At 44.1% G+C, this 72089-nt stretch overlaps 2 protein-coding genes and 1 pseudogene across 2 annotated transcripts; 2 read left to right on the forward strand and 1 right to left on the reverse strand.

The window, feature by feature from the left end:
- The first annotated feature begins 4631 nt into the window (after positions 1-4631).
- LOC139833742 (uncharacterized) lies at positions 4632-14849 on the forward strand (annotated as a pseudogene).
- A 10342-nt stretch (positions 14850-25191) lies between these two features.
- On the forward strand, positions 25192-35384 carry LOC127300951 (glutamyl-tRNA reductase-binding protein, chloroplastic). The gene is made up of 5 exons (XM_051331152.2): positions 25192-25632; positions 26526-26606; positions 26988-27092; positions 29887-30036; positions 34906-35384. Exons 1-5 carry the CDS (start codon positions 25255-25257, stop codon positions 35128-35130), a joined length of 939 nt encoding a protein of 312 aa, XP_051187112.1. The 5' UTR covers positions 25192-25254; the 3' UTR covers positions 35131-35384.
- Positions 35385-52372: 16988 nt separating this feature from the next.
- Positions 52373-53626, reverse strand: LOC127300952 (uncharacterized). The gene has a single exon (XM_051331153.2). It carries the CDS (start codon positions 53526-53528, stop codon positions 52566-52568), a length of 963 nt encoding a protein of 320 aa, XP_051187113.1. The 5' UTR covers positions 53529-53626; the 3' UTR covers positions 52373-52565.
- Positions 53627-72089: the final 18463 nt, after the last annotated feature.

The following is a 72089-nucleotide window of genomic DNA, read 5'->3' on the forward strand; positions in this document are numbered from 1 at the left end:
AAAGCATATGTGTTATGTAAATTATATCTTACAAGTTGCAAGCCTCATGCATAGTATACTAATAGTGCCCGCACCTTGTCCTAATTAGCTTGGATTACCGGGATTATCGCAATGCACATGTTTTAACCAAGTGTCACAAAGGGGTACCTCTATGCCGCCTGTACAAAGGTCTAAGGAGAAAGCTCGCATTGGATTTCTCGCTATTGATTATTCTCAACTTAGACATCCATACCGGGACAACATAGACAACAGATAGTGGACTCCTCTTTTATGCATAAGCATGTAGCAACAATTAATTTTCTCATATGAGATTGAGGATATTGTCCAAAACTGAAACTTCCACCATGGATCATGGCTTTAGTTAGCGGCCCAATGTTCTTCTCTAACAATATGCACGCTCTAACCATAAAGGTGGTAAATCTCCCTTACTTCAGACAAGACGAACATGCATAGCAACTCACATGATATTCAACAAAGAGTAGTTGATGGCGTCCCCAGGAACATGGTTATCGCACAACAAGCAACTTAATAAGAGATAAAGTGCATAAGTACATATTCAATACCACAATAGTTTTTAGGCTATTTGTCCCATGAGCTATATATTGGAAATGTAGAGGAATAGAAATTTAAAGGTAGCACTCAAGCAATTTACTTTGGAATGGCGGAGAAATACCATGTAGTAGGTAGGTATGGTGGACACAAATGGCATAGTGGTTGGCTCAAGTATTTTGGATGCATGAGAAGTATTCCCTCTCGATACAAGGTTTAGGCTAGCAAGGCTATTTGAAACAAACACAAGGATGAAGCGGTGCAGCAAAACTCACATAAAAGACATATTGTAAACATTATAAGACTCTACACCGTCTTCCTTGTTGTTCAAACTCAATACTAGAAATTATCTAGACCTTAGAGAGACCAAATATGCAAACCAAATCTTAGCATGCTCTATGTATTTCTTCATTAGTGGGTGCAAAGTATATGATGCAAGAGCTTAAACATGAGCACAACAATTGCCAAGTATCACATTATCCAAGACATTTTAGCAATTACTACATGTATCATTTTCCAATTCCAACCATATAACAATTTAACGAAGAAGAAACTTTGCCATGAATATTATGAGTAGAGCCTAAGGACATACTTGTCCATATGCTACAGCGGAGCGTGTCTCTCTCCCACACAAAGAATGCTAGGATCCATTTTATTCAAACAAAACAAAAACAAAAACAACCGACGCTCCAAGCAAAGCACATAAGATGTGACGGAATAAAAATATAGTTTCAGGGGAGGAACCTGATAATGTTGTCGATGAAGAAGGGGATGCCTTGGGCATCCGCAAGCTTAGACACTTGAGTCTTCTTGATATATGCAGGGGTGAACCACCGGGGCATCCCCAAGCTTAGAGCTTTCACTCTCCTTGATCATGTCGTACCATCTCCCTCTCTTGATCCTTGAAAACTTCCTCCACACCAAACTCAAAACAACTCATTAGAGGGTTAGTGCACAATCAAAATATACATGTTCAGAGGTGACATAATAATTCTTAACACTTCTGGACATTGCAAAAAGCTACTAAAAGTCAATGGAATCGAAATATCCATCGAACATATCAAAACAGGCAATGCGAAATAAAAGGCAGAATCTGTCAAAACAGAACAGTTCGTATTGACGAATTTTATTGAGGCACCAGACTTGCTCAAATGAAAATGCTCAAATTGAATGAAAGTTGCGTACATATCTGTGGATCACTCACGTAAATTGGCATAATTTTCTGAGTTACCTACAGAGAATTTTGCCCAGATTTGTGATAGTAAAGAAATCTGTTTCTGTGCAGTAATCCAAATCTAGTATGAACCTTGCTATCAACGACTTTACTTGGCACAATAAAACACTAAACTAAGATAAGGAGAGGTTGCTACAGTAGTAAACAACTTCCAAGATACAAAATAAAAACAAAGTACTGTAGTAAAAACATGGGTTGTCTCCCATAAGCGCTTTTCTTTAACGCCTTTCAGCTAGGCGCAGAAAGTGTGTATCAAGTATTATCGAGAGATGGTGCATCGTTATCATAAGCTCCTCCATCTGTAGTGGTACTAAGGGCTTTGTCAATTTTAGGCCTATAATAATATTTCTTTGGTTTGGGCACTTTAGAGACATACATAAACTTTTGCTCCTTACCCACATAAGCTTTCTCCTTATATTTAAGAGAAGAAAATGTTGAACCCAAGGTTCCCATAGCTTTTTCAAGTTCGCCAATCCTATTGGTTTGATCATCATGGACAACACAAGTTCCTAGGACACTAATTCTTTCATCAATTCCTCCTAAGGATTTATCAAGTTCATCAGTTTTATCAAGTAACATTTCCAATTTAGTTTCAATACTTGGAAAATTTTTCTCTAAGGTTTCCAATTTTTTCATAACATCTTCAAGAGAGATTTCAATTTTAACTTCATCAACAGGGGGTATTCCAAATAGACTCTCAATAATGCAGCTAGCTTCTAATGCAGGAGTACTTAGGAAGTTACCTCCTGCGAGACAATCAAGAACATACCTATTCCAGCTAGAGATACCAACATAAAAATTCCTGAGTAAAATAGTGGTGGAGTGTTTCTTAGTGCACCTATTATGGGCGTTACTAATTCTATACCAAGCATCTCTTAAGCATTCTCCCCCTTGTTGCTTAAACGAACGAACTTCAACTTCAGGATTACTCATTTTAACAGTAGTAAATAAAGCAAACTAGATAAAGTAAATGCAAGTAACTAATTTTTTTGTGTTTTTGATATAGCAGCAAACAAAGTAGTAAATAAACTAAGCAAGACAAAAACAAAGTAAAAGATATTGGGATGTGGAGACTCCCCTTGCAGTGTGTCTTGATCTCCCCGGCAATGGCGCCAGAAAAAGAGCTTGATACGCGTACAGCACGCGTCCGTTGGGAACCCCAAGAGGAAGGTGTGATGCGTACAGCGGCAAGTTTTCCCTCAGTATGAAACCAAGGTTTATCGAACCAGTAGGAGCCAAGAAGCACGTTGAAGGTTGATGGCGGCAAGATGTAGTGCGGCGCAACACCAGGGATTCCGGCGCCACTGTGGAACCTGCACAACGCAAACCAAGTACTTTGCCCCAACGAAACAGCGAGGTTGTCAATCTCACCGGCTTGCTGTAACAAAGGATTAGATGTATAGTGTGGATGATGATTGTTTGCAGAAAACAGTAGAACAAGTATTGCGATGATTGTATTTCAGTATAGAGAATTGGACCGGGGTCCACAGTTCACTAGAGGTGTCTCTCCCATAAGATAAACAGCATGTTGGGTGAACAAATTACAGTTGGGCAATTGACAAATAAAGAGGGCATGACCATGCACATACATATTATGATGAGTATAGTGAGATTTAATTGGGCATTACGACAAAGTACATAGACCGCTATCCAGCATGCATCTATGCCTAAAAAGTCCACCTTCAGGTTATCATCCGAACCCCTTCCAGTATTAAGTTGCTAACAACAGCCAATTGCATTAAGTATTGTGCGTAATGTAATCAGTAACTACATCCTCGAACATAGCACCAATGTTTTATCCCTAGTGGCAACAGCACATCCATAATCTTAGAGATTTCTGTCACTTCCCCAGATTCACGGAGACATGAACCCACTATCGAGCATAAATACTCCCTCTTGGAGTTAATAGCAAAAACTTGGCCAGAGCCTCTACTAATAACGGAGAGCATGCAAGATCATAAACAACACATAGATATAAATTGATAATCAACATAACATGGTATTCTCTATTGATCGGATCCCAACAAACACAACATATAGAATTGCAGATAGATGATCTTGATCATGTTCGGCAGCTCACAAGACCCGACAATTAAGCACAATGGGGAGAAGACAACCATCTAGCTACTGCTATGGACCCATAGTCCAAGGGTAGACTACTCACACATCACTCCGGAGGCGACCATGGTGGCGTAGAGTCCTCCGGGAGATGATTCCCCTCTCCGGCAGGGTGCCGGAGGCGATCTCCTGAATCCCCCGAGATGGGATTGGCGGCGGCGGCGTCTCTGGAAGGTTTTCCGTATCGTGGCTCTCGGTGCATCGGGGGTTTTGCGACGAAGGCTTTAAGTAGGCGGAAGGGTAGGTCGGGGGCGACGCGAGGGCCCAGAGACAGGCGGCGCGGCCAAGGGTGGGGCCGCGCCGCCTGCCCTCCTGGCCACCTCGTGGCCCCACTTCGTTGACTCTTCGGTCTTCTGGAAGCTTCGTGGCAAAATAGGACCCTGGGCGTTGATTTCGTCCAATTCCGAGAATATTTCCTTACTAGGATTTCTGAAACCAAAAACAGCAGAAAACAGCAACTGGCACTTTGGCATCTTGTTAATAGGTTAGTTCCAGAAAATGCACGAATATGACATAAAGTGTGCATAAAACATGTAGATATCATCAATAATGTGGCATGGAACATAAGAAATTATCGATACGTCGGAGACGTATCACTCGGTCGGCCGAAACCCTAGCCTGAGCACTGACCTCGCTGACGAAGCTAGCTCTCGCAGGCATGGTCATTCTTTGACATTCTCTAAATACTATTTGTGTTTATGCTTAGGTGGTTAAACTTTCAAGTGTATACATGCACACATGTTCCAATGGGAACACGGCACGAGAAGCTAGCATAGGTTGGCAATCTCAGCGAGTGAAAGATATTGTGAAGGAGGACCCCGCACTTGGTGCAAAGAAGTTGCAAAAACGATTGGAGAAACAATATACCATCGAATTGACCTATTGGAAAGTGTGGACGGGTAAGAAGACAACAATGAATGCTCTTCATGGTACTTGGGAGGAGAGTTTCACAACACTATGGAGATTCAAAGCTGCCCTAGAAGAATCTTGCCCAGGAAGTATTGTGGAGATCGATTGCAAGAAGATCAACGGAAAAATGCACTTTTCAAGGATGTTTGTGTGTATCTGATACGTCTCAAACGTATCTATAATTTCTTATGTTCCATGCTAATTAATGATGATACTCACATGTTTTATACACACTTTATGTCATTATTATGCATTTTTCGTCACTAACCTATTGACAAGATGCCGAAGAGCCAGTTGTTGTTTTCTGCTGTTTTTGGTTTCAGAAATCCTACAAAGGAAATATTCTCGGAATTGGACGAAATCAACGCCCAAGGTCTTATTTTTCCACAAAGCTTCCAGAAGACCGAGGGGGATACGAAGTGGGGCGACGAGGCGCCGCCACACTAGGGCCGCGTGGCCTAGGGGGGCCGCGCCGCCCTAGCGTGAGGGGCCCCCGTCAGCCCCCCGACTCTGCCCTTCCGCCTACTTAAAGCCTTCGTCGAGAAAACCCTAGGACCGAGAGCCACGGCACGGAAAACCTTCCGGAGACGCCGCCGCCGCCAATCCCATCTCGGGGGATTCAGGAGATCGCCTCCGGCACCCTGCCGGAGAGGGGAATCATCTCCCGGAGGACTCTTCATCGCCATGATCGCCTCCGGAGTGATGTGTGAGTAGTTCACCCCTGGACTATGGGTCCATAGCAGTAGCTAGATGGTTGTCTTCTCCTCGTGTGCTATCATTGTTAGATCTTGTGAGCTGCCTATCATGATCAAGATCATCTATTTGTAATGCTACATGTTGCGTTTGTTGGGATCCGATGAATATGGAATACTATGTTATGTTGATTATCAATCTATCATCTATGTGTTTTTTATGATCTTGCATGCTCTCCGTTGCTAGTAGAGGCTCTGGCCAAGTTGATACTTGTAACTCCAAGAGGGAGTATTTATGCTCGATAGTGGGTTCATGCCTCCATTTAATCTGGGACAGTGATAGAAAGTTCTAAGGTTGTGGATGTGCTGTTGCCACTAGGGATAAAACATCAATGCTATTTCTAAGGATATTTGTGTTGATTACATTACGCACCATACTTAATGCAATTGTCTGTTGTTTGCAACTTAATACTGGAAGGGGTGCGGATGCTAACCCGAAGGTGGACTTTTTAGGCATAGTTGCATGCTGGATAGCGGTCTATGTACTTTGTCGTAATGCCCAATTGAATTTCACACTACTCATCATAATATGTATGTGCATTGTCATGCCATCTTTATTTGTCAATTGCCCAACTGTAATTTGTTCACCCAACATGCTATTTCTTATCGGAGAGACACCACTAGTGAACTGTGGACCCCGGTCCATTCTTTTACATCGAATACAATCTACTGCAATACTTGTTCTTACTGTTCTTCGCAAACATCATCTTCCACACTATACATCTAATCCTTTGTTTACAGCAAGCCGGTGAGATTGACAACCTCACTGTTACGTGGGGCAAAGTATCTTGATTGTGTTGTGCAGGTTCCACGTTGGCGCCGGAATCCCTGGTGTTGCGCCGCACTACACTCCGTCACCAACAACCTTCACAGGCTTCCTTGACTCCTACTGGTTCGATAAACCTTGATTTCTTACTGAGGGAAACTTGCTGTTGTACGCATCACACCTTCCACTTGGGGTTCCCAACGGGCGTGTGCTTTACGCGTCATCAAGCTAAATTTCTGGCGCCGTTGCCGGGGAGATCAAGACACGCTGCAAGGGGAGTCTTCCACTTCCAATCTCTTTACTTTGTTTTTGTCTTGCTTTACTTTATTTTATTTACTGTCTTGTTTGCGTTCTCAATATTAAAAACACAAAAAAAATAGTTACTTGCATTTACTTTATCTAGTTTGCTTTATTTACTATTGCTAAAATGGGTACTCCTGAAAATACTAAGTTGTGTGACTTCACAAGCACAAATAATAATGATTTCTTATGCACACCTATTGCTCCACCAGCTACTACAGCAGAATTCTTTGAAATTAAACCTGCTTTACTAAATCTTGTTATGAGAGAGCAATTTTCTGGTGTTAGTTCTGATGATGCTGCTGCCCATCTTAATAATTTTGTTGAACTATGTGAAATGCAAAAGTATAAGGATGTAGATGGTGACATTATAAAATTAAAATTGTTTCCTTTCTCAATAAGAGGGAGAGCTAAAGATTGGTTGCTATCTTTGCCTAAGAATAGTATTGATTCATGGACTAAATGTAAGGATGCTTTCATTGTTAGATATTATCCTCCTGCTAAAATTATATCTTTGAGAAGTAGCATAATGAATTTTAAGCAATTGGATAATGAGCATGTTGCTCAAGCATGGGAAAGAATGAAATCTTTGGTCAAAAATTGCCCTACCCATGGACTGACTACTTGGATGATCATCCAAACCTTTTATGCAGGATTGAATTTTTCTTCGCGGAACCTATTGGATTCAGCTGCTGGAGGTACTTTTATGTCCATCACTCTAGGCGCCGCAACAAAGCTTCTTGATAATATGATGATTAATTACTCTGAATGGCACACGGAAAGAGCTCCGCAAGGTAAGAAGGTAAATTCTGTTGAAGAAACCTCCTCCTTGAGTGATAAGATTGATGCTATTATGTCTATGCTTGTGAATGGTAGATCTAATGTTGATCCTAATAATGTTCCTTTAGCTTCATTGGTTGCTCAAGAAGAGCATGTTGATGTGAACTTCATTAAAAATAATAATTTCAACAACAATGCTTATAGGAATAATTCTAGTAACAACTATAGGCCATATCCTTCTAATAATGGTAATGGTTATGGTAATTCTTATGGGAATTCTTACAACAATAATAGGAATGTACCCTCTGGTATTGAAGCCATGCTTAAAGAATTTATTAGTACACAAACTGCTTTTAACAAATCTGTTGAAGAAAAGCTTGGTAAAATTGATATTCTTGCTTCTAAGGTTGATAGTCTTGCTGCTAATGTTGATCTTTGAAAATTGAAAGTTATGCCTAATGAAACTAAAGATATTAAGTCATTTGCTACAGCAAACTCCATCCAAGTAAGAATTAATGAGAATATTAGATTGATGGCCGAATTGCGTGCTAGGTGGGAAAAAGAAGAAATGCTAAAGAGAATAATATAGCTAAAGTTTGGACTATTACCACCACTAGTAACGATAATGCTTCACATGTTGCTACACCTCCTACTATCAATGGTAAAATAATTGGTGTTGGCAATGTTTCTACTCCTAATGCAAAGTGTGCAAAACTGCCTGGAACTGCTAAAACTGCTGGAACTGCCTGTGATAAAACTGCTGAAATTTTTCAAAATATTGGGGACAATGATCCCATTGCTTTAGATCATAATGGTTTAGATTTTGATGATTGCCACATCTCTGAAGTTATAAAGTTCTTACAAAAACTTGCTAGAAGTCCCAATGCTAGTGCTATAAATTTGGCCTTTACAAAACATATTACAAATGCTCTCATAAAAGCTAGAGAAGATAAATTAAAACTTGAAACTTCTATTCCTAGGAAGTTGGAAGATGGTTGGGAGCCCATCATTAAGATGAAGGTCAATGATTTTGATTGTAATGCTTTATGTTATCTTGGTGCAAGTATTTCCGTTATGCCTAGGAAAATCTATAATATGCTTCATTTGCCAGCATTGAAAAATTGTTATTTGGATGTTAATCTTGCTGATAATTCTACAAAGAAACCTTTGGGGAGGATTGATAATGTTCGCATTATGGTTAACAATAACCTTGTCCCCGTTGATTTTGTTGTCTTGGATATTGAATGCAATGCATCTTGTCCCATTATTTTGGGAAGACCTTTTCTTCGAACTGTTGGTGCTATCATTGATATGAAGGAAGGTAATATTAAATATCAATTTCCTCTCAAGAAAGGTATGGAACACTTCCCTAGAAAGAGAATGAAGTTACCTTTTGATTCTATCATTATAACAAATTATGATGTTGATGCTTCATCTCTTGATAATACTTGATTCACACTTTCTGCGCCTAGCTGAAAGGCGTTAAAGAAAAGCGCTTATGGGAGACAACCCATTATTTTACTTCTGCACTTTTGTTTTATATTTGAGTCTTGGAAGTTGTTACTACTGTAGCAACCTCTCCTTATCTTTATTTTATTACATTGTTGTGCCAAGTAAGGTCTTTGATAGTAAAGATAATACTAGATTTGGATTACTGCGCAGAAACAGATTTCTTGCTGTCACGAATTTGAGTAGTATTCTCTGTAGGTAACTCAGAAAAATCTTCCAATTTACGTGAGTAATCCTCATATATGTACGCAACTTTCATTCAATTTGAGCATTTTCATCTGAGCAAGTTTAGTGCCCCAGAAAAATTCGTCTTTACGTATTGTTCTGTTTTGACAGATTCTGCCTTTTATTTCGCATTGCCTGTTTTGCTATGTTTGATGGATTTCTTTGTTCCATTAACTTTCAGTAGTTTTGTGCAATGTCCAGAAGTGTTAAGAATGATTATGTCACCTCTGAACATGTGAATTTTTGATTATGCACTAACCCTCTAATGAGTTTGTTTTGAGTTTGGTGTGGAGGAAGTTTTCAAGGATCAAGAGAGGAGGATGATACAATATGATCAAGGAGAGTGAAAACTATAAGCTTGAGGATGCCCCCGTGGTTCATCCCTGTATATTTCAAGAAGACTCAAGCATCTAAGCTTGGGGATGCCCAAGGCATGCCCTTCTTCATCGACAAATTATCAGGTCACCTCTAGTGAAACTATATTTTTATTCCGTCACATCTTTTGTGCTTTACTTGGAGCGTCTTTATGTTCTTGTTTTTATTTTGTTTGAATAAAATTGGATCATAGCATTCATTGTGTGGGAGAGAGACACGCTCCGCTGTTGCATATGAACACATGTGTTCTTAGCTTTATTCTTAATGTTCATGGCGAAGGTTGAAACTGCTTCATTAATTGTTATATGGTTGGAAACAGAAAATGCTACATGTGGTAATTGGTATAATGTCTTGAATAATTTGATACTTGGCAATTTTTGTGCTCATGTTTAAGCTCTCGCATCATGTACTTTGCACCCATTAGTGAAGAAATATCGTAGAGCTTGTTGACATTTGGTTTGCATGATTGGTCTCTCTAAAGTCTAGATATTTTCTGGTGAGGGTTTGAACAACAAGGAAGACAGTGTAGAGTCTTATAATACTTGCAATATGTTCTTATGTAAGTTTTGTTGTACCGGTTCATACTTGTGTTTGCTTCAAACAACCTTGCTAGCCTAAGCCTTGTATTGAGAGGGAATACTTCTCGTGCATCCAAATCCTTGAGCCAAAAACTATGCCATTTGTGTCCACCATACCTACCTACTACATGGTATTTTCTGCCATTCCAAGTAAATACTTCGTGTGCTACCTTTAAACAATTCAAAAGTTATTACCACTTATTTGTGTCAATGTTTTATAGCTCGCAAGGAAGTATGTGGTGTTTATCTTTCAATCTTGTTGGGCAACTTTCACCAATGGACTAGTGGCTTCATCCGCTTATCCAATAATTTTGCAAAAAGAGCTGGCGCGGGGTTCCCAGCCCCCAATTAATTAACTTTAATAATTTTACAAATAGACACTCCTCCATGGTATGTGATTGTTGGATGGCACCCGAGGATTCGGTTAGCCATGGCTTGAGAAAGCAAAGGTGGGGAGGAGTGTCATCTAAATAAAACTAAAATAAAAGACACTCCTTCATGGTATGAGATTGTTGGAAGGCACCCGAGGATTCGGTTAGCCATGGTTTGTGAAAGCAAAGGTTGGAAGGAGTGTCACCCAAAAATATTTTTTTTTCATGGGAGCCGCTCTTTGAAAGTCTGTCTGGCAAGGGGGTTAGAGTGCCCACTACCATTCGTTGACAACAACAAACACCTCTCAAAACTTTACTTTTATGCTCTCTATATGATTTCAAAACTTGAAAAGCTCTAGCACATGATTTTATCCCTGCTTCCCTCTGCGAAGGGCCATTCTTTTACTTTTATGTTGAGTCAGTTTACCTACTTCTTTCTATCTTAGAAGCAAACACTCGTGTTAACTGTGCATTGATTCTTACATATTTGCTTATTTGCATTCATCATATTACTTTGTGTTGACAATTATCCATGAGATATACATGTTGAAGTTGAAAGCAACCGCTGAAACTTATATCTTCCTTTGTGTTGCTTCAAAACTTTCTACTAAGAATCTATTGTTGGACGGCACCCGAGGATTCGGTTAGCCATGGCTTGAGAAAGCAAAGGTGGGGAGGAGTGTCATCTAAATAAAACTAAATTAAAAGAAACTCCTTCATGGTATGAGATTGTTGGAAGGCACCCGAGGATTCGTTTAGCCATGGTTTGTGAAAGCAAAGGTTGGAAGGAGTGTCACCCAAAAATATTTTTTTTTTCATGGGAGCCGCTCTTTGAAAGTCTGTCTGGCAAGGGGGTTAGAGTGCCCACTACCATTCGTTGACAACAACAAGCACCTCTCAAAACTTTACTTTTATGCTCTCTATATGATTTCAAAACTTGAAAAGCTCTAGCACATGATTTTATCCCTGCTTCCCTCTGCGAAGGGCCATTCTTTTACTTTTATGTTGAGTCAATTTACCCGCTTCTTTATATCTTAGAAGCAAACACTCGTGTTAACTGTGCATTGATTCTTACATACTTGCATATTTGCATTCATCATATTACTTTATGTTGACAATTATCCATGAGATATACATGTTACAAGTTGAAAGCAACCGCTGAAACTTAATCTTCCTTTGTGTTGCTTCAATGCCTTTACTTTGAATTTATTGCTTTATGAGTTAACTCTTATGCAAGACTTATTGATGCCTGTCTTGAAAGTACTATTCATGAAAAGTCTTTGCTATATGATTCAGTTGTTTAATCATTGTCTTTACCATTGCTTCGAATCACTTCATTCATTACATATGCTTACAATAGTATTGATCAAGATTATGATAGCATGTCACTTCAGAAATTATCTTTGTTATCGTTTACCTACTCGAGGACGAGTAGGAACTAAGCTTGGGGATGCTTGATACGTCTCAAACGTATCTATAATTTCTTATGTTCCATGCTACTTTATTGATGATACTCACATGTTTTATACACACTTTATGTCATTATTATGCATTTTCCGGCACTAACCTATTAACGAGATGCTGAAGCACCAGTTCATGTTTTCTGCTGTTTTTGGTTTCAGAAATCCTACAAAGGAAATATTCTCGGAATTGGACGAAATCAACGCCCAGGGTCTTATTTTTCCACGAAGCTTCCAGAAGACCGAGGGGGATACGAAGTGGGGCGACGAGGCGCCGCCACACTAGGGCCGCGCGGACTAGGGGGGCCCGCGCCGCCCTAGCGTGTGGGGCCCCCGTCAGCCCCCCGACTCTGCCCTTCCGCCTACTTAAAGCCTTCGTCGAGAAAACCCCAGGACCGAGAGCCACGATACGGAAAACCTTCCAGAGCCGCCGCCGCCAATCCCATCTCGGGGGATTGAGGAGATCGCCTCCGGCACCCTGCCGGAGAGGGGAATCATCTCCCGGAGGACTCTTCATCGCCATGATCGCCTCCGGAGTGATGTGTGAGTAGTTCACCCCTGGACTATGGGTCCATAGCAGTAGCTAGATGGTTGTCTTCTCCTCATGTGCTATCATTATTAGATCTTGTGAGCTGCCCTATCATGATCAAGATCATCTATTTGTAATGCTACATGTTGCATTTGTTGGGATAATATGAATATGGAATACTATGTTATGTTGATTATCAATCTATCATCTATGTGTTGTTTATGATCTTGCATGCTCTCCGTTGCTAGTAGAGGCTCTGGCCAAGTTGATACTTGTAACTCCAAGAGGGAGTATTTATGCTCGATAGTGGGTTCATGCCTCCATTTAATCTGGGACAGTGACAGAAAATTCTAAGGTTGTGGATGTGCTATTGCCACTAGGGATAAAACATCAATGCTATGTCTAAGGATATTTGTGTTGATTACATTACACACCATACTTAATGCAATTGTCTTATGTTTGCAACTTAATACTGGAAGGGGTGCGGATGCTAACCCGAAGGTGGACTTTTTAGGCATAGATGCATGCTGGATAGCGGTCTATGTACTTTGCCGTAATGCCCAATTGAATTTCACACTACTCATCATAATATGTATGTGCATTGTCATGCCATCTTTATTTGTCAATTGCCCAACTGTAATTTGTTCACCCAACATGCTATTTCTTATCGGAGAGACACCACTAGTGAACTGTGGACCCCGGTCCATTCTTTTACATCGAATACAATCTACTGCAATACTTGTTCTTACTGTTCTTCGCAAACATCATCTTCCACACTATACATCTAATCCTTTGTTTACAGCAAGCCGGTGAGATTGACAACCTCACTGTTACGTTGGGGCAAAGTATCTTGATTGTGTTATGCAGGTTCCACGTTGGCGCCGGAATCCCTGGTGTTGCGCCGCACTACACTCCGTCACCAACAACCTTCACATGCTTCCTTGACTCCTACTGGTTTGATAAACCTTGGTTTCTTACTGAGGGAAACTTGCTGCTGTACGCATCACACCTTCCACTTGGGGTTCCCAACGGGCGTGTGCTTTACGCGTCATCAGTATCCGAGCTTGTATTGATGGGTTTCTATCTGGGTGTAGATCATATCTTGGTGTTGATTTCACTCACCTCACAGGAAAATATAAAGGACAATTGGTTGCAGCAACTACCATTGACGGACACAACTGGATGTATCCAGTTGCGTATGGTATTTTTTAAGGAAACAAATGCGAATTGGGCCCGGTTCATGGCCAACTTGAAAAGAGCAGTTGGAACTCCTCCCCTGGGTTGACAATCCATACAGATGCTTGCAAAGGATTAGGATATGTTGTCAAGAAAGTTTTTGAAGGTGAAGCAGAGCACCGAGAGTGCTTTAGACATCTCATGGCTAATTTCAGGAAGAAGTTCAAAGGTGATGTGCAGAAATACATGTGGCCTTGCGCTTGGGCATGTACAACTCGTAGGCATGATACATTGATGGCCAAAATTGCTGAAACTTGTCCCAAAGCAATCCCCTGGTTAAATAAGTATCACAACCTGATATGGAGCAGATCAAAGTTCTCAAAAGATTACAAGGTTGATTATGTTAACAACAACATTTCAGAGTGCTTCAACAATTGGATCAAAGATTACAAAGACCTTCCGGTTGATCACCTTATGGATACGATAAGACAAAAAATCAGTGAGAAGATAGCCACTAGGCAAGCTATAGCCGAGAGACTTGAAGGGCATATCCTACCAAGTGTCTTACATGAGTTGAACATGAAGAGAAGAGGGTTGCATTATGATTTAAACAAAAGTGGAGCATTGTCAGGTGAAGTTTCAGGAACAACAAATGAAGGGAAGACTTGGAGGTACGTGTAGACCGAGAATGTATCCTATGCACCCATCCATTTGGTGAAACCTATGCACCCAACGTATAAATTACATGAAAAAAGTTGTAGAAAAAATCTGAGAATAATTTAGCACGTAGATACGACATATCTGCAATGCTACGAAAGAAAACTTCATCGAAACTTAGACAGATCTTGAAAAATAAAAATAACAAATTTAGCTCCTGTGATATTAATGGGCTGAATTCACAGCCCAGCTAGAAATAAGTACTATTTAAACATGATTTATTTTTTTAGTTCGTGATATGTACCTGGATCTTGAAATCGAAATTTAGATCTATGATGTATCTACATTCATAAACATATTTTTTACAGTATATTTGCATGTATTTTGTAGGTTGGTGCACAGGTTTCACCAAATGGATGGGTGCATAGGATACGTCTTCGGTGTAGACCTTGTGAAACGGGAATGTGGCAGTGGGATGTGTCTGGAAAACCATGCACTCATGTTATATTTTTAATTGGGAAAGTTAGACAAATAAAAATGGAGGACTTTGTGGATGACTGATGTCTACGCCCCCTCCTTTTCCTGTAGACAGTGTTGGGCCTCCAAGAGCAGAGGTTTGTAGAACAGCAGCAAGTTTCCCTTAAGTGAATCACCCAAGGTTTATCGAACTCAGGGAGGAAGAGGTCAAAGATATCCCTCTCAAGCAACCCTGCAACCACAAAGCAAAAGTCTCTTGTGTCCCCAACACACCTAATAGGTGCACTAGTTCGACGAAGAGATAGTGAAATACAGGTGGTATAAATAAGTAGTAGCAACGGCACCAGAAAAGTACTTTGCCCAGGACAGTAAACAAGCAGTAGTAACGCAGCAGTAGTAACGCAGTAAAACAGTAAACAAGCAGCGATAGCAGTATTTAGGAACAAGGCCTAGGGATCATACTTTCACTAGTGGACACTCTCAACTTTGATCACATAACAGAATAGATAAATGCATACTCTACACTCTTTTGTTGGATGATGAACACCATTGCGTAGGATTACACGAACCCTCAATGCCGGAGTTAACAAGCTCCACAATTCAATGTTCATATTTAAATAACCTTAGAGTGCATGAAAGATCAACACGACTAAACCAAGTACTAACATAGCATGCACACCGTAACCTTCACACTATGAAAGGAGGAATAGATCACATCAATACCATCATAGCAATAGTTAACTTCACAATCTACAAGAGATCACAATCATAGCATAAACCAAGTACTTCATGATGCACACACTGTCAACATTACATCATGGAGGAGGAATAGACTACTTTAATAACATCACTAGAGTAGCACATAGATGAATTGTGATACAAAACTCATATGAATCTCAATCATGTAAGGCAGCTCATGAGATCATTGTATTGAAGTACATAGGAGAGAGATTAACCACATAGCTACCGGTACAGCCCCGAGCCTCGATGGAGAACTACTCCCTCCTCATGGGAGACAGCAGCGTTGATGGAGATGGCGGTGGTGTCGATGGAGGAGCCTTCCGGGGGCACTTCCCCGTCCCGGCGGCGTGCCGGAACAGAGACTCCTGTCCCCCAGATCTTGGCTTCGCGATGGCGGCGGCTCTGGATGGTTTCTCGTACCGTGGCTTTTTCGTATCGAGGTTTTAGGTCCAGGGGCTTTATATAGGCGAAGAGGCGGCGTCAGGAGGTCGAAGGGGCGACCACACTATAGGGGGGCGCAGGCCCCCCCTTGGCCGCGCCGGCCTAGGGTATGGTGGGCCTGTGCCCCCTCTCTGGTGGCTCTCGTGTGTTCTGGATGCTTCCGGGTAAAATAGGAACCTGGGCGTTGATTTCGTCCGATTCCGAGAATATTTCTTTACTAGGATTTCTGAAACCAAAAACAGCAGAAAACAGCAACTGGCCCTTCGGCATCTCGTCAATAGGTTAGTTCCAGAAAACGCATAAATATGACATAAAATGTGCATATAACATGTAGATATCATCAATAATGTGGCATGGAACATAAGAAATTATCGATATGTCAGAGACGTATCAGCATCCCCAAGCTTAGTTTCTGCTCGTCCCGAGCAGGTAAACGATAAACAAAGATAATTTCTGGAGTGACATGCCATCATAACCTTGATCATACTATTGTAAAGCATATGTAGTGAATGCAGCGATCAAAACAATGTAAATGACATGAGTAAACAAATGAATCATATAGCAAAGACTTTTCATGAATAGTACTTCAAGACAAGCATCAATAAGTCTTGCATAAGAGTTAACTCATAAAGCAATAATTCAAAGTAGAGGCATTGAAGCAACACATAGGAAGATTAAGTTTCAGCGGTTGCTTTCAACTTGTAACATGCATATCTCATAGATAGTTGTCAATGCAAAGTAATATAATAAGTGCAATATGCAAGTATGTAGGAATCAATGCACAGTTAACACAAGTGTTTGCTTCTAAGATAGAGAGAAATGGGTAAACTGACTCAACATAAAAGTAAAAGAAAAGGCCCTTCGCAGAGGGAAGCATTGATTGCTATATTTGTGCTAGAGCTTTGATTTGGAAAACAAGAAACAATTTTGTCAACGGTAGTAGTAAAGCATATGCATCATGTAAATTATATCCTACAAGTTGCAAGTCTCATGCATAGTATACTAATAGTGCCCGCACCTTGTCCTAATTAGCTTGGATTACCGGGATTATCGCAATGCACATGTTTTAACCAAGTGTCACAAAGGGGTACCTCTATGCCGCCTGTACAAAGGTCTAAGGAGAAAGCTCGCATTGGATTTCTCGCTATTGATTATTCTCAACTTAGACATCCATACCGGGACAACATAGACAACAGATAATGGACTCCTCTTTTATGCATAAGCATGTAACAACAATTAATTTTCTCATTTGAGATTGAGGATATTGTCCAAAACTGAAACTTCCACCATGGATCATGGCTTTAGTTAGCGGCCCAATGTTCTTCTCTAACAATATGCACGCTCTAACCATAAGGTGGTAGATCGCCCTTACTTCAGACAAGACGAACATGCATAGCAACTCACATGATATTCAACAAAGAGTAGTTGATGGCGTCCCCAGGAACATGGTTATCGCACAACAAGCAACTTAATAAGAGATAAAGTGCATAAGTACATATTCAATACCATAATAGTTTTTAGGCTATTTGTCCCATGAGCTATATATTGCAAAGGTGAAGAATAGAAATTTAAAGGTAGCACTCAAGCAATTTACTTTGGAATGGCGGAGAAATACCATGTAGTAGGTATATATGGTGGACACAAATGGCATAGTGGTTGGCTCAAGTATTTTGGATGCATGAGAAGTATTCCCTCTCGATACAAGGTTTAGGCTAGCAAGGTTTATTTGAAACAAACACGAGGATGAACCGGTGCAGCAAAACTCACATAAAAGACATATTGTAAACATTATAAGACTCTACACCGTCTTCCTTGTTGTTCAAATTCAATACTAGAAATTATCTAGACCTTAGAGAGACCAATTATGCAAACCAAATTTTAGCAAGCTCTATGTATTTCTTCATTAATAGGTGCAAAGTATATGATGCAAGAGCTTAAACATGAGCACAACAATTGCCAAGTATCACATTATCCAAGACATTTTAGCAATTACTACATGTAGCATTTTCCAATTCCAACCATATAACAATTTAACGAAGAAGAAACTTCGCCATGAATACTATGAGTAGAGCCTAAGGACATACTTGTCCATATGCTACAGCGGAGCGTGTCTCTCTCCCACACAATGAATGCTAGGATCCATTTTATTCAAACAAAACAAAAAAAAACAAACCGACGCTCCAAGTAAAGCACATAAGATGTGACCGAATAAAAATATAGTTTCAAGAGAAGGAACCTGATAATTTGTTGATGAAGAAGGGGATGCCTTGGGCATCCCCAAGCTTAGATGCTCGAGTCTTCTTGAAATATGAAGGGATGAACCACCGGGGCATCCCCAAGCTTAGAGCTTTCACTCTCCTTGATCATAGTATATCATCCTCCTCTCTTGACCCTTGAAAACTTCCTTCACACCAAACTCGAAACAAACTCATTAGAGGGTTAGTGCATAATCAAAAACTCACATGTTCAGAGGAGACACAATCATTCTTAACACTTCTGGACATTGCCCAAAGCTACTGGAAGTCAATGGAACAAAGAAATCCATCCCACATAGCAAAAGAAACAATGCGAAATAAAAGGCAGAATCTGTCAAAACAGAACAGTCCGTAAAGACGAATTTTATTGAGGCACCAGACTTGCTCAGATAAAAATTCTCAAATTGAATGAAAGTTGCGTACATATCTGAGGATCACTCACATAAATTGGCATAATTTTCTGAGTTACCTACAGAGAATTTTGCCCAGATTCGTGACAGCAAAGAAATCTGTTTCTGCGCAGTAATCCAAATCTAGTATCAACCTTGCTATCAACGACTTTACTTGGCACAACAAAACACAAAACTAAGATAAGGAGAGGTTGCTACAGTAGTAAACAACTTCCAAGACACAAATATAAAACAAAGTACTGTAGCAAAATAACACAGGGGTTATCTCCCAAGAAGTTCTTTCTTTATAGCGATTAAGATGGGCTCAGCAGTTTTGATGATGCACTCGCAAGAAATGGTATTTGAAGCAAAAGAGAGCTTCAAGAGGCAAATGCAAAACACATTTAAGCCTAACATGCTTCCTATACAGAGGAATCTTGTACACAAATGAATTCATGAAGAACAAAGTGACAAGCATAAGAGGATAAAACACGAGTAACTTCAAGATTCTCAACATAAAGAGGGGAAACTTAATATTATTGAAATGCGTATAACCATATTTCCCTCTCTCATAATAACTTTCAGTAGCATCATTGATGAAATCCACAATATACCCATCACTTAAAACATTCTTATCATGAGTCTCATGCATAAAATTATTACTCTCCACATAAGCATAATCAATTTTATTAGTTGTAGTGGGAGCAAATTCAACAAAGTAGCTATCATCAAATATAGGAGGCATATTGTAATCATAATCAAATTTATCCTCCATAACAGGTGGCAACAAAAGGCTACTATCATTATAATCATCATAAATAGGAGGCAAAGTATCATCAAAGTAAATTTCCTCCTCATTGCCCGGGGGACTAAAAAGATCATGGTCATCAAAGCCAGCTTCCCCAAGCTTAGAATTTTCCATATCATTAGCAACAATGGTATTCAATGTGTTCATGCTAATATGTTCCATGGGTTTTTTAATTTTCGGATCAAACCATCCATGTCTTAAATCAGGAAATAGAATAAGAAGCTCATTGTTGTCCATTATGCCTTACTAGTGTAAACAAGAAACAAAAAGATGCAATTGCAGGATCTAAAGGAAATAGCTTCGAGCACAAACACAATGGCGCTAGAAAAGTACTGTTACCTGGAACCGGAGTATGAGTGCCTTTTACCTTTCCTCCCCGGCAACGGCGCCAGAAAATAGCTTGACTGCCTACAACTGGCGCGTGGTTGACGAGGGAGGAAATCCCTGTATTGTAGCTTTTTGTTCCCCGGCAACGGCGCCAGAAAATAGCTTGATGTCTACGCCCCCTCCTTTTCCTGTAGACAGTGTTGGGCCTCCAAGAGCAGAGGTTTGTAGAACAGCAGCAAGTTTCCCTTAAGTGAATCACCCAAGGTTTATCGAACTCAGGGAGGAAGAGGTCAAAGATATCCCTCTCAAGCAACCCTGCAACCACAAAGCAAGAAGTCTCTTGTGTCCCCAACACACCTAATAGGTGCACTAGTTCGGCGAAGAGATAGTGAAATACAGGTGGTATAAATAAGTAGTAGCAACGGCACCGTAAAAGTGCTTTGCCCGGAGACAAGTAAACAAGCAGTAGTAACGCAGCAGTAGTAACGTAGTAAAACAGTAAACAAGCGGCGATAGCAGTATTTAGGAACAAGGCCTAGGGATCATACTTTCACTAGTGGACACTCTCAACTTTGATCACATAACAGAATAGATAAATGCATACTCTACACTCTTTTGTTGGATGATGAACACCATTGCGTAGGATTACACGAACCCTCAATGCCGGAGTTAACAAGCTCCACAATTCAATGTTCATATTTAAATAACCTTAGAGTGCATGAAAGATCAACACGACTAAACCAAGTACTAATATAGCATGCACACCGTAACCTTCACACTATGAAAGGAGGAATAGATCACATCAATACCATCATAGCAATAGTTAACTTCACAATCTACAAGAGATCACAACCATAGCATAAACCAAGTACTTCATGATGCACACACTGTCAACATTACATCATGGAGGAGGAATAGACTACTTTAATAACATCACTAGAGTAGCACATAGATGAATTGTGATACAAAACTCATATGAATCTCAATCATGTAAGGCAGCTCATGAGATCATTGTATTGAAGTACATAGGAGAGAGATTAACCACATAGCTACGGCATGACCCGAGCCTCGATGGAGAACTACTCCCTCCTCATGGGAGACAGCAGCGTTGATGGAGATGGCGGTGGTGTCGATGGAGGAGCCTTCCGGGGGCACTTCCCCGTCCCGGCGGCGTGCCGGAACAGAGACTCCTGTCCCCCAGATCTTGGCTTCGCGATGGCGGCGGCTCTGGATGGTTTCTCGTACCGTGGCTTTTTCGTATCGAGGTTTTAGGTCCAGGGGCTTTATATAGGCGAAGAGGCGGCGTCAGGAGGTCGAAGGGGCGACCACACTATAGGGGGGCGCGGGCCCCCCCTTGGCCGCGCCGGCCTAGGGTTTGGTGGGCCTGTGCCCCCTCTCTAGCGGCTCTCGTGTGTTCTGGATGCTTCCGGGCAAAATAGGAACCTGGGCGTTAATTTCGTCCGATTCCGAGAATATTTCTTTACTAGGATTTCTGAAACCAAAAACAGCGACGACAAGCGGCCCTTCGGCATCTCGTCAATAGGTTAGTTCCAGAAAACACATAAATATGACATAAAATGTGCATATAACATGTAGATATCATCAATAATGTGGCATGGAACATAAGAAATTATCGATACGTCAGAGACGTATCAATGACTACTATTCGAGGTTCAAGCTTGCTTATCTGTTTGAGGTCACTCCAATGGGTGACAACTCCGAGTGGCCAAAGAATGACCCACCTTTTGAAGTGGTTCCTCCACCATTGGAAAGGCTTGTTGGTAGACCAAGAAAGAAAAGAATCAAGGCTAGAGGAGAGCCATGAAAAAGAGGTCCGTATCAATGCAAAAGGTGCTTCCAGTTTGGACATATTGAGAAGGGTTGTTACGCAACTCAAGCTGAACTAGAACAAGAACTTCCACCACCTCGTCGAAGAAACCGAAACAACAGAGGTATTGTAAGATCTAAGGAAATGTCTTGTACGTGAAACAATATGTTTCTTCATTAATTCTACTTGTTTTGCAGGAAACCCAAAACTGAATCCGGTGAGCCATCAAACTTTGTTGGTGATCCAAAGGGAATGTCTAGCCCATTTGTGACCACAAGGAGGATGGCATCGCTTTCTCCAGCAAGCCCGAGTGTGACCACTAGGAGGATGGCATCGCTTTCTCCGGTAAGCCCATGTGTTATAACAAGGCGGATGTCATCAATCTCACCTGGAGTAATTAATAGGAGGCTTATCATAGAGTAGTTGTCTTAGTTCTAATTGGGTATGTACTGAAAATCTGTTCTGTACTGTCCGTTTCGCAAAAAAAAATCTGTACTGTCCTGTGAACTGTGGTCTGGGTCTTTTGCCAACTTGCTAGGTTGCTGTGAGTACTATTACAACCAAAAGTTGGGTAGTATCTATCTGGGATGCTATATCATGTCTAAGTGTTGATGAAACGTTTCATTTTGCCGAATGCACTTGTTTCTATCACTCCATGTCCTGTTAGATGTATCTTGTCCAATGTGTTCATGAATGGGTACCATAGTCATCTCTAACGGAGACTTAACAAAAGTGTTATGAATCAAAGATGCAGCAACCTTTCGGTGGTAAAATCCTAGAGAGATCTTTTGATGGTATAAACCTAAAGTTGGCATCTTTTAATGGCACAGACCCAATTTTCCCATTTACTATTAGGGCACATGGTTTCGATTACAATGGTGTAGATTGTGTGCCATAAAGAATGTTCCTAGATTGTCTTATAAAGGCATCGGTCCTAGGTTTATATGGAAAGTCCTAACCAACTAGATCTTGGAGTCTCGAGTCGGCCCATCATTCAAATCCATGCTCTTCAAGTCTTCCGACTCTAGACTCTATCCATATCCATCTTGGGCCGGCCCTAGTCGGATGGGCATTCTGCCTTGCAGGACCAACACCGATCTTTATAACGGGATTTCATCTACATGGTTTGTTTTGGTATGCCTTTAGTTGTCCATTTATGTACATAACTATAAAGTATGTCCACATGACCCACTCCACCCCTTCCCTCGAGGGTACTCATTCCTGCCCATGAGAACGCTCGGTTGCAGCCCACGACCGCTCGTTTTCCTGCCGAAGTCGTGGGCTATAAGAAGCACGACACCACCGAGTGGATGGCCACACCCGTCGATGTTACTGAGCCATTGACTAACCATGAGCAGGCGACTCTCTTTGCATCCTTTGAAACAGCCTGCCAGGAGATGGCACATGTTGCCAACCTCGAGTACGTGAACGCTGCCATAGAGGGCCATGTCATGGACCTCTCCTGCAAGCCATGGCGAAGGACGACGATGCCACAGTGGAGAGGCGTCCCATGGCAAAGGAGAAGAACAGCGAGGCCGGTCCCTTCAGCGACGACGAGGTGGACCACGAGGAGTCGAAAAATATCATGTTATTTTTAGGTTAAACGTTTTTTTAGTATTCCTTGTATGCAACAATGAAAAACTATCATGCTTTGTGTCACTTACTTATGGGCCAAGGGAGGACAAAGATAGGCAGCCGGGCTATCCCTGGTGCATCCGCGCGGTCGCATTTCCAACCTAAATTTGGGCTAGAAAATGGTGCCTCGCACACGCGTCCGCAACACTCGTTCCATTTAGGGTGTGCCGTTGGGCCTTTCCCCTGTTAAGGATGGCAATGGGCAGGGTATGGGCAGGGTAGACCAATACCATACCCATACCCGTATAGTCAATGGGTATAAACTTCTACCCATACACGTACCCATGGGTATAAAATATTACCCATACCCGTACCCGGCGGGTACCCGTACCCATTGGGTACCCAGTGAGTAGGTTAAGTTGTACAAAAGTCAATCACAATTTTACATTTATCGATAACATTTTCGATTGAAAAAATTAATTATCTCAACTAAATAACAAGTAGTTGAGTACATAACAATTAACATAATTAAAAAATCACATTCTCATATTCTAACTCATAAGTCAACAGAAGTAGACGTGTCACGTAAGAATTTTACAATAAACGGGCAGGGTATGGGTGTACCCGCGGGTACGAGGCTATACCCGTGCCCTGCTCATGACTTAACGGGCAGGGTATGGGTACTACCCATGGGCATAAAAGTGTACCCATACCCTGCCCATGCGGGCACGATACCCGCGGGTACCCGTACCCGTGGGTAAAATTGACATCCTTATCCCCTGTTCGCGCGGACATGAACAAACAACCTCGGTCTATTTGGATACCCTGGTGGAGCTTCGCTATGAGAAGGCATGCAAGTATGGCTTGATAGATGTGGGTGAATACATAGGGAGTGACCCGATCTCACGGATCGACGGTGCGAGGGCAACAAACACAAAGAACAATGGGGGGGGGGGGGATTTGGATACAAACGCGCGCGCACACACACAAACTAGTTATCCTCAGTGGCCCAATTGATCAACTCAATAGCAAGGAAGAGATCCACATGATAAAGTTCCAAGCAAAGAGATTCCCAGCCAAAGGTAGAATTCCCAAATAGTAAGGAGATCAAAAAAAAAAGTAGAGTCTCGTAAAGTGACCAAATTGGTAGAGTTGCAAAGCAAGAGAGTAGTATTGCAATAGATTTTAGTAATGGAAAATACCCAAAGCAAAGAGAAGTCTTGATACAAGTCACTAGATTTGTGGTCTAAGGAGAGGAATAATCCCACTCGTGGGAGGAGGCACATGCATATTTCTGATCTCAATCTTATTTCAAGGGTTCCAAATGGAGGTGGGGCATATATAGCCAGTCATAAGCTAAGGGTACTTTAGGCATAAATAATTAGCATTAAAGGAGAGACATGGGATGAGGCCCAACTCATGTTTGAGTTCCAGTAGAGGTTAAGCGCTAGTACTGCTCGTTCGGGCGGTAGTACCAGCTAAGCCTCGCATATCCTTATAGGCGGTAGTTTCGATGCAGTGTCGGTCCAGTTTCAGGGCAACTTCTAGGAGCATGAATGTTTTAAGCGATAAGAGAGCAATAGTGGCAGTGGTAGTACCGCTCCTAGAGCTGGGTGGAGGTAGGCCGGTAGTGTCTGCTGGAGGTGCACGGAGCGGTAGTACCACTTGGTAAACAGTAGTACCATTTGGATGAGGTTTAGATTCTTCTCTTCGGTGCTTGCTCGACGTCTTAGGTCTGGTGGATGGAGCTTGAGTTATTGTCCATTAGAAGGACTTGGAGATCTTGAGGTGGTGGTGTCCGAAGGGTCACCTGTATCACCTTACAAACTATATTTGATCTTGCTGATTTTATTGTAATTTTTCTCCGGTTCATATTACATGTCGATGATATGGATGTATCAAAAATTAAAATGTATTCACATATATTCATATTAGAGACGAATAATATGGGAAGGAAGTAAAAAAATAAAATAACACAGTAGGAATTCCCCACTGTTTTGTGGCAAAAGAAAATAAGCTCAATATTTTATAAAATTAACACATTTGACATTGGACGAGACCTATCCTCTAGTCTCTCTCACCCCCTCGAAAGAAATCTCAACCTCCAAAGTATTCCAATTCCGCCATGTCGTTGACATCTCCTTCCATCCTCTCTTCCCCGCTCCCCTCCGGCGGCGCCATCTTCTCCAAGAAGCCGTCCCAACGGTCTTCCTCGCTCGTCGTCTCGGCAGCGAGGCGGGGAGTCCGGTTGGTGGCAGCGGCCGCGGCGGCATCGGCCTCCGCACCGTCGGTATCAGCGCAGCGGACTCAGCCGTCGGCGGCTGAGGTGGCGCGGACGGTGGCAGAGCTAGCGCCTTCCGGCACGCTGTCTGTCGTGGGCCCGGACGGCTGGCCGCTCGGCGTCGGCGCTCGTTTTGTTGCGGACGCCGCCGGCGCGCCCGCGCTCTGCCTAGCCGCGGCGGGGGTGACCGTGCTTGATGCGCGGTCCAGCTTTCACGTTGAGGTGAGGGAATGCGATAGTTTTCTTGGAGGCTCTGAGTGTCTTTGGATCGCGCCGATGAATATCGAGTTAGTTCGGATATGCAGTTGGGTGCTCTTAATCGAAATTACTGAACTGGATTTAAAAAATGACCCTTCAACGGAAGACTAAGTTTTTGTTGCTTTAGAATTTCCGTGAGAACGATTCAACTTTTTTAGTTAGATTTGATGATACGAGTAGCATTGATTTCCCTCAATGTTTAATTGCATTGTGACTCTGTAAGTGAAAAAAACGGAAACTAATATCCGTTCGGAGGTATGTCGTGATGTTTTGCACTTGAAGTTTTGACCTTATGCAATGGCCGTGTCAATTTGTACATTAATTTGTTAGATTGGTGCGCCGTTTTGAGAATATTCACATTTTCGGGTGTCAAGTGCTCTTTGGTTGACTTTACATTTCACTTTTTGGTTTTGTTGCATGTTTAGAGCACTTGGATTTTCATATTTCAGCTTTGAATTATTGACTGCGGCAGAACATTGGTCCTATTGGTAGCAGTGCAGTTTTGGTGAATTGGTTTCTCTTATCTCACTCTTTTGAAATTTGAAGTGAGCTATTTCACTTTAAGCCTTTTGTGTTTTTGTTCATTGTGGTTTGTAGTTCTTCGGGACTACCACCTTTGATTGGGTATTTTGCACTGCAGACATGGGTCAAATGCATTTTAGTCTTTAGAATTCGATGGAAAAGTAGTTTCAGTTACAAGGGTGATTAGCTTCACCACAGAATTGATGTACCAAAACAGTATTTTTACTAAATCATATATGGTCCATAGTCTAATGTGACATCTTATCTTTCTGTCATTGTACATATCATTTTCGTATTATACTCACCATTTTTTCTTCTACTTTTGGTGGCTGCAGTTTCGGCAAAGTGGAGCCAGGACACCTCAATGTACTTTTCTTGGTGCTTTGACTAAACCTAGTCATGAATATGATTTGAAGGTAAAAAATTATGATGTTGCATTTTGCTAAGCATATGCTCCCAATACAGTTTGGACTATCAGATCAGATGATTGTGTAGAAATTGTCTACTCAAGTATGAGCTTAGATACTATCTTGGGCACAATATTGTTATGGAGTATTGGAATTAGCAAATCAAACTACATGCTTGGCTGCGATCCCTATCTCTCCCCTGAAATAAGTTAACATCAACTCATCAAGTTTGTTTCCCCGCAAAAAAAATCATCAAGTTTGTTTGGAATGTTTCTGTTTGTTTTACTCTCTCAAAACTTAATTCATTTTGATCAACAGATCGTTCAGTTCTTGAGTAGTTTGAGTGTAGTTGGACTGATGATTTATAATGTGCTGAATTGAATTATGCAGAAGCTTTCTACAAGGTGGGAAAGGAAATTTGGGGAGGAGATAGATGAGGATAGTATGTATTTAATGTCCGTAGAGCGGATATTGCACATGGAAGATTTCACCGAGGTAGAACACATTATTTTCTTCTAGTACCTTTGTTTCTGCATGTTCTGATATCAGTAAAGTGAGGGTCTCTTAGTTTAGTACTAGTAGCTTGTTTGTTGTAACAGCACGGTTTCCAAACTTGCTTACACCTTACCCTATCCATGTTAACCCCCATGATCTGTTGGGAATTACTATCATTTGATGCCTGAGCTTATATGTTAGTACGAATTTTCTCCCTAGGCAAGGTGGGACTAATCCCTATTTGTTCGCACATATATTGTGGCCACACACAGGCACCACATTGTCATCCATCGCTTCCTACTTAGTCATTGGACTATGATGAATTTACATGCTTGTGAGTTTTGATTTTCAAAATGCAGTTCAATGCTGGTATGTTGCTACAGATTTTAGAAATCGCATGATGTAATCAGCGCCTGATGAGAGAGAGAGAGAGAGAGAGAGAGAGAGAGAGAGAGAGAGAGAGAGAGAGTAGAAATAACTCAACCAGCCTAAGTAGGCCACAACGAAGGGGTCCTAGCAAACCTAGTCACAGTGCATAGGAAGATAAAGAGTACAGCTTAGAACACATGAAATACAGCCATCGACCATGTGTGCTTGCTGCGACATCCAAAGCACAACTCACCCGACCACGAAGACTTGCAAGAGAACCAAAGGGACAACAGCCACCATCATGATAATCCCCAAGCGAGGACTCGCCATGGGAGCAAAAGGACGAGGCAAGGATACGCCACTTCTACCCCGATGGCAACAGAGGCTGCAAACCACCATCACAGATTGCCTGTCAGAGCGCAACCTAGCTGTGTCTTGCAGCAACTTCAACGTACCACGACTATACTCAGCAGCAGAACACAGCTAAGACTTGGGGAAATTCCAGAGTACTCTGATCAAGAATGCTGGTCACCTCACGAGGGCAACACACCAAACATCCCCAGAGCCATGCACTGCAACATGGGGAGGTAGCCACCTGCATGGTGCCACCTCCCATGCCGTAAGATCTGTCACCAGAGGCCAAGGAGATGGCGAATCAGGCCTGATCTGGAGATGGAAGGGAACAAACAAGCAATGATCACCCATCACAGCACGGGTCCACACGCCCAACACCATATGGGGGAGGAAATCACCAGCAGCCACGCACCCATTGCCACAACCCCACAGCCGAGCATGGTTGGCCATAGCCGAGCTCCTCTTCAACTCCTTCACGGCTCTCAAGAACAGGTTTAGTTTTTCTAGGAATAAAAATTGTGTCAGACAACACTAACCTAAGGCTGACATATTAGCATCATTTATTTCCTCACACAGAAATAGACTTGAAGATGTGATCACCCAGAATAGCCAAAGGTCAGGCTTTCCTCTGAACTGTGAATGTTGATACCGTGACCCACTAAAGTGGTCAGGCTTCATTATGCCAGCACCAGTAACAACCATTTTATCCTTGGTACTGTTATTTGAATTGTCACAAAAAGAGGCAGAATAGTTAGGCCACCAAAAATCTGACAAATTGCAGTCACTTGGTAAATGTACTGAGGCATTAATCTCATCAGTTCCATTCCTTCCGATGTTCGCTTTACTAGCCAACCTTTTAGAATCAGCAATATATTTCTCATCTAATAATGCAATCACCGAACCCCTGATTTAATCGTTAAATTGCATGCCTCAATACTTAAATTCATATAACTTGCACAAGGCATAAGGATCAGGTTCTGCCATCCTTCTTACTTGACATTATAAGACCACATCATTTACAGTACGAGTTCATTTCACACCAACCTTAGTAACCGGCAAAATAAACATGATATATTTACAGCAAGAGACCACCTGGAGTGGATAATTTGGACTGACGTGGTGGTAATTGGCAGAACCATGACTTGTTGCTGTGTCGTAGAGATTATGACCCGTTTATCTGTCGTAGAGAAGTTCCCATGCCACTCGTCACCAGAAAACTTCTTAAGTTCCTTGCTAGAGTGCTGTGCACATCTTCATTGTACTAAAGATGTAAACAGATACATGGTATGGCTTGATCACTGGGTTGGTGCATAATAACACATGGACACATGATTGCATTGCAAATTATGGAAATTTTGCAACTCATGTGTATTTGGATAGTGCAATATGCAATTTTAACTGTTGTTGGTATTTGTTCTCTTGTTCCAACTAGTGCAACTTATCAATTCTCTCCAGAATCTAATTGATATTTGTTGCTAATCGAACATCATACACTTACTGAGATGGGTTTATCAACTACCTCCATTTCAAAATATAAGGTGTATAAGTTTAGTCAAAAGTCAAACCCTACTAAGTTTGACCAAATATTCACGGAAAAATATCAACATCTATAATATTTAAGACATATTGAGGAAATATACTTTATGGCCAATCTATTGATATTGATTGAGTATTCTAGATGTTCATATTTTTCTTTTTGTATAAACTTGGTCAAACAAATAAGATGCTGACTTTTGACTAAACTTATATGCCTTATATTTTGGGACAGATGGAGTACCTTATATTTTGGGACAGATGGAGTACCTTATATTTTGCGACTTGCTATAGTTATCATATATTTGAGATCCATCTTTAGCATGTCTGAATCTACTTATGTTACTCTATTTTTTATGCTGATAGATACATGTTGAAGAGCCTACAGTACTTTAGGAGTTAGGAAATTGTGAATTTCATTTTGCATCAACAGTTAATGCTGAGTTTTTCTGTACTGAGATTCTGTCGGCGTAATTCGGCACGAAGAGTATGCTAATTAATGAGATATTTATGTTTACTGCATACCTTTTCTATCCAGGATCGCGTGTGGGTAGCCCCATTGGAATACAGTGACGCAGAACCAGATCCCCTTCGAAACTTTGCTGAAAGCATTGTTGAGGAAATGAACAGCAAACATGCTGAAGATGTTCGTAGGATATACAGCATTTACGCTGAATCAGATTTTCAGGTAGTACTGAACTTATTCTCTTACAATTCTCAACTTTGTTTTCGAGCTAATGGAAGCACATATTTTGTTTACTTGGAAATTATTATTGATATGGCTGTAGAGTTACCTAATCTGCTGCTTACACCTCAAAGAAAAAAAAGGCACAACTGACTTGTAAATCACACATTCGAGTTAAGAAATTAAAGAGGGTTCCTCGTGGCCAACACCTAGGGGTGGGCATATTAACCGATGACCAAACTACCGTACCAAAATAACCGGTACCGAAGCCGAACAGACCGAAACCGAAAAACTGATACAAAATTCAGTCAACCGAATTAAATTCGGGAAGATCGGTCTTGAGCATCGGTTCGGTTGCCCGAATGGACCGAATCAACTGAGTTATTTGTACCTGCCCCAAATTCTGTGTAATACCCCAGCTCATATGCATACGTTCTGGAATACAGAAGCCAAGTTTCATAAATTTTAAAGGCCCACACGCTGCTATCTTTCTCGACTTCTCTAGAGCCCCCACGCGAGAGATGCGAGAAGCAGCAATGTGCTCGCTCCAGGCCTCCCGCATCTGAGCCGCCTCTGTAATCTCCAACTCGCACCTCTATATTCCAGTCCGGCGGCCAGCGCGCGGCTGTGGTCTGGCGGCCAGCGCACGGCTGTGGTCTGGCGGCCAGCGCACGGCTGTGGTCCGGCTGCCAGCGCCAGGCGACATCTCGTCCCTCTCCAGTCAGGTGGCAGTGTCCGGCAACCCTCACCTGGGCAGTGGTGTTCCGGCTGCCCGTGCCCGGCGGCATCTCCTCTCTGTCCCACTTTTCCAACTTTATTTTGCTCGTCGCCTTGCGATTGATGCTAGTCTGTGAGGTGACCACGTAAAAATCAAGAGCGGACTCTGACTGCTTCCAATTTCCTGAAGACTTGTAGCGATTGGTATTTGTAAACTCCTGTAATCGCTGGTATATTTTCTGTTCGGTCAAACCGAGCACCGAACCGAATCTAGGATGTAACCGAATGCTCGGTTAGCTATTTTCAACACAATCGATCGGTCAGCTATTTCTCAAAACGGAAATTCAAAATAATCTGAAATACTGAACCGAACGGTTCGGGGGAACCTAATGCCCAGCCCTACCAACACCATCCTCGTGCACGACAACGGAGCCGGGGAAGGGAAGCTCGCACTGGAGCAGATGATAGGAGTCCATAGCCGGTGTCGGTGGTGGCGGTTGGTTTGGGGCCTTGTGCTCTGGGACCTTGTGGAGCTGCTTGCAGTTCACGGCTTTCTCCCTTCTTTGGCCATGTGTAAGGGCTGCACACTAACTTCACGAAGTGCTCAGTGTCCCCTATTGGGTGCTCGTAGGGTGATCCTCTTGAGGCTGCTGTGGTTATGGGGTGCCAACTGGCTCCTTCCCGATCTCGTACCTTGAATGGCCCTCCAATTCTTGGCCGATCGGATAGCGACGGGTGGCTTTGCCTAATGGCCAAGGTCAGTTGGCTGACGCCCTTACCCTGGTTAAGGCGGTCTTGGCCACCATCCACCTCCACTAGCTGATGGTCCTGGCCCTCTGCAAGAAGGTCTAGAAGCAGGTGGATACGTTCCTTCAGGGTTACCTTTAGACAGGTAGAGAGTCCACTCAAGGTGGCCACTGTCATGTCAATTGGGGTAGGGTGTGTCGTTCAATGAGGCTCGACGGCTTAGGTGTCGCCGACCACTTGAAGGCATTGTAGCCTCAGAGTTCGATAGATCTGGAGGATGATCCGATGCAGTGCACGGCGGCGTTGGTGAAGTGGATCTGGTGCTGCGGACGAGGGAGTCGGTGAACTCAGGTAGACTGGTGGATGAGAAGTATATGATATGGAGGTGAGGCGGTAGGCCAGCTAAGTACATCTGGGATATTCCAGTGCGGTGGTCCGGCAGGTGAGAGATGGGCCTGGAGTATTGCGAGAGTTTTTTGGGGGAAATGGGGAAGACGAAAGGAAGGCGGTAGACTATATCAGAGAAGATCTGTAAATTACGAATGAGACCCCAACATGCCGGCTTCACTTGTGTGCCATTGGGTCATTGGTAATAGGGGTCGAATGGGAATTCAAAGAGTTGACATTTCGGATGCGAAATACTGTATGGAGGCGGGAGTTTTGGCGCTCAACTCGTATTTTGAATCTCCCTGTTGTATACTAGGGATTGAATCATAGACCAGGCAAGACCTAGTACAAAAAATACTGTAATGTCTACAATGCATTATGCTCATTTACCACGCGTTAATGTTTGTAGTGGTAGCTAAGTGGTGCAACCCTCTGTGCCCTTGGCTCTGTCTCGTCATGCTGTTCTCCAGAAACGGGCATAGTGTGTTCAGCGCATCCACAAGATGGTGGTAGGCGATGGAACCTTTGCTCTCTTCTGTGAGGATCGATGGCTCCAGGGAAAAGCTATAGTGGAGTTAGCCTTGGACTTCCTCCTGCTTGTCTTGGGACGAACTCATGAGAGCGTCACCGTCAGGGAAGCTGTAGAGGACAGACGCTGAATCACAGACATCAGGGGCGCTCTCAGCCCCCTAGCACTGTGTCAATACTCAATACATCCAGGTTTGTTGGCTGTCTGGGATGTTCAGCTCTCCGCTTCCCTAGGTGCCTTGGTATGGCGATGGACGGCTGGCAGCCAGCTGCCAGTACACCTCTAAGACCTGCTATGATACCCTCTTCCGGGGGTGCGATTGTCTTGAGGTCATGAAAGCTCAACTGGAAGTCATGGGCCAGCCCCACCTAAGGTCAATTTTTTCATCTGTTGGCTTGCCAAGATCAGTGCTGTATGATCAAACTTCTCATGATGCGTGGTCTGCCCCCCTCCCCGGTCTTGCCAGTGACCAGTTGGAGGAGACCATTGTTCTGTCATGTATAATTGGATTGTACTAGCCCTTTCCATCAGTTCAGACCTTTGGTTGCGTTGGCTGGTGCATGAAGCTTGACAACCATGACCCACCTCCTCACTACTTGTTCGTTCTCGCACACCATGTGGCACGAGGTCCTCCTGGATCCGATTGTGCACCCGGCTGCCTGCTATTGGAGAAGACTTCGTTGATGAGTGGTTGCAGTTTCCCATCCACTATCCTACTACTGCGTGGAAGGGGACCTCTTCTGTCATCATTCTTACTTTGTGGTGGATCAGAAAGGAGCATAATGTGACCGTCTTCACGAGGATTTAAACGTCGCCAACCTGCTTGGTACAATCAAAGCAGAGGCACATCTTTGGGCAGAGGCGGGTATGATTGGGCTTGTGGCCCTCCTCCCGTTGGTGCCTGTTTCCTAGCGTGTAGTGTTGTACCTGTGGTGTGGCTTATTCTTTATTCCTTGGCTTGTACATATAACTCTATTTTCTATCAATGCATCATCAAAGCTTTTGCGTTTCCTCGAAAAAAAAAATTTGTGTGGCACCCAGGGGTCTCTTATTCTTTATTCTTTGGCTTGTACATATAACTCTATTTTCTATCAGCATCGTCAAAGCTTTTGTGTTTTTTTGGAAAAAATAATTAAAGGGGGTGGAAATAGAGCGTTTTTCTTCATTTTTAGAAGGCATAAATTTATATGCCCGTGTAGGAAACTTCTGATTTCATTTTTTTAGAATACCTCTTTCTCTTTTAGATGTCCAAGATAAGAGCATCTCCAACAGAGGCTGTAAACTAGCGCTGCGCTAAAAAAACCGTCAAGCGCTGTGCGCGTTTTTCGCCCTCCAGCAGACGCTGTAAAGTAGCCCGCGCTGTAAATAATTTAGTGCGCGCGGCAGTTTGCGCTATCCAAAGCGCTATATTTGATGCGCCGGCTACCGCGCGCTGTAATCTTTCAGCGCGATTCTTCCCCCGCGCGAAGAACCGCGCGAAGAAAAACGACTCTGAAACGTCTCTCCCCTTCCTCTGCTCCACCCTCGACCCGATCTGCGCTCGCGGCCTCCGGCGGGAAGAAGCAGCTGAAATTGAGGAGAGGGACGGCCGCGCCAGGCGGCGGGGAATGGACGGCCACGGGCCCAGACCCGGCGCCGGCAAGCTGATGCACACACCGTCCTCGCTCCTCCGCTCCCCGACCGTATCCAACTGCTCCTTCCAGGCCGTCTTGCTCGAGGACCCGGAGCCCGACCACAAGAAGGCGCAGGTCATCGCAGCGCAGCAGGCCAAGGACCTCCACCACCCGCACGGCCTCCGCCCCGCCGCGACCCACCCGGCCCTTGTCCTGCTCGCCCTCCCGCTCGCGCTACTGATCCTGCTCCTCGTCCTCGTCCTCCGCGACCACCGGCGCCGGCGTCTACAACTTCTTCTGCAAGGGGAAATATGAGGGCGAGTGCTACGCGGTGGAGTGGTCGGGCGGGCAGAGCCACAGCGTCGGGGCCAGACGTGCTCCGACAGTCCGACGGGAGCTCCTACGTCGGGGAGTTCAAGTGCGGAGTCAAGCACGGACTCGTCAGCTACTACAGCACCGACATTTTCTGCACTGATTCATCGCACTGCTCACTGTTCCATTCCAATGTTCATAATAGACTACTCCGATCTGAAATCTGTTTTAGGAATGTACTAGTTCCGAAATTTAGTTGATTTTTTCAGATTTATTTGTGGTATGTTTGATCTTGTTTGTTGTATGTACACTGGAAAAACTTGTTTGTGGAGCTCTATTTTACAGCCTCTGGCGAAGGGTTGTTTTTGGCTTCTTAGTTGCGCTGTAAAATAGAGCCTCTGCTGAAGCTCGCGCCAACGCCGCGCGCTATATCCGGATCGAGCGCGCTGCAAACGACTTTTACTGCGCCAAATTTTAGAGCCTCTGTTGGAGATGCTCTAACATATGCAACTAGTAGAAAGCTTTTTTTCTGCACAAGAATTAACAATGTCCCATGTATGGTAACAGGCGAGGGATGTGAAGATGATTTGGGTAGACAAGCTGGGTTTTGACTTGCACGTTCGTTCGGAGGAAGGCATCTTCGCTGTTCGGATACCTTTCTCAAGGCAGGTCTCTGACGAGAAGGCAGTGAAATCTTCATTCAACATGATGTCTCATCATGCATGGGAGGTGGAGAAGAGTTATGTGGCCCCAGAGTTTGAGAAAGTACAGCTACTGAAGAAGGTCAGATAGATTATCTCCGTTGCCGTATCATACCTCCATGGTTGATTTTTTGTCACTGATATTCTCTGCCTCTTAACATGTACGGTGTATCTTGTGTGTATTTTCATTCATCTTTTTTTTCATATGTATCATAGATTAGCGTCATTATTTAAGAAGAGAAACAAATTTTGATGGTAAATGATTGATATACTGTAGGCGGCTTCATCACCATTTTCACCTATATCTGTGAACTATGATATGACATTTGGCTAAATGTTGTTCCAGTGTACTGTCTTCCCTGTTATCACTTACTAATGTGAGTTAACATGCAAAGTTATATGAATTTTTGGATGTCAGCATGCTCAAATGTTACAGAAGGAAGCAGTCCTCATTTATCTACCTTTAAATTGGTACACTTATTTTTTTTTGGGGGGGGGGGGGGGGACGCTTTATTAATTCAAAACCATAGTGTTACAATCAGTCCTAAAACTGTGCAAAAGAACCCAATTCTTTCATGACTATGGATACGGCGGGCAAACTATTGAAGGAGCGACAGCCAACCTCGCAGCCTACTTGATCAACAACCAGCCAACATCCAATGATCCGATGGCACAAGCTCATCGGAGCGCCCTGGAAAGTCTTGCGATCCTCAGAGACAAGCTCACTCCTAGGAAAGAGAAAACCACGTATCATGGTAGCGGATCTAAGCATCGCTCATTATCAAAAGATGCCCACGACGATATCACGCAGAGTAAAATTGACAAAGCTCGCCGCCGGCGTGCTGCAAGAGAAGGCTATGACAGCGATGATTCTGAAGAGACTCAAGAGCACGACGGAGAACTCCGAGGTGCCGATTGTCTGAGCCACAAGATTTGGAGGTGATGCCATCGAAGAGATTCAATCCAACACCTACTAATGCCGCCAAGTACGACAGTCGGCAGGAGCCGAGGTCTTGGATAGACGACTATTTACAGACAGTGATCCTACACAAGGGAAACCAAGTGGCGGCGATGCAATGTCTGCAGCTGTACCTGAAATATTCGGCACGAGCATGGCTAAGAGGTCTTCCGAAGGGATCCATTTGGTCTTGGGAAGGCCTAGTCGATGCTTTTGTAAAAAATTTCCAGGCCACATACAAGAGACCTGTTGGAATCGAAGAATTGCGCTAATGCCACCAAAAGCCAAAGGAGTCAACGCGCGCATACATCAGGCATTTCACTAAACTTCTGAACGTTGCCGAAGATGTCTCCGTTGACAGGGTGATCGACGCTTTCAGTGACGGCATCCGACGAGAATCCTACATTGAAGAACTCGGTCGAAAGAAGCCGAAAACCATCACCAAACTCATGGAAATTGCCAATAGCTAGGCTGATGGAGAATACCACGTACGAAAGCCACGCCCGCGTAGTGACGACGAAGAGGATGACCAGAAGCACGATTTGGTTCATCGATGCGACCGTTGCAAAAAGAGGATAGACCATGGATACGAGACCTCTAGTGACACCAACATCATCGCCACGGGATATACTGATCGACGAGACGACCGATATAATGATCGGCGCAGCGACAGACATGATGATCATCGGGGTGGCAACTGTAGCAGATCTAGCGGCAGCCGAGGTAATTATAGGGAACGGCCACCACGGGTTCCAGAACTGCCGTTTGCTAAGCAGCTGAATGCTCCTTGTTACATACACGTGTACATCGACCCCGAAGGATAACACCAAGAAGTCGAGTCATCTACTCAGGGACTGCCGACAGTTCCTTGATCTTCAGAAGTTCTATGAGTCGAATAAAGGGCAGACGCACCTCCCGAGCCCACCATCGCCACCTCAGCATCAGGTTCAGTAAGTTCAAACTCGAGCTTCCAATGAAGCTTTTCCTCCACCTCGAGGACAGATGAGCATGATCCACAAGACTGGTTTCTCCAGAAGGGAGATGAAGAAGCTTACGCAAGAAATCAATCTTGCAGAAGGCACCATGGCAAAGGTTCCATAATTCATCGACTGGTCTGCGCAAAGCATCTTGTTCAGTAGAGCCAACCACCCGATGTCTATTCCAGGACCAGGCCATGCAGCTTTGGTAGTCGACGCGCAAATTGGTGGGTTTAACATGAGCAAAGTATTCATGGACGGTGGAAGCGGACTGAATCTGATATTTGCAAGTACAGTAAAGACGATGGGTATTGCAGTCGACATGTTGCAGGAATCTGATACGTGTTTTCATGGCATTGTTCCAACCTTGCCAGCATACCCTCTCGGCAAGATCTCCTTGAATGTAGTCTTCGGGAAACCCGACAATTTCAAGAGGGAAAGGCTCGAGTTCGAGGTAGTAAATTGGAAGTCACAGTACCATGCTATCCTTGGAAGACCAGCTTATGCCAAATTCATGGATGGGCCTCATTATGCATATTTAAAACTCAAGATGCCAGGTGACACGTCGCAAACGTATCTATAATTTTTGATGCTCGATGCTTGTTTACAACAATTGCTATATGTTTTGTTTACACTTCGTGGCACTTTTTTACATTTTCTGGAACTAACCTATTGACAAGATGCCACAGTGCCAGTTCCCTATTTCATGTTGTTTTGTATTTCTGAAAAGTTGTACATGAAATATTCTCGGAATTGGACGAAATAAAAGCCAAAGTTCCTATTTTTCCCGGAACGAAGATGGAGTCCAGAGGAGAGACGAAGGGGAGCCACGACGCGGCCACACAGGCCCTAGGCGCGGCCCATGCCCATGCCACGCCTAGGGGTGGTGTGGGGCCCTTGGCCTCCACCGACCTCGTCCTTCCGCCTATAAATGCCTCCCGGCGCAAAAGCCCTAAATATACCAGCCTCCGTCCAAGAAAAGTTATGTAGCTCCTCCGCCGCCGAAGATAAGATCCAGGGGACAGAAGTCTCTATTCCGGCACCCTGCCGGGACAAGTAATTGCCCCCGGAGCCATCTCCATCAACTCCACCGCCATCTTCATCGCTGTTGTTAACTCTCATGATGAGGAGTGAGTAGTTCTCCCCCGAGGTTGAGGGCTTTACCGGTAGCTATGTGGTCTATCTATCTCTCCATGTTGATTTTTTTTGTGTGAAAGCTCCATGTTGATCTTTATGTGATCATGAGCTTTGTAATCTAGTTCAATAAGTATATGTTATTCTTCAACTATTGTGCTACTCAAGTGGTTTTATTATGTGATCTCTGGGGACACCTTGTCCAGCGGTGTGAAGGTGACACTGTGGACACCGTGTTTGTTTCTTAAGCTTAATTTACAGAAATACTTATGAATTGTGGCATCTAGTTAGTACCATCTTTGTATGCTCAAAGTGATAGCGTGGGGCGTCCATAGGAATGTTATGCAGGCCTACACAGTGAATTTGTGTTTGTTATCAAACCGGAGAGTGGTTCAGAGTAGCGTAGTGAAGAGATAATATCTATGTATTCAATTATGACATCATTGTTGAGAGTGTCCACTAGTGAAAGTATGATCCCTAGACCTTGTTTCCAAGCATTGAAACATCGTTTACAACCAGTTCTGCTACATGTTTGCTTGCTGCCATTTTTATTTCAGATTGTAATTACCAGTCATAATCATCCATATTACTTGTATTTCACTATCTCTTTGCCGAACTAGTGCACCTATACACCTGACAAGTATATTGGGTGTGTTGGGGACACAAGATACTTCTTGTATCGTAATTGCAGGGTTGCTAGAGAGGGATATCTTTGACCTCTACCTTCCTGAGTTCGATAAACCTTGGGTGATCCACTTAAGGGAAACTTGTTGTTGTTCTACAAACCTATGCACTTGGAGGTACAACACTGTCTACAAGAATAGAAGCGTGCGTAGACATCACCAGGCAACAACGGAACCAATATTACGGTTCACGGAAGCTTTTCTCGTTCGGACAATTGTGACCGAGAGTTCCAGATGATTGCCACTAAGTTTGGGATAAAACAGGAAATAAAGACTGTAGACTTTATTCCCAAACAGTTAGCTCTTAAAGACAAGGAATCTAAGTCCAAGGAGTTAGATAGCAGCAAGAAGATGAAGAAACAACCCAATGATCCTTCTATGTCAGTACCAACTGTCAAAACTTCGGCATAAGTCGTTAGTGCCTCTACAGAAGTCACTAATCCTTCGGCAGCAATTGCCAATGCCTCAACAGAAATTATCGGCACAACCCAGGAAGCTATCGGCACCTCAACAGACGACGTCCAAGCTAATGAAGACCCTACTCTTACTTAAGAAGACGAGTGGTGGCTTATACCTTTACTTTTCATAGAAGTTTTATTTTCAATAAGGCTTCCTAAGCCATTGCAGTTTAGATCATTTCTGGTTACAAACTTATTAATAAATTTTAAAGTTTCGTCTATGCAAGCATTCGATTGATTCAAGACCCTGAAAAATTCTCGAGTTCTTCGCATCACAAACCACGATTCCAGAAAATGTCACTAAATACAGTAAGCAAACCTGATAAAAAACTTGGGGGTGTATGAGATATCCTGTAGTGATTTCATCTAAGCTTCAGGGAACATGCAAGTGCTGCAATCGATGACAATCAAAGGACCATAAAAAATAAGACAAAGCACAAATCATTTTCATCAAAGCCTCAGGAAACATGCGAGCGTTGTAGAAGATGAAAACGATACAAATCAAGAAAGGCCCACGCCGGTACATCAAACATAGAGTACTAAGAGCTACATAGTCGATAGTGCACATGGTTCCCTCGATTTATTCGAGGGCTGCTTCCAACAAAACTTGAAAAATACACTTTCGGTTCTAGCAAAGTTGCGATTACTACGGGTTCCTTGGGCGTGCAACATGAGCTCATCACTCAAAATTTTGCTGCCGATACTATACAAATTACAAGCATCATAATACCGATGCCGAAGGGCTAGCACGCCAAAGCCCACAGCTCAGTCGACAAATAGTCCAAAAAATTGCAGCCGACATCTGAAGACAATCATGCAAAGCAACAATGCTTAATCAAAGTGACAAAGTCATCGCCTTCAAACATTTGTTCTTCTCTATGAGCATCGATATTTGTACAAAGGAAAAGTCATCGACTTCAAAGATTCGCTCGTCTCATGAGCATTGATGCAAATATGAAGGAAAGTTCAAGATTGGGTAAATAAGTTACATCGTACACGTGAATAAACTTACATCCAAGGTACCAACATTTGGGTATCATCAGTAAAGTAATCTACATCAATTATCTCATTTACACAGATGGTCAAAGTTATCAAACTACTCATGAGGTGCTTCAATCGGATAGTTCGCTTCGGAGCTAACATCCAATCTAGCAACTATGATGGCGATGGGGAAGTACTAGGTCACTTCGGCATCAGCCTTAGCAATTGCTTCCTAATCCAATGAAGGGTGCTGGGATAGCACAAAAGCTAAAGTTGTTTCTGCTCCAGCAAGAAGTTGGTTCTGCACCAAAGTGCGGACCCTTTTGGCATTCCTAAAGTTTGACATTAAAGCCAACAACATCGGAGGAACCGGGTTGAGAGGGAACATGGCCTTCCATATCATCTTCAAGCCTGCATGACACTTGTCAAAAAACCGGTGCACTTGTTGCACCCGATCTTAGAATTTTGCAATAGTCGCAGCTTTTGATTTATTGGTCCAGAAGACTTCATTGAACTACGATAGATTCGTCAAAGCTTCAACCCGTTCGTGGACTCTCTTGTTCTTTTCGGACAAGTTTAGAGCAATGACTGGTAAAATGATAAAGCAAAATTTAGGCACCAAGGAGATGTACTCTCAAAATTGAGGGAGTCGAAGGATTATCAAGTACTCACAGTTTAAGCTCTCTATGGCTTTTTGTAGTTCGCTTAACACATACCGCTCTGCTTCCATAGCCAGTTCACATTTATTATTTATTATAGCCGCCATGGCATGAATACCCAGTAGATCTTTCTCCGTACGAGATATTCGGATCCGCATTTTGTTGAAGAAGGTCGGTTTCAGAGGCAGCAACCGAAGTATCTTCAACAAAAGGAGCCATTGGAGCTACCTGCAAATACAACATCGAGTGTGCATCATAAATATGTACAATATCAAGAACTCCATTCACTCCCATCGAGAGCGCACAATCAAAGCTAAACATCATAGTTACGAAGGAAAGAACTGGCAACATTACCAGCTTGAATTCATTACAGAATAAGGCTTTGGAAAAGCCATTGTTTGAAACAAAGTATTGGTTACAATTTGACCAAAAATCTTTCAGGGGGCCTGTGTTTGAGTTGATAGGCTTGGGGCGGCTCCGCTGGCAGCTGGCTTGATAAGGGGGATCCCATCAGATCCTCCTAAGGTGTTGCCCGATCCTTCACAGCGAGAACCCGGTAGATAAATACCTCCAATTACGCGCGGAACGCAACCTGAAGTAGGGGATAAATCCAGCAAGCAACGTGATGAAGATCACCACCCTTCACGACCAAAGCACGGCAATCCTTGATGAACACAAGAACCTCCGCAACAACTATAATAGATAAATGGCGGTGCCACCCCCGGAGGGATGCTTCACCAAGCACACACGCGATAGCGTCTAGACTTAACTCAAGCTGGTTCTAACCCTAATCCTAGCCGCACCCACCCTTATATGAGGAGGTGGCCGGCCAGCCCCCAGTGGGCCTCTCTACCTTGGTTTGGATATGCCCAAACCAAACTGACTCAACTCAATAAAATCCCTAATTGGCCCACATATGACCATAGACATAAAATACGATAAATAAGATAACTAGCTAGGTGGAGTCCTAAAATTTTGCTTCACCTTGGCCTTCATGTCCGTATCATCCTCCCCCCTTCAAGAAGCGTTGTCCCCAAAGCATGAGGGTCGTCTGGAAAAGGTGACGTGATATGTACATCACACGTCCGCGCCGTCCTCAAGTCTTGCCTGCCTACCACACCACATCCTCCCTCTCGGTGTGCTTGACTCGATACAACACTTGGCGCCTCCTTTATTCTCCACATGAGCTTGGACTTCGGCGCCAATACCTTCTTCTTGTGAGATTTTGATGGACCCCTGTGTCGTTGAACATGACCCTGCACAAGATGTGTAATGCTTGGGCCACATAAATGCCTCACACGTCCATCCTTGCCTCGATGCATCCACGGTGTCGCGAAAAACTGGACTACAGTACTCCTAACACGGTAATGCCGATGCCCACTGTCTCCACTGACGCGCTTGCCTCCCACACCTCCCACGCGCATCTGCGCCATATGTACTAAAACACCATCAACACAAACATCATCAGTCTGTATACTGGCATCAACACAAACTGGAACTGTAGCACATGCTGAAACATCATCAACAATAGGATTAGCTTTATCCGGCTTGTCACCAACAAGAACTGGCTTGTCATCTACAGGCATGGCTGAAACATCACCAACATCAATGCTCGGAACATCATGCACCTCATGCTGCACTTTACACTTGTGCAACTTCTCCTTAAGCACCACTAACTCCACATCGGACTTGATATGATCATCACCTATAGGCTTCAAAGTTCGCTGTTTGCCACCATGCATAAAAGAATATGTATTTTCTCTCCCAGCATGCGTCACATTATGATCATACTGCCATGGACACCCAAGTAGCAATCCACACACCTCCAAAGGCAACACATCGCAGTCTATTTCACCAACATAATCATCAACCGTAAATGGCACACACACCTTATGAGTAATCTTCAACATACCACAGCTATTTAACCACTCAAGACGCTTAGGTTCAGGAAGACGCCATGTAGACAACCCCAATGCTGCCACCACCCCCCTGCTTATGCCATTAATACAGCTACCACCATCAATCATCAACTTGCAAGCCTTGCCCTTTATAATGCACTGAGTCTGAAACAAACTCCACCACTGAACCTTGTCAAATGTCTTGCAAGCATCATCTTGTACCTTCTTGATTTGCATATTCAGCCCTCTCAATGGTACATCCTCCTCCATGACCACAGTAGTGCCCATGGTATCAGAGCCAGGTTCCTTCTCCTCTGAAGATATCACCTCACCCTCAGTGACTGTCTGTACTGGACCAACCTCCTGAATAGGAACTATACACTTGTCCACTTCCTCTATTGCATGCAAAACTCCGGACGGCTGCTCACTTGCCTCCATATATGGTAACACGAAACCATCACGAAGAAAAGTCTTGAAGTCCTGCCAAGTACAAGCAAATTCTCCTCTTTCAACCGCATCACACCAACAATTGTCTAACTCCTCGTCCACACGCCGGTGAGCAAGAACATATGCATTATACCCACTGAACTTCACATTGTATATGCGACATCGATTGAAACCCAGTCCATGTGCTTTTCCCAATCTTCATACTCCTCAACGGTCGCGTAATGGTGTAAATACCAATGAAGTTTGGATGCGTGACGTTGTACTCCCTTCCGGATGTCAAGATAATCATTCAAAAAAACATTGGATATCTTCCGAAGAGAACACCGCATGCCCAAAACATCGCCTGGAAATGAATCCGTCGCGAAAGACTGCTGAACCACCGGTGGAAACTGATTGCGCTGGCCTGGTAACCGGTTCATCCGACCAGGGAGCCGGTTGGACCGGCCTGGGAGCCGGCAGATCCGGCCTGGGAGCCGGTCGGGCCGGCCTGGGCGCCGGTTGGTCCGGCCCTGGCCGGGCTGTGCGCCGGGTTGGAGTGCGGGACGCCCAGTACATCGCCCCGGTTGGCACCAGCATGCGGGCTGGTTTTGGCCGGGCAGGCCGGTGGTAGGGCCGGTTAAACCGGGCCTATAGCCGGGTGGGCCGGTTATAGGGCCGGTTGGCTGGGCCTGGCACCGGATGATGTCCAAAACTTCATCTTCTTCCCGATTCCAAAACTCGAAATTCGCAATTCTGCTAGCAAAAACTGCCCTAGACGGTGGAAAATCTGCGCCCCAACAGCACCAAACTTCCTCCACCTCAACCTTCTTCAACCTCGAGCCAAACTCCTCCGATGAAACTGATCCTATGAGATCGATCAACAAAACCTCGCCGTGAGCAACCCAGAAATCTGATACCAAATGATAAGGGGATCCCAGCAGATCCTCCTAAGGTGTTTCCTGATCCTTCACAGCGAGAACCCGCTAGATAGATACCTCCAATTACGCGCGGAATGCAACCTGAAGTAGGGGATAAATCCAGCAAGCAACATGATGGAGATCACTAGCTAGGTGGAGTCCTGAAATTGGGCTTCACCTTGGCCTTCATGCCCGTATCATGGCTTGTTGGCTTCTACTAAATCAAGAAGTTGCCGCACGCATTTACGCGGTGCCACACTAAAAGGGCTGAGGTCAATAGCTAGCCCATCTTGGTCTTTCAGCAGCTCCGTTGTCAATAATTCCATGTCAGCCTTGAAGCCATACCCCATCAGAATGGAAGGCAAGAAGAGCGCCGTAGGTACGCGAGGTACGTTTGAATACCTCGATGATACCCTCGGTTTCGACGGAGAAGGCATCCACCAACTGCCCCAGAGTCTTGTTCTAGTCTGCCTTTGGGAAAACCATAACGTGGAACCTCGACAATACTGTGTTATTCTTCTGAAGAAGAACTTGGACAAGTTTGCCGGAGTCGACCGCTAGGGAAATAGCATCGGCAGCAGAATCAGCCGGGGGCTTGCTTACAGTATCTGCAGGGATATCGGCATCCCCTGCAAAAAGTGAAAGCAGAAGCAAGAAATAAATAAAGCTAAACAAAAGGAAGTTTGAAGATATTGGAATAAAGTTACCCAGCAGAGACGTAATGGAGTTGCGGAGCAGATCCTCCTTCTCCTTTGTCTGGACCTGAGCCTCCGCCTTCGCCTTCTCCTCCTCCTTTAGCTTCTTCTTCAGATGACCAAGCTTCTTCTTCAACAAATCAGCCTCTTGCCGAGCAGTGGCCGCTATTTTAACTACCTGGTCAAGCTGGGCAGACTTTGATTGGGCATCTTGTTGAAGCCGAACGTTTTCAGCTTGAAGGAGGGTGAATCAGGAGGCAAAGTCCTTTATTATTGTTATGACGGCTTGGATAGTCTATGACATAACACAAGACACATACGTTATGACTAAATTAAATTTTCCTTTGAGTCTAAATTCGACCGTAAGCAGCCGAATATAGACTCGGGGGCTGGAAGAGAGAGAATCATCGTCAAGAATAAAAGAAAATGGAGTTGTGATACTCACATGCTCTCCGCGAGTCGAAGGGGGAGAGGCAGCTGTCGAAGGAATTTATTTTCCCTTCGGGAAAGAAGGAGCTTGTACTTCTTGTGATAAATCTGGAGCTTCGGATGTGGCAGGAGTTGGCTTGCTGGAGGTGGTCTTCGCCTTCTTCAAAGGGGGGTCTGCAAAACCTTCGTCGCTGCACAAATATGCATGTGTTTATATTAGTAGTATGGGTAAAAGTATGCAGATCAGCTTTCAGAATAAAAGGGGAATTCTTACGAGTTGAAGAGCAGATCATCCTCTTCGGCGAAGCCACCTGATGGCCTCTTCGGCGGCTGATCGGTAGATGTCCCCAAAGCTGCATTAACAAAAGGAACGCGATCAACATCATTGTCGTGTTGACTCGACTCCGCTGTATCGGTTAATTCATCATCAAGGATTTTATGTTCGACAGAAGGAGCTTCGGGATTGAAAGGATTATTGTACTCCTCCTTAGAAGCCTCACTGTCCTCGACTACTTCTGCGTGAGATTCTACATTGGAAGTAGAATCACCATCCTCGGGATCTTCTTCAACATCAGATATAGTTGGGAAATATTTAACAATTGTAGGGACCTATCGAAGAAAACGAAAGTTTAATAAGTTGAAGCAAAATATCAAATACAAGTATCTAGGGAAGTATGAGGAAATTGTAAGTTCACCTCGGCTGGTTGGTGAGTCAGTTCGTATGGATCCTGGAAAGCCAACAACGGAATAGAATCATCTTGGCTGAAATAAGTCAAACGTCTAACTTCATCTAACAGTTCATTTTCCCATAATTCTGCAACATTGATTCGAGTCTCGTCCTTGGGACCCGAATATAACCACATCTGATGCGCTTTAGACATAACTGGCTGGATGCGACGCCTCAGAAATACAACAACAACCTTTTCTTTATCTCCAATATTCTTTCATACAACTTATCAGCTACTACCCTTTCTTCGGCAGTCAATATGTTCCTCCAGGATTCCTTCGGCGTTGCTTCGAGTACGTTAGCAAAATTCGGCAGGCATGTGTTGCATCCGGGTGTCGAAGGGTCCCTAAGATAGAACCACTTTAACCTCTAGCCCTGGACAGATTCTCTCATCGGGAAGTTGAAGTAGGGTCCATTGCTGCCACTGTATCGTTTGACGAAGAACATCGTTTTCCATAAACCACAATGGGGATCAATGCCAAGGAAGGCCTCACAAGTGGTGATGAAAATTGCAAGATGGAGGATATAATTTGGGATCAACTGCCAGAGTTGGATCCCGTATGAAAGCAAAAGGCACCGGAGGAATTCATGCGCCGGTAGGGATAACCCACGAAACAAAAACATGAGAAACATGATAGTAAATCCGACAGGAGGATTGGGACGAGAATCTGAACCTGGAGATTATGTCGCCCTCATTGTAGGAGGTTAATCCAAGGCTCCGCGCTTTCTTCTTGTCGCGCTTCATCATAGTGGATGCTGTCCAGTCACCTAGGGCATCCCTGACAATGGCGGCGGCGGCTGGGACAACTTTTTTCGGCGTGGCTGCGGCGGCATTGGGGCCGGTGGCGCTCGTAGAGGTGCTAGCTGCTGCGGTGGCGCCCTTCATCTTAACCATCTTGGCGAAGTTTCTGAAGGACTATGGTGTTTGGGCCCGGCGGCGTTAAGGGCGCAGTAGTAGCAAGTTGCAGAAACGAAGGAAGAAGAAGATGTCAGGGTGAGAGAGAAGTAAAATCTTTGGGTCCCCTTTAGAAAGGAAAAGTTGCTCAGGATCTAGGCCGGTGGATTCATGCCGTAAAAACTGGGCGCAGATTTAGCTCACCACGTGTCAAAATAACAAGCAAGCCAAAGGACTATTACCTCCACTACGCGCGGAAATTGAGGAGACACCTCAGATAGAGCGTAATATTCGGTCATTTCAAAAACAGACTGCTCAGACAGGGATGGGCCCGTCAGGTCACATCCTATCAGACTCCCAGCTGCAGTTACGATGCCACTAATGATGTCACCAAGGTTATCGGCCTCCTTTGTTGAAATATTCGAATAAAATTGGCATCCGATAGAATCTACTACACTTGACTACTCGACTTGAGTCTACGCACGGTTGCAAGCATTTGTCCTTAGACTCGGGGGCTACTCCCATCGGGAGCGCTGGACGCGCACCCGATAAAAACAAATAAATCCAAAGAAAAATGGAACCGAAGGTTCCAATAAATCCAGGATCGAGCCCGGGGACTTGATTCTGTGTAGGGTAACGTTGTTTTGCCATCGGCAGATAACCATCATCAATTTATCGAGTAAGGTTGGACTCGTTACTTCTATCCCTTACATACAACCAAATTGCATGGTTTCACCCTAAGTCTTTTAAGACCCGATATATTAAAAATATCGAATGACCAAGGAAGCTCGAAAAGCATCGACAGCAAAATCTTGGAGTAGTACAATTTGGGTCTATGCACGGTTGCAAACATCTGTCCCTAGAATCGGGGGCTACTCCCATTGGGAGCGTTGGACGCGCACCCGATATCAAGCAACTTCGACTTCATGGCGAAAGAGAAGGATATTTGGATGAAGGAAACTATAAGTCCCTGCCCGAAGCTTCACTTCGGCTAGTCACTCGGGGGCTACTGATGTGGGCATTACCCTTCGGGTACCTGATATTAGTCTACCACCCTTGGCCCAACTAGGGGCCCACGAAGATTTTCCAATGACCAAGGTGGGCTCGTATGTTGGTTCCAATGAAGGAGACCTATCGGGAGACAAATTCTTGATGGACAAGGCAAGAAGGCATCATAGAAGGAAATACTAGATTAGATTTCATTGTCACCTAGTCGAGTTTGGACAAGATTATCGAGACCTAGCCTGCTATATAAAGGCCAGGAGGGCGTGCCGAACGTCAGAACAACAATACGTAGAACCACCGCAACTTAGAGCACAAACCCTAGAATCCTTGCCTCTCGGCAAGTCGACCATAGCAGCCTATCGGCTACCCCATTGTAACTCGACATATTCGATAAATCAAGATCAGACAAGCAGGAAGTAAGGGTTTTACCTCATCAAGGGCCCCGAACCTTGATAAATCTCTCTCCCCGTTTGTTTGGTATCCGATGTCTCATGCTAGCTTGCAGGATTCCGTCAACCATAAGCCCCTCATGGTGGGCATTGCCGAGAAGCTCCCTCATCAGGGTCGGTGCTTGAAGATGAACTCGTTCCTTTCCTTCCAAATATTCCAAGTGACACAAGCAAATAACTCCATGAAGCAAGGACCAGCAAATCTAGCGTGGGAAGAGATGAAACGGCCAGAGATTGGGAGGCTAGTGTTCCAGACCACCTAGCAAGTGTCCTAGAAATTTTTAGCATAAGTGCAATCAAAGAAAGATGGGACTCTAAACTTGAGGTAGCACAAAGCACACACGCTGAGCCGGAGTCCAAGTGCCAACGCCGTCGTAACATGACATCGTATGTATTCAGTCTATCCCAAAAAAGGAGTCAGATGAAAACTTTGATTTTAGGCAATGATTTGGATTTCCAGATGTCCTGAATCGCCATATCAGTGGGCACCATTGCAAAAAGGAAGTGATAGAACTTAGCTGGGGTATACTGAGTTGTTCCCCAGGTGAAGGGTCTCTGTGTCCAGAGAATTTTCCGAAATTTCCACCTCGGCTAGCAGCTGTTGTACCTGGCTGAGTTCAATATGAGCTTCAACTGAGAGTGGAAGGGAAAAACATGATCACACGTCGGGTGAAAGAGCAAGATCAGCTACAATGTAATCAGTGTTCAGACTAAAGGAAAATAGTCGAGGGAATCGATCGCACAAAGCAACACCATCTATCTAGAAGTCTTTCCAAAACATCACTGCTTCTCCATTACCGATGTGAGCTGACGTGATGCTTCTATAATTTCCTATAAAGCTGAAGATATCTCTCCACCAAAAAGAGCCGCGGAAACTTTGGGCATGGGGAGCACCCTGACCATATAGAGACCAGACCAACTTGATCTAGGGTGTGTATTCTTTACAGAAAAATTTGTGCAGCTGCTTGAGCAGAAGGGCCATATTCTTAGGATGAGAAATAGCAGGTGGGGCTACAAGAGACAACAGGTTGGGCTGCAAGAGAATGACAACACCTCATAACCTTTTTATCCAACTTGTAAGACTTTCCTAAGTCAACCCAAATTCTAATCAGAACCTTGTTAGTGAATCCACTCTATAAGTGAAAAACCTCATAAATAAATCACCGTAACTCAACCTATCCTAAATCATCAAGATTAGGCTACGCTTAGAACGAGAGCATATCATATTTTATGAATAATAACAACTTTTTCAATTCTTTAAACATTATCCTTACCGGACGATGATGCTATTTTCTGAATTTGGAGTTATATATCATATCGAAGAGCTAGGTTGCATAATCTTGCAGTCAACTAGGCAAGTTGAATGCTTGCTCATGTCATTGATTATTTTTATCAAATTAGTTGCAAAGTACTATTTGCATCAATCTTGCATTGAAAATTAACATATTACTTTTACAAACATGAATATGATTATGTGATGGGTGATGGAACCATGGTTTAAGTTGAAGGTGGAGGTTCCATTGCAACTAGGAATATATTCAGATAAGACTCACATGAATTGTAGTCTAGTGATTCTTGTGCCGTATATTATACGCGCTAACCATGAGATCTACAATGGCTCTAGGGAAGTTAGCTGAATCTTCTTCCTTTCCCATATCAACAGAAGGTTAGTAACAGGTTGTCCAGAACAGTCTTTCTGTATGGTATACTGGAGGACTTTTGTCTGGAATGGTCTACCTATAGGATAAAGGGGAAGATAGACTTACTAGCTTGTCTATGAGGTATTAAAAGGGTGGGTATGCAAGGTAATGGAGAAGAGCAATGATTGGATTAGATCTTATACTAGGCCCTATACTAAGGAAGTATGGACGGGAATAACGTGCCTCAGTTTGGTAGCGAGGTTAAGAATTTCTTATGGGAAAAGTAAAGCACATCTCTGCAAAGTGTATTGAATTGTGACTTGTCACTCCTTGTTCCGGGAAGAAACCGTGAACCCGGAAGGAAAGGAACTCTGTGAAGTTCTAGACACCCTATGAAGGCTAACAGATAGCTTTTCAGAATAAAATTAACCTTTTGAAAAAATATTTACAAAAACAATACATTAACCTGCGATTTCTTGGTCCATGGTTGCAGTTATTGCAAAACACGAATTCCCTATATATCAAACTTGTTGAGTACGCTCGTACTAACTCATTCCCTCTAAAACCCCTTGCTTAGATTGGGAGATCACCAAAGGAGAATCTTCCGTAGAACTCGAAGATGGATAAGTCAACTACTACAAGAGGCAAAACTGAATTAGCGAAGTACATAGAGTCAACTTCTACATCAATCGCGGTGAAAACATAGACTAATAGTAAAAGTGAATCAATTCCCTAATCCTAGAACATAAATAGCTAGAGTCCAGTTGTAGTTCCATTACCAAGCCAAGTAACTTTATAGGTATAGCTAGTGATAAATCTAGTATACGAGTTGTTCTTGTGTAGTTCTATTTGCAGTTTTACTTCATTTTAACTAGGAGGTTGTGATTATCTTTTGTAAGGAGTTGGAGTTGTAATCCTATAGTCATATCTGGGACCCGTGATGTTTCTGTTGTATCACTCTGAAGGATGTAATACTAGTCAAACAATGTTTCATTGTTGTTATGTCTACGACTTGCATACTACAACATGCAGTGCCCGACGAGGGTTCTGATTCTTGCCATAGCGCTCCGGTGGACGAAGGCGGAGATGGGAGGAGGTGAACCTGTTGCGGTCTCGTTGAATAAGCTCGTTCTTGTTGGGAGGGGGACTCTGCATCGATCCTTTCTTCCTCGATCTGATCGCGTTGGTGGCGACCTGAGTCGGGGGAAGTCGAGATTTAGAGCTCCTAGGTTTTTTTTTTTATCTTCTCTCGTCGAAGTTTTTCATCAGCAACATGAGATGTTGCTCCGATTGGCCAAGGGGGGCACTTCGCACCTCGGAGCTGGATGCTCCAACTGATCTTATTCCTCCATGATAGAGAGCCACTTCAGATGATCTTCTTCAACCTCGGCATGGCACCGCATGTCGACCTCGCCCCAAGTGGTCTCATCCCCGGAGGTGTTCTCAACGGCCATAGTTTTGAGGTTCTGCAACAATGGTGGAGAAGGAGTCGTTCGCTTTTCTAATATTGTTCTAGGATCCTTTTTAGAAATAGCAAGGACCAGGTTGTCATTTTTTTATATGTCTGGTTCCTCCTTGTAATTTGTACCCACTGCTTGGAATGAAAGCTTTTGGATCCTTTGACCCAGCCGCTGTTCATAAAAATAGATACTCCGTACTAGGATTATTGAGCTATATACTTTTTTGAGGCGAGAAATGTTGAGCTGTATTGATAAACTTTGCATAGAGCGCTATAAACCAGTAACCAAACGGCAACAACCGGCACCCGCACACCGGCTTTTGAAGTCTCTTTCGTCATGGCGGCATGGCGGAGTCGACTTCATGCATGTCAGGATCGAAAGCTAAAAGTTCGGGCGAGTCATTAAGCTAATCTCACCGGCAAAAAAGAGGTTGTAAGTTTGATGTTTATCCTCGACGAGGACGCGGCCGAGATAGCGACCCTATATTCTTTGCTCCGCGTCCGCGAGGAAATATTCCTGTTTGGAGCTGCCTTACTTTGACGGTGTCTGAAAACTATGTTCTCTCGATGGCCTCAAGGACATTCAGCGAATTGTGTTCTTTCCTTCTTCCTCCAAATTGCAAGGGACATTCCAGCCTCCTTCCTGGCAAGGACCAGATAACATTATCTTGTCTCAACCGTTTGATTAGCTGTTTTGGAGCCGGTGGATTTGATTGTGACAATGAAGTGGCAACGACTTGTTAACTCGGCAGTATTATTGGCGATGGACTAGTTGACGATTTTATTCCTTTAGTATTTTTCGGCATGGTCAGCTGCAACTCATGTGTATTTTCTATTTTGACAAAATTTTAGTTGGAACCTACTAATGGTTAGCACTAATCAGGACGCTAAAGAAGTCGAGTGAGAATTATGGACTAATAATTAGTAGTACTCCGTAAAACCGTTTTATATGTCAGTGGAAATTTGAATTCGATCTGCTCTATTTCTATTTGCACTTGTCAGTATTTACACTCATAGATTGTCACATGCCATGCAAAAAATAAATAATTTTGCGTGTTCTCTGTTAGTAGTAGTATTTGTTTGCTACAAATAATATTGACAAGTAAAAAATTGGGTGATGAATGAATGGCAATTGGTCAAATATTTGCTTCGTCTCCATTGGGCAGCTTTGCGTATCTGTGACGCGCCATCTCGTCTTCCTCCTCTTTGCTCTCCCTGCACTCGAAGTAGTATGCGGTGAGCGCCGCGACGGAGAAGACCTCGACGGCGCCGAGCAGGAGGACGTAGGCGACGCCGGCGGCCACCCCGGTCCACGCGCTCTTGGGCCAGCGCCTGAGCGCGAGCGTGTACATGGGCGAGACCGCGGCGCCGAGCGCGCAGGTGGCGACGACGTAGAGCACGGCCTGCGCGTTCTTCCTCTGCATGAGGCGCCAGGCGCGGGAGACCGCGGCGGGGCCGCGGCGGTCGGGCTCGGCCGCCGAGACGACGACGGCGACGGCGCAGACGACGGTGAGGTAGACGAGGAAGAGCGAGGCGAGGAGCACGAGCAGCGCGTCGAGGAAGAGGAGCAGCAGGGAGTAGTCGAGGAGGTAGACGGTGAGCGCCGCCAGGGCGACGATGGCGGCGGCGCAGGCGACCTCGAGGGCGTACCCGAAGGCGACGGTGAGGGCGGGGCCCAGGAAGTTGGCCCGCGCGCCGGCGAGGACGGCGGACGCGGTGGGGCGCTCGGGGGCGGAGAAGGCGGCGACGGCGGCGTAGACGGTGGCTATCTTGATCGCGGAGCCGGCGAGCAGGGCGGCGAGGAGGCAGGCGCCGACGTCGAGCAGGAGGCGCCTGAGGTCGCGGTTGAGCGTCCTGACGAGGCCCGGGTAGGAGGCGCTGGCCGGGTGGGCGCGGCTGATGGCGTTGGCGTCGAGGAGCACGGCGGCGGCGAGGGGCTGCACGGCGAGGGAGTTGGCGAGGAGGAGCCCCGCGGCGAGGGCGGCGGTGAGGGCGAGGAGCGGCAGGAAGAGCCGACCGTGGCGCGCCGGAAGGAGGACGCCGTGCTTGAGAAAAGTGAAGAAGCCCGGTGGCGGCGGTCGGGTGACGGCCGCCGGCATGGCTCAAGGATAGAGGTGAGCTAGATCTCGAAGGGAAGGGGATCCGAAGAAGGGATGATGGGGTTAGGCCGTCGGGGTCGGGTCGGGCCGTGCGCACGTGGTGTAACGGAAGGGCGACTTTATATCCAAAGAGGCAGAGGCAGAGGGAGTCCGGGTTTTGACCGTGGTCGGTGGTGGGTGAGCAGTGTGGCGAAAAGTTCTTGTGTGGAGTACTACTACTAGTACCGTACGAGTTGGAAGCTTCTTTGGTTTGATCGATCCATAGTCTTGGTTGGAGGTGCACGGCGTGTGAATTCATATGGATCCACATGGCTGACTCGCCTACGACCCACAAATCCAAGGCTGCTTCCTTGCCGCCAATTGTGACCCAGCGGTAATCCTGGACGTACGGACGAAATGGCTTACAGAAAAGTTACGGGCTGACGTGGGTTACATTGGTTGGTTGAAATTTCCTCTCCTCCTGAAAAATTGGCGCTGACTTTGGATTCCCATTCCTGCTATGCGAGTCCGTAAGATCTTTTTGTAAAATGTTTTTGTAGGTGTAGCATTACTCGTGACCCAGAGTCTTATATGCACCATGATGATTGATGTCGCTTTAAACCCGCTTTATGAATAAATCTACCACGGTCAAACCAATACAAGTTCATTATTACATCCTATTACACAACATAAAAAAGAAAACATAAGAAACCTAAAACTTGTCACTGAAGCCAAGCACACTGAGACGAAGCTGCTGGGAAAACTGGAGAAGAAATAGGCACACCTTCCAAACGCACATCAAAGGCCGACACCCACCTCAAGCTCCCCAAGACCACACCTCTAGCAAGGGGAGTGATACCACGACGCCACTGCGGTCCAAGATTAGGTTTTCACCTGGGGGGCTAGGAGGGGGAGGACAGTACCTCGACGGCGCCCCTAACAAGGAAGGCAACACCTATGGACGTCGTCACCATCGTGACCGGCACCACCGGTTAGGGATTTCTCCCGGTCGCAGAGTCCCGCCAACATTTTAGCCGATACCGAACCAACAAAATTGGACACATCTGGGGAGAGTAGGGGCTAGCAACTTCCAATCTGGCGCCGGCGACCACCGAGGCGGGGGGAGGAGGGGGCAAGCCAAGACCAACACCTGCCACCTCCGCGACCCCTCCACCAGACTAGGACCGCGACCTGAGGTCCTGAGCTCTCACCGAGGCCGCCACCGGAGAGGCCACCCTTACCTAAGGCTGAGCTAGAGGCCAAGTCATCGGAGCAGGGGAACCACCGAGCACCCGCATCGGCCATGGTGAGCCCGACGCGGTGCTCCTCCACATAGCCACTGCACGGGGAGCCAATAGCCCAAATCCCCGTCGCCCCTTACACCGGTGTCTCGAGCTTAACTTGTCGCCGCCTACGGGAGAGAGCGTGCTCGTCGAGTTCCTCCGTGAGCGCTGGGAAATCTTCGCATGGTGTACAGCTGACATGCCAGGAGTACCCAGGGAACTTGCCGTGCACCACCTCAACCTGGTTCCAATGGCGAGGCCAATCAAACAACCTTTGCGGCATTTTTCGGAATGAAAAAAGCTATGCTGTCAGAAATCAATCGACTCGGAGAAGCTGGCTTTATCAAAGAGTTACATACAGAGGCCACCTGGGTAGCTAACCCAGTGCTGGTCCCGAAGAAAAACACAGAGGTCCTTCGCATGTGCGTCGACTTCACGTGTCTCAATAAACATTGTCCAAAGGATCACTTTCCCCTCCCAAGGATCGATCAAATTATCGACTCCACGGCAGGTTGTGAACGTATTTTCTTCCTGGACGCATATTTTGGTTATAAACAGATCCGATTAAAAGAGGAAGATGAGGTCAAAACAGCTTTTATAACACCTTATGGCGTGTTCTGCTATAGAACAATGCCCTTCGGGTTAAAAAAACGCGGGAGCAACATATCAGCGGATGATGCAGAAGTGTCTTGCCACATAGGTTGGCAAGAACGTCCAAGTGTATATCGACGATGTCGTCATAACAACAAAGAAGGGGTCAACCTTGATTGAGGATCTGAAGGAAACTTTCGACAACCTCGACAAGTTCTGCCTCAAGCTGAACCCGACGAAGTGCTCCTTTGGCGTTCCTGCATGGGAACTTCTCGGCTTTCTGGTGTCAGCAAGAGGAATCGAGGCCAACCCTGAGAAAACTCAAGCCATCGTGACGATGCGGAAGACAACAAACTTAAAGGAAATACAACAGCTGACTGGGCGAGTCGCAGCTTTAAGCAGATTCGTCGCCAGGCTAGGAGAAAAGGCGTTGCCCTTCTATGCCTTGATCAAATAAGGAGAAAAGTTCGAGTGGAACGAAGAAGCAGACAGAGCTATTGAGGACCGCAAGCGCACAATCTTGAGACCACCAATCTTGGTGGCGCCTAAGGAAAAGGAACCTCTCCTATTATACATCGCAGCCACGCCTCAAGTGGTTAGTACAGTGCTTGTGGTCAAAAGAGAAGAAGAAGGAAAACTCCATGGAGTACAGCGGCCGGTATACTTCAGCAGTGAAGTTTTATCACCTTCAAAACAACGGTACCGCAGTACCAGAAGTTAGCATATGGAGTGTTCACAACCGCAAGAAAACTACGACACTATTTTTCGGCGTATCCGATAACAGTGGTCAATGAGGTGCCTTTATCCAATATATTAAACAACCCAGAAGCCACGGGTCGTGTCTCCCTTTGGGGAATACAGCTTTCCCCTCAGGACATCACATATGAGAAGAGAAAGGCAATAAAATCCCAGATTTTACCAGACTTCGTCGCTGAGTGGATGGAGCTGCAAAATACGGGACCTCCTGATTTGTCGAGAACTTGGACTATGAACTTGGACGGGTCCAAGAGGCTAGAAGGAGCTGGAGCTGGCATGATACTAGTGTCACCTCAAGGCGACAAGCTGAAATACGTGCTACAGATGACGTTTCCAAACGCATCTAATAATGAGGCGGAGTACGAAGCACTCATACATGGGATGAAGATGGCGAAAGCCTGCGGAGCAACCCGATTAAAAATATTTGGTGATTCACAGCTGGTGGCTCAACAGGTGATAAATCAAGTCGACGCAGTCAATGACAGTATGATAGCATAGAAGGAAGCATATAATGAACTTGAGAAGCTTTTCGACGGGTGTGAAGTAAATCATATCAGCAGGCTCAGCAATGATGAAGCCGATGTTCTGGAAAACATCGGGTCGCAATGTCTAGCAATACCACCCGGCGTATTCTGGGACGAGATAACTGAAAGGTCAACCAAGGCGAAGAAACATCAGAAGAAGAAAGAGAAGGTTGAGAAAGCCTCAGGGGCTCCAGCAGCACCAGAGGCAAACACATCGGAAGATGAGGAGGAACCGCACGTGATAATGATGGTACAAATTCCTTGGATGCAAGCTTACGTAGCATATATCCTAAGAAAAGAACTGCCCAAAGACCTAGTTGAAGCAATGCGAGTTATCAGACGATCCAAAGCCTTTACTGTGGTCAAAGGAGAGCTCTATAAGCGAAGTATTTCGGGAGTACTACAGAGATGTGTCACACCCGAAGAAGGAAGGCTTATTCTGAAGGATGTACACGAGGGGTGTGCGGACATCACGCAAGCAGTCGAGCTATAGCAGCCAAGGTTTTCAGAGCTGGATTTTACTAGTTGACAGCAATAGAAGATGCAAAGGACGTAGTACGCACTTGCGACGCGTGTCAACGATTTGCGGCAAAACCTCATTCTCCGGCAGCATAACTGATGCCAATACCCTTGTCATGGCCTTTCTCTCAATGGGGCCTTGATATGGTGGGGAAACTACATAAAGCGTGGCCAGGATGCTACGAGTATATGCTAGTGGCTATCGACAAGTTCACCAAGTGGATTGAGGCAAAACCAATAAATTCGCCAGACGCAGCATCGGTGGTTAGCTTCGTCAAAGGAATCGTTTTTTGGTTCGGTGTTCCCAATAGTATTATCACGGACAATGGCAGAAATTTCACCTCCAAAGAGTTCAAGGCATACTGCGCAGAGGTAGGCATCAAACTACAGTTTGCGTCAGTAGCGCATCCACAAACCAATGGTCAAGTCAAGAAAGCAAATGGTATCATCTGCAGTGGTATCAAGAAACGATTGATAACACCTCTGGAGAAAGCTCGACACACCTACATAGAAGAGTTGCCAAGTGTCTTATGGAGCATACGAACATCACCCAATACAGCAACACATGAAACACTGTTTTTTCTGGTCCATGGAGCCGAGGCAGTGCTCCCGATAGAAATAGAACACAATTCCCCGAGAGTGGCGGAGTATGATGAAGAAACCTCGAGAAAGGCGCTAGAAGACGATGTCGACGCACTGGATGAAGCTAGAGACGAGGTGTTGTCAATGGTCTTTTCAGGTGGGAGATCTAGTTCTTCGGCTCTCCCAGGACAGCCATGAAAAATTCTTGTCACCATGGGTCGGACCCTACATCGTCAAGGAAGTAATAACGGGAGGAGCGTACATGATAAATTACAAGAAGACAGGGGTCCCAGAGAAGAATCCATGGAACGTGGCGCAACTTCGGCGTTTTTACGCGTAGAAGTCAACATAGACACATACATGTAAACATACAATGTACTAAAATACCTGCGAGTTTTCAGACGCACTCTTTTCCTTTCAGGGCACCGAGTGGGGCTGGAAGGTTTTTAATGAGGCAGACTCGCGGTGCTACAATATAATAAAGATATTCGTGGTATACATCTTTTTCTTCGACATGCTCGGGGGCTTGCAACCCAGAAAATCAATATATATACATAAATCTTTGCAATATACAGTCTACAGGATATTTTCCTTGGTTCAAAACACCTCGCAAACCAATAAAGATAAGAACACTGGGTACCGAAAAATCTAGGGGGCTAGAGGAAAGCAAAAAACATACAAGTTGTTTTACAATATACATAAGTGCTTACAATACACAGTTTTCCTTTGTCAAGAAAAATTTCGACAGACTTTCAGTCATGTCCTATCAGGTCGTCTATGTTCACTCTTTCATCGTCAGCAGTGGCACCCATGTGCTCAGCATAATTACCCTTCACGAAGAATTCATCATCTAGTCGAAGTAAATCATCCATCATTTCCTCGGCTACAGGGGTTACAACATCGTTGATTTTGGCGATATTCCTCCTCCGTCTCTTCAGTTTGGCATGGCAAATTTCAACAACTTTGGTCATATCTAAGTTTGGGTAGCAGATCTGCAACATGATCATAGCAAACCTAGCTCCAGCAGTCAATTGGGCCTTCACAAACTCATGGATTCAAGGAGCATCCCTGAATTTATTCATCAAGTCAAGAAGGGTCTTCGGCTGGAAGTTTCGAGGAAACATGGTGTTGTAAACCAGGGCCAGCGTCCTTGTGCAGAAATCAAGAAAACCACGGACTTGACCTGCGCGGTCTTGAAATCTGACGATTCGTCGGGTACGATCAGGCGTAGCCCAAAAGTTAGAGCCATGGCCCAGAGCAAGTTTGATAAGTACATTTGACCTAGCATCAACTCGTTGGTCTGCGGCAGCAGCATCCAAAAAAGAACCTACTCAACGGAAGTATCATAGTGAGAGATTGAAAACAAGTAAATAAAGTAGAGAAGTTCAAACTTATGAAGCATACCCGGTAGCGTCAGTCATCAACTCAAGCATATAATCTTCTCGCGAAGTAGCTTGCGCAGCTTCAGTGACCGCAACCTCTTGTACAGCTAAGGCTTCCTGGGCCTGTTGAAGAGCAATTTTCTCCTTCTCGGACGATTTTCGAGATTGTTCCATTACCACAAGTGCTTGTTTCTTCATCGACTGGAGTTGTTGTCAAAGTTCGTTCAAATCTTGTACTAGATCAACATTCGAAGAATCTTCAACGAAATCATCAGCGGAAGTTTTCTTCGAGTAGGAGGAAGCGGGCAAAGCATCCGCGGAACGAGGTACCACGGTATAATTTTCAAAAATCAACTGGAGAGAAAATTCCGACATCAATCACTTTGCAAAAATAGCATTCCATTAATCATTCGGATATTTACACGTTCATTACAATAATTGGTTCCTATGGAACCAATGGCAAGCTGCTGCAAGACACTACTAAGGCGACAACATCAAAAGAAGAAGAAAAAGAAAAAAAACAGAGACAGGATGGTCTACTTGACCTCCGGCTTGGCAGAACTGGCAGGAGTAGCTGGCTTGTATCCGAGGAAGGAGATGATCTTCTTCGAATGTGGTTTGGCAGCCTTGATCAAAGATTGCCACCTCTCCTTGCCGATCTTCCTCGTGTCGCCAGCTTTTGCCCAGTCGACGCTTTGCTGGCTCTCGGCGACCAAAGCTATGGTGCCTTCGACGCCAACCTTCAGGTTCTCCTGCCGGAAAGCCAGTCCAAGGTCTTCTTCGGGAATGTAGAGCTTCGCAACCTCGGCGAAGGGTTCTGGCGCACTTTTCTTCGGGAAGAAGTAGGAAAAAAGGCGCATAAATGCAGTCCGCACATCAGTAATACTGCGGCGCACCAGGTCCCCATGAATCTCAAGGAGAGAAAGGGCGTCGAGAAGATGGTCCCCTTCAGGCCTTGCAAGTTCAAAGTCTTGAACCATCTTTCCCGCTGAAACGAATTTCGGGTGATCAACAAATACAGGGAGAGCTAATCTTGGAAGGGATCCGAAGAAAGGGATTAATTAACTTACTAACAAAGCGCCGATTCTGCAACTCCAGGCGGCCAATGACATCTTCCTCGCGAGCAGTTTGTTGAGATATATTCTCGCTTAAGACAGTTTCAGCTTGATGGAGTCTCTTTCGAAGATCTCCAACAGAGGCAGCATCTTGTTCGGCCTTCTCGCGAGCTTTCTCACTCTTTTCAAGCTTACTGGCAAAGTCATCAGCTCGCTTGTTAGCTTTGGCGAGAGCCTCTGGTGAAGGGAACATGGTAGAAGTGTTACGATATACATCAAGATAGATCATTGAGTGAAAAATAAAGACAATAGAAAAGTGTACCTTTCAAACCTTCGACAGTATCTCGGTACCCAATAAATTGAGTACCGAGGCTGATGAACTGCTTCATAAGAGGCTGTCGGAGAACGAAAAAGAGAAAAGTTTAATAAAGAAAAAACACGGAGAAAAACTCGACAGATGATAAAATAGGTGCAAGGACACTTACGTCATCCAAAGAAGGAGTCGTCGAGCTCCCAGCCAAGAGGCCCGTTTCTTTGCTAAGTTCAACCCTCGCCCTCTTCGGCGAGGGGGCTCGGGGGCTAGCGGCAGGAGTCGACGCTTCCAGATCTTGTTGAGGAGGCTAAGTTTCTTCCGTTGCGCGACGAGTTTCCGAAAGAACCAAAGTTTGTGACGTGCTCGTGAGAGAAGTAACATTGGGAGCAGGTTATTCTTCTTCGCCACTGTCCACAAAAGATAGTATAAGAAAATGCACAAGTAGTATGCAAAAAAGAAAAAGAAGGCAGAGTAGCTTACTGATACGTCCCAAATGTATCTATAATTTCTGATGTTCCATGCTAGTTTTATGACAATACCTACATGTTTTGCTCACACTTTATTACGATTTTATGCATTTTCCGGAACTAACCTATTAACGAGATGCCACAGTGCCAGTTCCTGTTTTCTGCTGTTTTTGGTTCCAGGAAGGCTGTTCAGGCAATATTCTCGGAATTCGACGAAACAAAGGCCAAACATCATATTTCACCGAGACGGACCAGGACACCGAAGGGGAGACGGAGAGGAGGCCCAGGGCCCCCAGACCACAGGGCCGCGCGGGTGGCCCCCTGGCCGCGCCGGCCTATGGGGAGGGCGCCCTGGTGCCCCTCCGACGCCGCCTCTTCGCCTATATAACCCCTCGAGACCTAAAAACTCGACACCAATTGACGAAACTCCAGAAAGACTCCAGGGGCGCCGCCGCCATCGCGAAACTCCAATTCGGGGGACAGAAGTCTCTGTTCCGGCACGCCGCCGGGATGGGGAATTGCCCCCGGAGTCATCTCCATCGACACCACCGCCATCTTCATCGCCGTTGTTGTCTCCCATGATGAGGAGGGAGTAGTTCTCCCCCGAGGCTGAGGGCTCTACCGGTAGCTATGTGGTTCATCTCTCTCTCCCATGTACTTCAATACAATGATCTCATGAGCTGCCTTACATGATTGAGATCCATATGATGAGCTTTGTAATCTAGATGTTGTTATGCTATTCAAGTGGATTTTACTTATGTGATCTCCGGAGACTCCTTGTCCCACGTGTGTAAAGCTGACAGTGTGTGCACCGTGTGGGTCTCTTAGGCTATATTTCACAGAATACTTGTTCACTGGGTTATGATTTGAGTTGGATGTCTCTATGAAATTGTGGTGTGTTAGTACCTCCTATGAATGCTCACAGTGACAGCGTGGGGTGTTTATTAGTACTTGGGAATACATCTTTAAGGTTTGCTTTTGCAGCCCTACATGATGAATTAGTGTTCGTTATCCTGCCAGAGAGTAATTCAGAATAGCATAGTGAAGTGCTTATATTTATATTCCTTTATGATAACATTGTTGAGAGTGTCCACTAGTGAAAGTATGATCCCTAGGCCTTGTTTCTAAGCATTGAAACACCGTTTCCAACAAGTTCTGTTACATGTTTGCTTGCTGCCATCTTTATTTCAGATTGCAATTACTACTTACAATCATCCATATTACTTGCATTTCACTATCTCTTCGCTGAACTAGTGCACCTATACATCTGACAAGTGTATTAGGTGTGTTGGGGACACAAGAGACTTCTTGTATCGTAATTGCAGGGTTGCTTGAGAGGGATATCTTTGACCTCTACCTCCCTGAGTTCGATAAACCTTGGGTGATTGTCGTGGTATCGTCACGGCATATGCCATAGGGTGGCTAATCGATGTGGTTCCTGAGAGATCTCACGGCGGTATCCGGATGCGGGTATGGGGACGAGCGACACGGCGACGTACCCAGGTTCGAGGCCCTCTGATGGAGGTAAAACCTCTACTCCTGCTATGAGTGTATATGATGATCACACAATACAATGGTGCTCCTAGAGCTGTGTCCGGCTGCTCCTGGGAGGCTAAGGGAGACGATGGTCTCTCTCACAGGGCAGCGCTAGGGGTGGAATGAAGTGAGAATGATCGATCCCCTGCACGAGAGGGGGTAGTGCGGCTTATATAGGCACCGGCACTTTACATATAAGACCCTATAGTTTACTGGCCGGCTTGGCCGGCTCCGGCTTCCGCTCCTTCCCGAGGCGGTGACGTCAGGAGCCGTTGAGGCGTCGTGGCCTGTCCCATCCGGCTGCCAAGGTCAGCGGTATGGAGAGGAGGTGTCCCTGTCGCCGTCAGCCACTGTAGCCAGTACGGATCGTCGTAAGCCATGATGGCCTGTCCGGCGCGTGGCACTATTGCTCCACAGTGCCCCGCGCTTTACGGAAGATGAAGTCAGCGTGGACTTTGGGAACCCGGATCACCAACCCGGTTCCTTCTAGTGCAAGACTCGCCAGCCTCGAGTCGGTCTGAGGTACAAACCCCCAGTCGGATATGGCTTGTAGAAGCCGGCCCAGCTTACAGCATTGGTGGCCGTAGCCAGGCCAACTAGGACCTAGAGCCAGCCGGCTTCCGGACCAGCCGGCCACGGTGCCAGCCGGCTGCACCTCAGCCGGCCTTTGCCGCGAGCCGGCCAATGGCCAGCCGGCTGCTCCGCGTCCATTGCCCTACCCGGGGTCTTCCCCCCGACAGTGATTCACTTAAGGGAAACTTGCTGCTGTTCTACAAACCTCTTCTCTTGGAGGCCCAACACTGTCTACATGAAAAGAAGCGTGCGTAAACATCAAGCTATTTTCTGGCGCCGTTGCCGGGGAGGTAAGGTAAAAGGTATTCACATCCTCCGACTACTAAGCTATTTCCTAGCACTGTTGCCGGTGTGTGAGTGCTCGAAGCTATTTCCTTTAGATCCTGCAATTGCATCTTTTTGTTTCTTGTTTTTCACTAGTTAGGCTTAATGGAAAACAACAAAAATATTAGAGATCTTTATAGTATTTATCTTGGGTTAGGACATGAGGTGTTTGAAGAAAAAATTAAAAAACCTATGGAAATTTATATGAATGCTAATGAAAATGTTATTAGTATGAATGCTTTGAACACCATTGTTGCTAATGCTATGGAAAATTCTAAGCTTGGGGAAGCTAGTTTTGATGAGCATGATATTTTTAGTCCCCCAAGCATGGAGGAGAAAATCTACTTTGATGATACTTTGCCTCCTATTTATGATGATTATAATGATAGTGGTATTTTGGTGCCACCTACTATGGAGGATAAAGTTTATTATGATTATACTATGCCTCCTATATTTGATGATTATGGTGATGAGAATAATAATGATAGCTACTTTGTTGAATTTGCTCCCACTACAATTAATAAGAATGACTATGCTTATGTGGAGAGTAATAATAATTTTATGCATGTAGCTCATGATAAGAATGTTTCATGTGATAGTTATATTGTTGAGTTTGTTCATGATGCTACTGAAAGTTATTATGAGAGAGGAAAACATGGTTATATGCATCTTAATAATATTAAGTTTCCCCTCTTTATGTTGAGAATCTTGAAGTTGCGCTTGTGCTGCCTTTCTATGCTTGTTGCATTATGCTTACATGACTTGTTTATTTACAAGATTCCTTTTCATAGGAAGTGGGTTAGGCTTAAATTTGTTTCATACTTGCTTTTTGATGCTCTCTTTGCTTCAACTCTCATCCTTATGTGAGCATCATTAAAATTGCTGAGCCCATCTTAATGGCTATAAAGAAAGCACTTCTTGGGAGATAACCCATGTTTTTATTTTGCTACTGTTTTGTTGTGTCTTGGAAGTTGTTACTACTGTAGCAACCTCTCCTTATCTTTATTTTATTGCATTGTTGTGCCAAGTAAAGTCTCTGATAGTAAGGTTGATACTAGATTTGGATTACTGCGCAGAAACAGATTTCTTGCTGTCACGAAATTGAGTAGCCCCGTCTGTAGGTAATTCAGAAAAATCTGCCAATTTACGTGCGTGATATTCAGATATGTACGCAACTTTCATTCAATTTGAGCTTTTTCATCTGAGCAAGTTAAGTGCCCCCGAAAAATTCGTCTTTACGGACTGTTCTGTTTTGACAGATTCTGCCTTTTATTTCGCATTGCCTATTTTGCTATGTTAGATGGATTTCTTTGTTCCATTAACTTTCAGTAGCTTTGTGCAATATCTAGAAGTGTTAAGAATGATTATGTCACCTCTGAATATGTGAATTTTTGATTATGCACTAACCCTCTAATGAGTTTTTTTGAGTTTGGTGTGGAGGAAGTTTTCAAGGATCAAGAGAGTACGATGATACAATATGATGAAAAAGAGTGAAAAGTCTAAGCTTGGGGATGCCCTAGTGGTTCATCCCTGCATATTTCAAGAAGACTCAAGCATCTAAGCTTGGGGATGCCCAAGGCATCCCCTTCTTCATCGACAACTTATCAGGTCACCTCTAGTGAAACTATATTTTTATTCCGTCACATCTTATGTGCTTTACTTGGAGCGTCTGTATGTTTTTATTTTTGTTTGTGTTTGAATAAAATAGGATCCTAGCATTCTTTGTGTGGGAGAGAGACACACTTCGCTGTTTCATATGAACACTGGTGTTCTTAGCTTTACTTTTAATGTTCATGGCGAAGGTTAAAACTGCTTCGTTCATTGCTATTTGGTTGGAAATAGAAAATGCTTCATGTGGTAATTGGTATATTGTCTTGAATAATTTGATACTTGGCAATTGTTTTGCTCAAATGGATCATGTTTAAGCTCTTGCATCATGTACTTTGCACCAAGAGCTTGTTGAAATTTGGTTTGCATGATTGGTCTCTCTAAAGTCTAGATATTTTCTGGTAAAGTGTTTGAACAACAAGGAAGACAGTGTAGAGTCTTATAATGGTTGCAATATGTTCTTATGTAAGTTTTGCTGTACCAGTTCATACTTGTGTTTGCTTCAAACAACCTTGCTAGCCAAAGCCTTGTATTGAGAGGGAATTCTTCTCGTGCATCCAAAACCTTGAGCCAAAACCTATGCCATTTGTGTCCATCATACCTACCTACTATGTGGTATTTCTCTGCCATTCCAAAGTAAATTGCTTGAGTGCTACCTTTAAAATTTCATTCTTTGTCTTTGCAATATATAGCTCATGGGAAAATAGCCTTAAAAACTATTGTGGTAAAGAATATGTAGCTTATGTATCTTATTTCTTATAAGTTGCTTGTTGAGCGGTAACCATGTTTCTGGGGACGCCATCAACTGTTACAGTTTTGTTGAATATCATGTGAGTTGCTATGCATGTTCGTCTTGTCTGAAGTAAGGGTGATTTATCATGATCAAATGGTTTGAGTATGCATATTGTTAGAGAAGAACATTGGGCCGCTAACTAAAGCCATGTATCATGGTGGAAGTTTCAGTTTGGACATTAATCCTCAATCTCTTATGAGAATATTATTTGTTGTTGAATGCTTATGCATTAAAGAGGAGTCCATTATCTGTTTTCTATGTTGTCCCGGTATGGATGTCCTTAGTTGAGATCTATCAAAAACGAGAAATCAAATGCGATCTATCTCCTTGGACATTTGTACAGGCGGCATAGAGGTATGATGCGCGTACAACACGCGTCCGTTGGGAACCCCAAGAGGAAGGTGTGATGCGTACGGAGGCAAGTTTTCCCTCAGTAAGAAACCAAGGTTTATCGAACCAGTAGGAGCCAAGAAGCACGTTGAAGGTCGATGGCGGCGGAGTGTAGTGCGGCGCAACACCAGGGATTCCGGCGCCAACGTGGAACCTGCACAACACAACCAAGATACTTTGTCCCAACGTAACAGTGAGGTTGTCAATCTCACCGGCTTGCTGTAACAAAGGATTAGATGTATAGTGTGGATGATGAAGTTTGCAGAAAACAGTAGAACGAGTATTGCAGTTGATTGTATTCGATGTAAAAGAATGGATCGGGGTCCACAGTTCACTAGAGGTGTCTCTCCCATAAGATAAATAGCATGTTGGGTGAACAAATTACAGTTGGGCAATTGACAAATAAAGAGGGCATGACCATGCACATACATGTTATGATGAGTATTGTGAGATTTAATTGGGCATTACGACAAAGTACATAGACCGCTATCCAGCATGCATCTATGCCTAAAAAGTCCACCTTCAGGTTATCATCCGAACCCCCTCCAGTATTAAGTTGCAAACAACAGACAATTGCATTAAGTATGGTGCGTAATGTAATCAACAAATATATCCTTAGACATAGCATTGATGTTTTATCCCTAGTGGCAACAGCACATCCACAACCTTAGAGGTTTCTGTCACTCCCCCAGATTTAATGGAGACATAAACCCACTATCGAGCATAAATACTCCCTCTTGGAGTTACAAGCAAAAACTTGGCCAGAGCCTCTACTAGCAACGGAGAGCATGCAAGATCATAAACAACACATAGATAATAGATTGATAATCAACATAGCATAGTATTCCATATTCATCAGATCCCAACAAACGCAACATGTAGCATTACAGATAGATGATCTTGATCATGTTAGGCAACTCACAAGATCCAACAATGATAGCACAATTAGGAGAAGACGACCATCTAGCTACTGCTATGGACCCATAGTCCAGGGGTGAACTACTCACTCATCACTCCGGAGGCGACCATGGCAGTGAAGAGTCCTCCGGGAGATGATTCCCCTCTCCGGCAGGGTGCCGGAGGCGATCTCCTGAATCCCCCGAGATGGGATTGGCGGCGGCGGCGTCTCTGGAAGGTTTTCCGTATCGTGGCTCTCGGTACTGGAGTTATTATCGACGAAGGCTTAAGTAGGCGGAAGGGTAGGTCAGGGGGCGCCACGAGGGGCCCACACCACAGGCCGGCGCGGCCAGGGCTTGGGCCGCGCCGCCCTAGTGTGTGGCTGCCTCGTCGCCCCACTTCGTTTCCTCTCCAGACTTCTGGAAGCTTCATGGAAAAATAAGATCCTGGGCGTTGATTTCGTCCAATTCCGAGAATATTTCCTTACTAGGATTTCTGAAAACAAAAACAGCAAAAAACAGCAACTGGCTCTTCGGCATCTTGTTAATAGGTTAGTGCCGGAAAATGCATAAATATGACATAAAGTATGTATAAAACATGTGAGTATCATCATAAAAGTAGCATGGAACATAAGAAATTATCGATACGTTGGAGACGTATCAGCATCCCCAAGCTTAGTTCCTACTCGTCCCGAGTAGGTGAACGATAACAAAGATAATTTCTGAAGTGACATGCCATCATAATCTTGATCATACTATTGTAAGCACATGTAATGAATGCAGCTATTCGAAGCAATGTTAATGCAATGAGTAAACAATTGAATCATATAGCAAAGACTTTTCATGAATAGTACTTTCAAGACAAGCATCAATAAGTCTTGCATAAGAGTTAACTCATAAAGCAATAAATTCAAAGTAAAGGTATTGAAGCAACACAAAGGAAGATTAAGTTTCAGCGGTTGCTTTCAACTTGTAACATGTATATCTCATGGATATTGTCAACATAAAGTAATATAATAAGTGCAATATGCAAGTATGTAGGAATCAATGCACAGTTCACACAAGTGTTTGCTTCTTGAGATGGAGAGAAATAGGTAAACTGACTCAACATAGAAGTAGAAGAAAGGCCCTTCGCGGAGGGAAGCATTTATTGCTATGTTTGTGCTAGAGCTTTGATTTTGAAAACAAGAAACAATTTTGTCAACGGTAGTAATAAAGCATATGTATCATGTAAATTATATCCTACAAGTTGCAAGCCTCATGCATAGTATACCAATAGTGCCCGCACCTTGTCCTAATTAGCTCGGATTACCTGGATTATCACCGCAATACATATGTTTTAACCAAGTATCACAAAGGGGTACCTCTATGCCGCCTGTACAAAGGTCTATGGAGAAAGCTCGCATTGGATTTCTCGCTTTTGATTATTCTCAACTTAGACATCCATACCGGGACAACATAGACAACAGATAATGGACTCCTCTTTAATGCATAAGCATTTAGCAACAATTAATATTCTCATATGAGATTGAGGATATTTGTCCAAAACTGAAACTTCCACCATGGATCATGGCTTTAGTTAGCAGCCCAATGTTCTTCTCTAACAATATGCATGCTCAAACCATTCAACTCATGGTAAATCGCCCTTACTTCAGACAAGACGAACATGCATAGCAACTCACATGATATTCAACAAAGGGTAGTTGATAGCGTCCCCAGGAACATGGTTATCGCTCAACAAGCAACTTAATAAGAGATAAGATGCATAAGTACATATTCAATACCACAATAGTTTTTAGGCTATTTGTCCCATGAGCTATATATTGCAAAGACGAAGAATGGAAATTTTAAAGGTAGCACTCAAGCAATTTACTTTGGAATGGCGGAGAAATACCATGTAGTAGGTAGGTATGGTGGACACAAGTGGCATAGTGTTTGGCTCAAGGATTTTGGATGCATGAGAAGTATTCCCTCTCGATACAAGGTTTAGGCTAGCAAGGTTGTTTAAAGCAAACACAAGTATGAACCGGTACAACAAAACTCACATAAAAGACATATTGTAAGCATTATAAGACTCTACACCGTCTTCCTTGTTGTTCGACCCTTACTAGAAATTATCTAGACCTTAGAGAGACCAATCATGCAAACCAAATTTTAGCAAGCTCTATGTATTTCTTCATTAATAGGTACAAAGTATATGATGCAAGAGCTTAAACATGAGCACAACAATTGCCAAGTATCACATTATTCAAGTTGTTATACCAATTACCACATGTAGCATTTCCCGTTTCCAACCATATAACAATTTAACGAAGCAATTCAACCTTCGCCATGAACATTATGAGTAAAGCCTAAGGACATATTTGTCCATATGCAACAGCGGAGCGTGTCTCTCTCCCACACAATGAATGCTAGGATCCAACTTTATTCAAACAAAACAAAAACAAAAGCATACAGACGCTCCAAGCAAAGTACATAAGATGTGACGGAATAAAAATATAGTTTCACTAGAGGAACCTGATAATGTTGTCGATGAAGAAGGGGATGCCTTGGGCATCCCCAAGCTTAGATGCTTGAGTCTTCTTGAAATATGCAGGGGTGAACCACCGGGGCATCCCCAAGCTTAGAGCTTTCACTCTCCTTGATCATATTGTATCATCCTCCTCTCTTGATCCTTGAAAACTTCCTCCACACCAAACTTAAAACAACTCATTAGAGGGTTAGTGCATAATCAAAATTCACATGTTCAGAGGTGACATAATCATTGTTAACAGTTCTGTACATTGCACAAAGCTACTAAAAGTTAATGGAATAGAAAAATCCATCAAGCATAGCAAAACAGGCAATGAGAAATAAAAGGCAGAATCTGTCAAAACAGAACAGTCCATAAAGATGAATTTCTAAGAGGCACCATACTTGCTCAACTGAAAATTCTCAAATTGAATGAAAGTTGCGTACATATCTGAGGATCACTCACATAAATTTTCAGAATTTTCCGAGTTACCCAGATTCGTGACAGCAAGAAATCTGTTTCTGCGCAGTAATCCAAATCTAGTATGAACCTTACTATCAAAGACTTTACTTGGCACAACAATGCAACAAAACTAAGATAAGGAGAGGTTGCTACAGTAGTAACAACTTCCAAGACTCAAATATAAAACAAAAATGCAGTAGTAAAATCATGGGTTGTCTCCCATAAGCGCTTTTCTTTAACGCCTTTCAGCTAGGCGCAGAAAGTGTGCATCAAGTGTTATCAAGAGATGATGCATCTACAGCGGGGTTTGGAGTTTTCTCAACCATGCATTGTATTTTGTATATGTAAGTTTCAGAGGCTCCCTTTTCATTAGTCTTAGGCTTGCTATTCTCATCAAACAAATTTTCAGGGACAAGCCAAGCATAATTATCATCTAGCGCTTCATGTATTCCTAGGAGCTTGCAAGGTATTGGTGCTTTAATCTCCCCGCCATCATTAACATTATTAGTATACCTTATTCTATCCATGTCCATCTTTTCAAGTGTTCTTTTAAAATCAGTGAACATACCAAGCCTCTTATGCTTAATGAAAACTTTTCTAGCTTCACTAGCTATATCTTTAAATTCCCTATCAAGGACTTTTAAAACAAAATCTCTCTTTTCTCCCCTCTCCATATCAGAAAGTGTAAGAAACATGTGTTGTATCATGGGGTTGAGACTAATAAATCTAGTTTCCAACAGGTGTACTAAACAGGCAGAGGCACTTTCATAAGTAGGAGCAGCTTTTAATAATGGTATATCTTCAAAATTTTCATCCATGCTAACATGGGTGAAAAATGCTTCTATATTATCTCTTCCAATTATAGACCCATCTCCTACATATATATCTTTTAAAGTAAAATTAGGAGGAAACATGATGAAACAAGTAAAGTAAATGCAAGTAACTAATTTTTTTGTGTTTTTAATATAGAGATTGCAAACAAGACAGTAAATAAAGTAAAGCTAGCAACTAATTTTTGTGTGTGTTTGGTTTTAGTGCAGCAAACAAAGTAGTAAATAAAATAAAGCAAGACAAAAACAAAGTAAAGAGATTGGAAGTGGAGACTCCCCTTGCAGCGTGTCTTGATCTCCCCGGCAACGGCGCCAGAAAATAGTCTTGATGCGCGTAGAGCACGCGTCCGTTGGGAACCCCAAGAGGAAGGTGTGATGCGTACGGCGGCAAGTTTTCCCTCAGTAAGAAACCAAGGTTTATCGAACCAGTAGGAGCCAAGAAGCACGTTGAAGGTTGATGGCGGCGGAGTGTAGTGCGGCGCAACACCAGGGATTCTGGCGCCAACGTGGAACCTGCACAACACAACCAAGATACTTTGTCCCAACGTAACAGTGAGGTTGTCAATCTCACCGGCTTGCTGTAACAAAGGATTAGATGTATAGTGTGGATGATGAAGTTTGCAGAAAACAGTAGAACGAGTATTGCAGTTGATTGTATTCGATGTAAAAGAATGGACCGGGGTCCACAGTTCACTAGAGGTGTCTCTCCCATATGATAAATAGCATGTTGGGTGAACAAATTACAGTTGGGCAATTGACAAATAAAGAGGGCATGACCATGCACATACATGTTATGATGAGTATTGTGAGATTTAATTGGGCATTACGACAAAGTACATAGACCGCTATCCAGCATGCATCTATGCCTAAAAAGTCCACCTTCAGGTTATCATCCGAACCCCCTCCAGTATTAAGTTGCAAACAACAGACAATTGCATTAAGTATGGTGCGTAATGTAATCAACAAATATATCCTTAGACATAGCATTGATGTTTTATCCCTAGTGGCAACAACACATCCACAACCTTAGAGGTTTCTGTCACTCCCCCAGATTTAATGGAGACATGAACCCACTATCGAGCATAAATACTCCCTCTTGGAGTTACAAGCAAAAACTTGGCCAGAGCCTCTACTAGCAACGGAGAGCGTGCAAGATCATAAACAACACATAGATAATAGATTGATA

The sequence above is a fragment of the Lolium perenne genome, chromosome 7 (assembly GCF_019359855.2).
Source record: "Lolium perenne isolate Kyuss_39 chromosome 7, Kyuss_2.0, whole genome shotgun sequence".
NCBI lineage: Eukaryota > Viridiplantae > Streptophyta > Magnoliopsida > Poales > Poaceae > Lolium > Lolium perenne.

Coding starts and splice junctions, on each gene's coding strand:
- LOC127300951 (XM_051331152.2), top strand. CDS start 25,255: ATGTCGTTGACATCTCCTTCCATCCTCTCTTCCCCGCTCCCCTCCGGC. Junction 25,633..26,525: donor GGTCCAGCTTTCACGTTGAG/GTGAGGGAATGC, acceptor TGGTGGCTGCAG/TTTCGGCAAAGTGGAGCCAG. Junction 27,093..29,886: donor ACATGGAAGATTTCACCGAG/GTAGAACACATT, acceptor TTTTCTATCCAG/GATCGCGTGTGGGTAGCCCC.
- LOC127300952 (XM_051331153.2), bottom strand. CDS start 53,528: ATGCCGGCGGCCGTCACCCGACCGCCGCCACCGGGCTTCTTCACTTTT.